This window comes from Balearica regulorum, chromosome 1, assembly GCF_011004875.1.
Source record: "Balearica regulorum gibbericeps isolate bBalReg1 chromosome 1, bBalReg1.pri, whole genome shotgun sequence".
In the NCBI taxonomy this organism is placed as follows: domain Eukaryota; kingdom Metazoa; phylum Chordata; class Aves; order Gruiformes; family Gruidae; genus Balearica; species Balearica regulorum.
Window position 1 is genome coordinate 136,164,728 of NC_046184.1, and position 72,089 is coordinate 136,236,816.

Here is a 72,089-nt window from a genome sequence, read left to right on the forward strand (position 1 = left end):
GGTTACTGCTGGAGGTCCCCAGTCCTTCTCCACCCGCTTCCCTCCTGCACCTCTCTGTTGAGCTCGCACAAGTCTTCATGTAACTGCCCGGAGATCTGGAGCAGGGAAATGCTCTGGCCAGAAAAGAAAAAGGTTTTGAGTGGCAGTTTTTCATCTCAGTTGGGGTCACTATGTGCCCATACCAACAGCTCTGCCAGCTCAGTGGAGGAAGTGGCACTAGAGCAGACGTAATTCAGCAGGGTTGGGAGTAAGAGGGAGGAGAAGGCAGGGCTACTTAAGCTTAACTAGTCGCTAAACATGTAAGTGTGGCCTAAAATGGGTGAAACCTGCTTGCCAGGCTGCTCCCGGGGACCAGAGCTGCGGCTGGTCTTCCTCCGGCATCGCACCGGCGTTTGCCAGCGTGTGCCCTCCTGCGTGCTCCAGTCCTGGTATTGGCGTGGTCCTCACACGCTGCTGCTCTGCTGGGGATGCTTGCTGCTGGGGAGACTTTTGAAAGAAGGCAGGGACTTTTTAATCCTTTTCGTTTTGCACACCTCTAAACCTTTCTAGTGGAGCCACAGAACACCACATCATAGATTTCAATGCTTGGTTTTCCAAAGTACCTTTTTAGTCAGGATTCCAGGTGGAAAATTGTGGGTCTGAGATGCCAAGCACAAAAATAAGTTCTTGTTCAGGAGAGTTCTGTCAGCTTGAAGGTCTTGGGCTGCATTTCCTCTTTTGCTTCATTAAATTTTGCACAGACAAATACTTCCTGGTATGCTAACTCAAAGTAGTATGAATGCTTGATGGCTAATGATTCATAAAAATGTATGATAAGGCTGCCTGTGCGTTGTCAAACAAAGGGCAAAATATCCAACACAACTACCAGATCAAACAGAATCAATTTCTAACTACTTTGGAGATACCTATTCATAGGTTCAGCTAATGAAAACAAAACGGATAGGGAAGTTTCAGGTAAAACCTCATGCAAAATGGGAGTACAGTTTTTGTCAGAAGTAACACAATAATGTCATAGAATAACTGGGAGTTTTGCTAACTGTGAACAAGGAGACAAAGAGGAAGGGATCTGAGAATGCCTTGTAATACAGAAATGAGCTGTGCCTCTGATATGAATAGACAAAATTTGACCTAGGTACACACCGAATTAAGCCTATATTGAATTATCTACTGGAAGAGACGAGGTGACGCTTATTCCCCAAGCCACCATTATACCTACAGATCCCACTACACCTGGAACAACATGATAGACTCCATAGGGTCGTCTTTTTCAAATTTGTCCGGAGCCCAATTTTTAAATGCCCAGTTCTGCAAGGATGACTTTACAGAACAACTAGAACTCCTACTGAAAGCCAGGGTTTCAACACATACATGTGTCTGAATTAACTGGATACTTTTGCAAATCTGTACCTACCTGTGCAAGTTAACTGATTTCTGAGAGCCTACATAAACATAACGTAAAAGATAGTCCAGGCACTCAGGGCAGTTTACAGTCTAAACAAGAGAAGTGTCACTATAATTCAAGTTTGTTTTTTTTTTTTTAAAGAAAGAAATACCAGTTGTTGATATTGTTAACACTCTGAGCACACTTTTTTAATTATGAGATATGCACTACAGTCCCCTCCCTCAGTCGGTTTGTGTGGATGCTCTGGGTTTCTTCACTTTCCTGGGAGCATTCGGGTCTGTCCTTACAGACCAACACAAAGGAGCAGAGCGTGAAACACTGTAAATCAGGAAACATATGGGAATAAACTCAAGAAATGAAAGACAAAGAAGGAGGAAAGCCATATTTATAAAGGCAGTAGGGCTAGGCAAATGCTAAATAGGGTATATATTGTCCAATGAATGCTTCACATAACTATGAAGGTCTATACTTAGAACTTTTAAATTTAATACTCTGTGGGGCTTACATACATGTGCTCCTAAATGCAGCATTCACCCAACATACGGACCTATATGAAATATCCCTACTAAAACAATTGCACAGGATCTAGAAAAAACAAGATAAGACCATCAGTTACATATTTTTATGTGAGAGAGAAGCCATGCACGTTTTACTGTTCTTTTAAGTTACTGGGAGAAAATCAAGACAGCAAGAAGTTAATGACAGTAACAACCCTTGACATTTGGTTCATTTCATGGGGGATTTATGAGATATATGTTTTACAATGCTTTACTAAGATTACTTTGCCTAAAGTGGACTAAGTTTTTACGTTCTCGCCTTGAAGTCAAAAGTTGTAATCAACCAAATAACACCCATAAATTTCAGTTTTCATAAGAGAAAGTAACAAGGCATTGCCCTGTCCCAAATTTTATCTTCTAAATGATGGAAATTCTAGCTAATATTGGTACCTGTTAAAATTATTTCATGAATATAAATCAAAGCAGCATACTGCATTGCAAAGGTGTACATATGTATGGTACAAGCGCCACTGCTGCTCTAAAATGACTGAATGTTTACCATTAAGGTAAACTAAACAGAAGACCCAGTAGAGGATAGGCGATAAAAGGTGAAATTAGAGTCTTGTAAGATATCATGGGAAAAGGGCAGTTATTTATTTCCAGTCCTATTATTTTGCTGCTGAGATACGACTTGATACTGTGAAACAAAATCTGTGAAACAAAATCACTGGTCACAAGTGAGAAAAGTATTAAAAAGATGAGAATAATAAAACCACTGCCTATTTGAAATTTCATTTAATCCTCATATATTCATGCCTGCTTTCTGAAGGTGGTAAAGTATGTATATTCTTGTCAGTTAAACTACTGACTGAGTTAAAAGTGTGGGTTTTTTCAAAAATCATCATTGCCTTAAGGGATAATGCAGGTATGACTGAATGTCTGAAAAGCAAAGAATTAACACAGTAGGACCCAGAGGGAATAAAAGGTGGCACCTTATGCGTCTAAGTGCTGAGTTCGTAACTTTTGTCTAGTTCCAGACAAACATTTCTCTAAGCAATGACAGTGCAGCCTCAGGCTACCTTTTTATTTTGGTGTGTTGCCGGTTGCTGAGGGATGAGGAAAGGAAGGATGCTCTTCAGTGGGGACCAGCCTCCTCACCTCTGAGAGGTGGGGATGGCGATAAGGAGTGGGGACGGAGATTAGTCCCACAGAAGGAACATCCTTTTCCTTCTGCTTGTAAAAAAGGCTATCGTGTTGACACTTTTCTTTTCCTAACCAAGCCTAGTAGTATCAGGCAGTAAATGATGTGTCAAGACTCGGTGGATATAAATTTCCACAGTTCCTCTGAGCTCCGTTCATGGACCCATCCACCTCCTGCTAGTCCAGCTGAGTATTTGAAACATAACCCGCAAAACAAAGAGTGTAAAAACAGGTTCTTGTTATAAGAGTGTCTGCACCATCTATTTTAGGCCAGTTTGGTGACCTAACTTCTGTGCAATCTGAAAGACCAAAATGAGCAGACAAGTTGCCTTTTAAAGTCAATAGAGATGTCTGCAGTAGCTAGCTGAACATCTCCTTGCTTGCTGAAATAAAACTGAAGCATGGTTTAATATTAGAAATATTTGTCAGCTTGGTCAAATACATAGTAATTCTTAAAATATTACCCAGAATGGTATATGCAAATTAACAGTCAGTTTTCATCTTCTATGTATATGATTTGCCTTAAGCAGCTCAGTAGACACTCTAGTAAATTGGATACTGCAAAATTTCACTGGAGATATTTCTTCATCTATCAAGTACTGTAATGTCTGAATGTTCATAAGGGCTCGAGTATGTTTGTCTACCTCACTGGAAATATTGTTTTGCATATGAGGAAGGAATGTCTCCCTGTGATATGCCCCTTCTATGTAAGCAATAAACTGGACAAATTGTGCGGAATTTGTAATAATGGCCTCGTTAGTGTCAAAAGCAAGAACAGTGGCTGAAAGCAGTGGACAGTCCATTACCAGATTAAAAATCTATACTCTGCATCTATGGAAGAAGCAATCTATAAGGGCCCACTAGACATATCACAAAAGAGAATTTCTCAGACTTCATTAAATCTGTTGAAAGAATTCAGTGTATATGGCTGAAATTCAGCATGGTGTTATAAATAATTCACATTTGCAAAGCCCAAAGCACAGGCCTTGATCACATAATAAATTGATTTATCTGAGCAGAGAAGAACTAGGTACATAATCCTGCCAAATCTTTGTTCATCAGTGTGGCGTTTACTCATGTAATTAGTCCCAGTAGTTACTGCCACCTTTACTTAGCCTGGAGCATGCCTGTCCCATAAATAGCCCTCCACACAGGAGTGGACAAGGGTGTAAACTGCCAGTGATTTCTTCATAATCATAAACTTTTATTAGTTTGTTCTCTCTTGTGGCCCATTTTAACACTGATAACATTTTAGAAAGATACCATGCCTGAAGATATGTGTGAATAAGATGTCCATAATACAGCACTGATGTAAGCTATATTACTTCTGTATAAAAATCAATAAAAGGGAATTTTAAAACAGATATTAAGTACTGCATGGTACTGCAGTTTCCTGTCTGTCTTTTGGATGCCACCTGCCTCTTTGGATACAGCTCTATGTGAAGGATGATAGGCAAGATGCTCTGTCCCAGGAGAACCAGTGCTCCAGGTAGTTCCTTCCTTACTGCCTCTAGGTCAGTAGCGAGTAACAAAAATGACTGGCTACTCTAGATCACTTGCCAGAGCTGGGCATGAGGGGATGGCCCTTTTCCCCTGCCCTCCTTCGTGGAGCTGCGCAGAAGAAGGTTGCCAAAGGCAAGACTCTAGCTGCCGCTTGCTGCTTCCATGGATGTATCCAGCTGAAGTCATGGTTGCCCTTCCCATCACCTGCACCTCTGTTTTGTCACCTGTACTGGGGTGGACTCCCACGAAGTCCTGCAGAAGTGACAGTGGTCTTAGCCACTGAACAAGGACAAGGCAGTGATCAGGGCAGAAAAACCTCAACCAAATAGCACAAGCCTTATTCCCTCGGCATTTAGAAGCACACTCCATTTAGAAATTGCATCTTTTGTGTGTGTGCTAAGGGGTCTCACATTCGTTCAGGCCAGTTTTGCAACAGATCGAACCCTACCGAAAAGCAAAGCTATCTCCTGTCCCTGCTAACTCTAATGAGAAGCAGCAACGATGCACTGGACTCGACACGGAGATTTCATACGTGTTTGCCTTAGCATATATGCCAGTCCCGCTACATACAGTCTGTTAGCTTATGGCACTGCTGACAAGAAGGACATGCAGCACCTCCACATCCCTGCTGTGCAAGATAAGCATACGGTCCTGATATAAAATGTAATTGATTCACTGGCCCAGCCTGACCTGCAGCTCACAGGCAACATACTGAAACAATTTAAAGGGATCAATAAGCTGCTATTAGATTGCAACTATTAATATGTGATATTGCTTTTTGAAAATCCCCAGTGAACGATTTGCAATGGCTTCCTTTCTTTCTCTATAACTTCAGCCTCCTTCTTTCTTTCTCCTTCCATATATATCCCTCATATATACTTGTCTGAGCACTCCTGGAGGATGACATGTAGGAAAAAAAGATATACTGAGACATAATTACACTGGTATAGCTAACAGAAAAGGCCTAGATGTTTCAAATGTCAGTAGATCTGAAGATGTGTGGGCAGGATTTACAACACTAGTATGTTGCCACTGGTAACTGACTGCATTTTTAACCTTCCCACTGCTGGCTAGCAGCGTGAAAGAGGATAAGTCTAGGGACTTAGCGCTAGAAATAAACAAGCTCATTAAAAACCCCTAAAAGTTGTTGTTGTGAAGCTGAGATGAACAAGGGGGAGGACTGCATAAAGGTTAGATGAGAGCTCTTTCTTCCTGATGGGGCAGCCTACACAGCACCTAACCCTTCCTGTTTGCTGACATGCTGCTGGTTCCTCTGCTGGGTCAGCTCTGAGGGACCCGTTTTGGCCATTCCAGAAAGAGGGGAAAGGAAAGAGTGAAGCTTTTACTGGGAATATTTTAAAGGCACAGACGTCTCAGGCAGAAGATATTTGATGGAGTCCCACTGTCAAAAAGTTGGCAGCAGCCTCCTGCTGAGAGCGAGCGATTTGGAGACACCATGCAATCTGACAGACTATTAGACTGTGTAATGGAGTCAGACATACAATCTGAAGCGGGGAGTAGTTGCTGGCAGGGGTGATACACCCACAGGTTGGGTATGACAAGCGAGGGCTGAGGGGAAGACCAAGCTTCCTGGGCATGTAACAGTGGTGTTATTAGGGTGCCTATCCAGAGGGAGGGGAACAAATTTAGGGAAGGAAATAGGATTTAGTGAAAAATAAGAATATGCAAAAGGAGATAGTGAGAAGAAAAAACCTTGAGATATGCAATTGCACTTCATATGTCATGCGAAGAGAGGGGATACTCCCATTCCTTCTGAGAAGTGCTCGTTGCAACACAGCCCTGCCTAAGAGGCCCCATACAAGCTAATATCATAAACTGGGGGCAGTTGCAAGGGACTAAAACCACATTATTACCCTTAATTAGGCACTTAAATAAAAAATGGCCTGACGTGCAAGTACTGTAAACATCTAGAAAACTCACTGAAATGAAGGCAACCACACCTGCTCAGCACCTTGGCATTTCATAGGGCCTTTATCTTTAGCAAGGAGGGAAGCTTCGCAGGAAACTGTGAGCATCCAACTGCTCCATTAGCATTATCCCTAAATGTGCATTTAGGAGCCTTTCAGGATACCAAACTGAAAATTGTGTGAAACCATTCTTGGTCTCAGAATACTAAGTAGAATACTACTTCTTGATCTTGGAGAGCACAAACCATAGATAGATAGCCACAGGGTAGCCCTTGCTGAAAGCAAACTCTATGCCTATCAGCTCACAAAATTCAGCTGAAAAGGATATACTCGTGCTGCAATGCATGTGATTAAACAGCTCTGTTCCATTTAAAGGCCTTTCAGAGAATGCCAGACTGTTCCTAGTTTTAACCTTTAAAATGCAGCAAGGATTTTGAGAACTACTTTGGCATTTCTCAGTGTAACCCACACCTCCCACATACAGCAGAGATGACTTTAACAAGCAAAGTATCAGAGAAGCAGCTGTATATGGATACGTACAGCCTATGGACCCCTGTAAAAGATGGCATCTCTCCTAGAAAGGTTTTTCACCTACGTTCCTCTTGGCGTCACATTAACTCCTCATGCTGAGAAGTGGTGTCATCTATAATAACCTCATTCATTTTCAGAGCTTCCCCTTCCCCACTCCACTTAATGCTGGCAAGCCAATTACCAAGAGCAAAACAGGCAGCAGACTTTTGTGTATCTCCCACAGTGGTAATTAAGGTTGCTCCAAGAAAAAAAAAAATATATATATATAAAAGAAATGTGAAGTTCTTCCTGGGAGCGATGTTCTCTGCATGATCCAAGTAAGCATCAGCTGCTTTTGTAGTTGCGAGCTATAGAGATGAGACTAACTGGGATCCATCCTGCCCTAACATGTCAGAGCAGTGGGGTATAGCTCATCTGCTAGGAGATTTCTTATTCCTAATTCACGCTGAAACAATACAGTGGGACCAAAATCATTGACGCCTTCATCAACTCACTTCACTTCTTGCAATGCTTTATTTGCTACTGCTAGGGAATAGGAATGTTTGTATAAAGCTCACCATGTATTGCTTTGGCACGGAAGTCACTTTAATATGCCCTCCATGATAACTTTTCATGGGACCTTCTAGCCTTTGACTTAATCTAAGGACAAGAGTTTTGAAGACCTAGGCATCAGGCTCCCTATCAAGAAAAAACTTCATACACCATATAGTACCCTTAATCTAGTAATTAGGTTCTTTAAGTAATGGATTTACATACGAGCTGGTTTGCCCCATTCCTAGGATGCAAAGCAGCCCTAAAGCCATCCCTGAGTCTGGATTGGTAAAGTTATGGTTGGTCTGTATCCCTGCATAGTACTGGTAGGGCCAAGCATTTTACGTTACTTCTCTGTATAGCTGAAACTGCGTATCTGAGGTGACAGGAAAGCTGAATAGAAATGTTAAAATTAAAAAGGCTCAGCTGCCCAAGGGAGTGTCCTGGGGCTGCCCCCGGGAGCCCACCCTGTGCTAGTGCCAGAGGTGCGCACTGCTGGATGACACTGGGTGACCTGCCCACGCAGTCCCTCTTCACGAGAACCCAAAATGGTGCAAATAAACCTGCTGTGAGCCTGGAGGGTGCTCAGCATGCTGAAGATGTTTTCCACTTCAGGAACTTAGGTGTTTGGGGACCATGTTCACTTTTCTGTCTGGGGATGTCACTCTGAAATGCCTTCCTTTTCCTTACCATTGGTTGCTCTCGTGCATTAAGAAAAAGGTGGAATGCAAAGAATGGACTTTTCTCAAGCAATTCTTTCTTGGTACTCCTCTCTGGGCTTTCTTTTCTTCAGTGGAGGATCAGCTGCCTATGCCAACCCTAGAAACCAAAGCTAAATTTTAGTAATTAACCAAATGGTAAGCATACGCCGAATCATTGTGGCGCTGCATGCATGTAAAGGCTGCATATAGGAAGTCTGGCAGAGTCAGACATCTGGCGAGAAAGGAAAGCAGGGAGTCACATTTTCAAGACAGACTGTAGCCTGCTGCAGCCTCAGGACTGCTTCGTCTATGACACAGCCGTGCTTGCTGCGGGCAGTCCCTGTTCAGACTTCTGATTTTACCAAATCTGTTCCCGCGAGTCAGCTCTGTTCCCACAGGAACAGTTTCTTCACTACGCCCGTCTTCATATCCCTAGTTTTATGACAGGCACCAAGGTGTTACTGTAATACCTTGAAAAAATAATAGTAATAAAGTCCAAACAGGTATTCCTTTGCCCAGCTTTACTGGACACCAGTGTCTAAACTGGAATCTTATTTTTATTGTGTGAGTTTGATATGCCACATCCTTTGTAAGTGATGAAATCACACACTTGACATCCTGGAAATGTCTTGGAGAAGGTTTTCTATTTGTTTCACAGCTTGGTTTAGATAATTATAACTGTGTAGTCTCAGAGAGGACCATAAAAGCCTCTAAAACTGACCTAAAATTAATTTTCATCTGTAGTGTTGTCCAATACCAAATTAGGACCTTTCAGAGTGGTAAGCAAGTGTTAGGAGCCCTTTCCCAAAAAGCTGAAATTTCCGTCCATCAGAAAATATCATACCACATCAGACCTTGTCACATATAAATACTGACTGCTGTTCCCACTGCACAGTGGGTCAGTGTCATTTCTGAGAGGCAATGCCCAGTTTAGGGGGAAGGATGAAGAATATCCCTCGGTTGGCTCAATTTTCTTACACAGGCCTTCTTACTATAGAGCAGGTGAGGTGAACCAAGATGCATGAAAAATTAACCCAGCAAGTGATTTTTCAGATTATTACGGAGATCCAAAATTCTCTACATTATCTTGCATCAAAATCTAGCTGCTCAGAGGGCCTTAAAAATAAATTCCAAAGCTGCAAGTGACAATTTGAAGAAATAATGCTCCATTTCAAAACATTTTAAAATGCTTTACCTGAGTAATATAAACCATATCATATGTAGTTATATGTCAGGTGGAAAGGAAGCACCATTATAGGAAATAAAACATAAAGTAATATCTATAAAAATTTGTAAAATATGTTAGGTAAGATTTGAACCATCTGAGAGCCTGAATTTCATCCTTTTGGTCAAGAGGGAAGTAGATTTCAGCTAGTTCATCTGTCTTTAATTTTAGAGACCTGAATGGTGCTGCTGTAGCTTCAAACCGCTAGAAGACACTAGGGATAACTAAATTATTCATGGCAAATATTATAGAACATGCGAATGCATTCCTCTTCTTGGTTTGGACTTTTTTTTTCCATTTTCAAACACATCTCTAGTCAATTTGTAAGTGTACTCAGTACTCATCCATATTATGCAAATGTCTGTTCGTAGAATATGCAATGTCTACAAAGTCACATGAGATTGTTTCCAGGCCCAAATTTCAAGCCCTGGACCACATGCCAAAGATGAAATGATTAGAATGACAATAGTGGGAAAAAGTTTCTTGGTCACCAAGAAGCCTTTGGTCAATGGAATGATGAATTTTTTTTCCAAAATTCATTTTGTTTTGATTGGACATGTGAATATTTGAGGACTATTCAAATGCTGGAAATATATTTAAATTAGAGTAAATCCACCAATTCATTTGCAAAATATTGGTGAAAGAAAAATCTGTTAGGTACACAATAAATCCAGAGCCATCAGAAAACCCGAGGCCATAGGACTTCTGAATTAAAAAAAAAATAATATATTTACTCTTTACAGCCTCACTCTGCCATTCTTTACATATCATGGCCTGAAACTCATGCTATGGATTGACTGTGCTTTGCCCTCAGCATCCTCTTATTGTGAGGGACCAGTGGTTGAAGGATCTCCCAGTTGCCAATTCTCATTACATGGCATGAATCTCATCGTGCCTGACAGTTTTCATAAAGCCCAAGCTCCAGGAGACTGAAAAATCTCCTGAGAACCTCAGCTTTTGATTACAAGGAAAAAAGGAATGTTGCAGCCCTCATGACTGCAGAAATGAGAGAAAAAATGTATCTTTGCTGTGCTCCCAATATGTTGAAGTCTCATTAACCCTGAGGCAAAATTAAACATCTCTCAGAATGCACTGTGTTTGAATTTATATTTTTTTCTAATCAGGAAGGAGAGAAAGTCAGAGAGGGGTCTGACTTCTTAAAACCTGGTAAAAGCAACGCTGGAATTCAGGTCATTAACTTCAGCTGACAACAGAGAGAAAAATAGGCTCTTTCTTGTCATAAGTCACAGAAATTTTAAATAGGTGTATGGCAAAGAGCAAAGCTTTTTTAAAAAAATCATCATATCACAGGGACAATAGCAACTTAATCTGTCAGACAGTGTACAAATAATGGATAAATGTTGTCTGGAATTGCCGTTCTCCATGTTAACAGAATAGCCCATTTTATTTACAATTCGTTTGCCTTGCCTGTTGAATTGAAAATGCACAAAGCTGGCGCATCAGATGGTCTCACGGAAGGCAGCTCTGCCAAGACCGCCATAGGTTGCTTTGCATAGTCATCCTACTGTATATCAACGAATAAGCATGAGCTGCATTTTTTATTTCATCACACCCCTTTTAGTATCAGCCCCATGGAATTATGGCACTGAACACTGTGTTATGTGCTCATTGTATTTTATATGATGCTTGGATTAGCGCACGGTTCCTTATTGATAAAACTATGTTGTGCAGCAGCTGTATCTGGCAGCCATATATGATTACAATACACAATAGGAACTGCTCATTTCTTCACTGTTTCTAGGGAAGTAAAGGGTTACTAGGGGAAGTGGTGTTTTATCACACATTCAGCATTGCACAAAAATAGCCTAGAAGACCAAAATGCTTGCTTTAAAGTCTCCACATTTCCGTAATTAATTTTAATACCACAATGATCTATTTTGGATATCGTTAGCATATGCTTTCTGTCCAATATATGCATAGTTAATGATATCTGGGGAGGTGCATGAAAGAGAGAGAAAATCTTTTCTTAAATATTGAGAAAGGAAGAATTTGGTTCAGTTCTTGAGGGCAGACTACTCATCACGTAGCCTCGACAGAGCTGCCTCTCTGCTGGGGGCGGGGAGGCAGCACACCAGACGCCGTAAAGCCTTCGTCTCGTAGGGCTGGGATAATGTGACTGCACAGCGTGTGAGATCAAAAACCATATGTGGCTTTTTGTTTCTGATGACCCTTTATCATAACCAGGTTTTGGGCTGTTGGGTTTTTTTTTTTCTTTCTAGTCAATTTGTTGCTGATGAAAATTTCTAGACTGACAGCCGAAGAGACTGGTCTCCTTTATTAGCCACAGCCAACAACGAGTGCAGACACAGCCCTGAGTATTACAATTGATCCATCCAAGCCTTCATTTTTTCATGCCATCAATTGCATTGCTGCAAAGCAGGCGTCAGACGTGACCACCTCGATATCGCCTATGCAAAGCATGGGGAATATCTGTGACGATTTTCTCTGAATATATGCAAAGAGCTGAACAATGAGCAAAGCAGGGGATGATAGGCTCCAGCAATTCCTGAATTTGACCTGGAAAGTTTACTTTCCAGTTGATTTTCTGTTTTATTCAGTCCTTGATCCCAGAAACAGAGCTCTTAACAGTAGCAGGAGTAGCTTATGGCTGTATCTCCTAAAAAAGAGATCTAAGCCTCAGCATCTCTTACCATGAGCCTGAGGCCACCAGGCATATCGCAGATGGTGGTACCCTTTGGCCAGCACTGTCTGCCTCGTATCTCATTACAATTTTGCTGAACTACGCTGTTTTACAGCACGCACTTTCATTGACTTACACCGAGCTATGTATATCTCATGCTTTGTCTGCCTCTCTCAGAAATACATTTGTTTTCCTCCCATAGATGAATCCACAGTAAGCAAGCGCTCACTTAGACTCCTTTGCTCATGTACAGTTCAGACTGTATGGTTCTGAATTTAGTCATGTTACATCCTGTGTTAGCTGATTAAGATCAGTAGCTGGGAGGCAATTGTTTAATTGACTTTTTAGAAACTCAGCTAAAAATTTCTTATGCATTTCCCATTATATATGGGGAATAAAATGAAAGCTTGAAACATTTACAAGCACAAGAAACGGTTTGTTTCATTCCTGAACTAATCAGCGTAAATTACTGCAGAGGTCCTTAAGCCACCAGGACTTCCCAAACCTTCTCATGGACTGCATCAAAACATCTCAGGCCTGAATGCTAGATTCTCATCAGACACTCAGCTCTGCAAGTTTTCTACTGCTGGGGGGCTGGGCACTGCACCCACACATACACGGCACCCCAGGGCTCCTCCTTCTCCAGCAGCACAGACATGCACCAAACCTCCAAGCAGGGGAGCCCCACTGCCCTCACTGGTGTAAACTCAAGGACAGAGCTTGTTGCTGCAGTCGGATGCTGCTAAGGAGAAGCGGTAGGATGAAACCCCTAATCTATGTGACCCTCCCAAGTCAGCAGCCTCAGCAAAACCCAGGCTTCCCCAGAGGGACCACTTTTGTTTTATAGGAACTGGCTGAAACCCCTGAAGATACAGCGAAGGCATTGAAGAACCGTGCTCACCACCCTCCTACAGGCTGACAGCTTTTTTTTTCCAGAGTGTTGATTACTCACTTTGAAGTGAAGTGAGTAATGGATTAAATCCATGACTACTGAAGTCAACTCCTACTGACCTCCCAGATTTTACCCGCTGTCATTTAAGTAAAAATAACCAAAAAGTGTCCTAGACCTGAATAAACTGCCATAAACCAGCAATGTGGAGTGTTGCAATTTGCATATAGGACTGAATGTCATCTTCATTTTCTAAGTTACCATGACGTTTTTGCCCCCAAATGGTTAGTTTTGAATTAGTAAAGAAACTGTAGCTTTTTATTCTTCAATACCAATTCTTAGGGTCAAGTAGCCATTAAGAGGTTGTAAAACAGTGTTCAAAACATGACTAACATTTTACTAAAACCATTTTTATTTGCATGGCACACTATCCACTAACATAGCTTTACAGTATTGAAAAGCTTACGTTCAATCTTGGGCTTAAAATTCAAGTTATATCTTCCTCTATCATCAGAACAAGGCTTATTAATTAAACCCATTATAGATTTATACAACAGAGCTTGAATCTGTGCAACAGTACAGAATGGTTATTAAAAGAGCGATGCTATGGGTGGGGCAAAGCAATAAACATAGCCAAATTTTTTTTCCTTATCAATCTCTACATTAAGTATTGAAGAAATATTTAAAGTGATATACTCACATGGTAACAAATTATAAGACATGTAATTTTTTACTGAAAATGTCTAAAAGCTAGCTTCAAGGAAAGCAAATTTATCTAATGGTAAGAGCACGTATTGAAAAAAATGAGAATGGTGATTGAGGTTTGAGTCATCTCCAAAGGTTTTATAGTATCCCGTGTCTCAGTACAGGCTTTTATGCTTCATATCCTTTGATATAGTTCTCCAAATAGAGGACATAAATACCATCCAGGTTTTAAAACATTTTATTTGCATATTAAAAAAATTGTGCATTCCAATAATTAAAATCATTTGAACAAAAAAAAAAAAATGGCACTCGATTAACTGCATTTTACAGCTCGCAGGACCTTGGTACAGCTTTGCATTTATTCGTGTGTTACTCTAGTTTACTGTAGTCCCACCCAAGTTCTTCTTTCATCAACATGCAAGCTCTTTCATGCCACCAGGACCAAAGCCAGACAGGCAGAGGGAAAGGCAGCGCCTTCATTCAGTGTCAGTAGTTCTCTCTATTCTTTTGATGTGAAAGGGGCAGTACAGTCATTTTAAACTTTATCCAACCTCTTTGCATCTTACAAAGTTAAACAGCTAAAAGAAGTAAAATAAGAAGGCAATGCTTGTGGAATGTACAGTGCATAATTTGGAAGGGCAGATTTCATTACGATTCACCCGCTTGCTTCTCCTGTTCAATTGCTAAAATGGGGAAAAAAAGAAAAGGAGAGAAAAAAAAAAATAAAGATCGGAAACCTGAAATGCATTCACATGACAATTCCTACGATTACTAAAAAAAAAAAAAAAAAAAAAAAGAAGTATCTATATATATCTCTATCGAAATAGAACTGTAAGTAAGTGCAAATCAAGCGCTACTACGCGGTGGGCTGAGGCTTTCGCTGTCTGGCACAGCCACAGCCGTGCATCCTCCCTCCGCCCCGCACCCGCGGCACCCCCGGCTCCCCGCCCGCCGCCCCTCTTTGTCTCCTCCCGCCTCCCTCCCTTCCTCCCTCCCTCCCTGCCCCCCTGCCTGCCCTTCCCCGCCGCCTGCCTGCCTCCCTGCCTGCCCTGCCCTGCCCTTCCCTTCCCTTCCCCGCCGCCTGCCCGCACTCACTTTCTTTTGAAGGCAGCGGGTTTTTCTCTTGCGTCTCTGTCTTCTTCAATTTGGACTTGTCAAATTTCTCGATCTCAGCCATGTCTGGTTTGTCGGACATGTTGGCAGGTGATTCTGGGCACACAAGGGAAGAGCCCGTTACCCCCGGCAAAGGCTCCTCGACCCCCCCCCCGGCCCCGGCCCCGGCCCGGACCCCGGGGCGGCAGCGGCGCCGCGCCCGCCGCACCCAAGGCGGGGAGAGCCGCGCCGCCGCCGGAGCCGAAAGCTCAACGCACGCCAAAAATAAGACGCTTCATCCCCGGCATATTTAAAAATAACAGTAATAATTAATAGTAGTAATTTTTAAAAGCGCTAATTTAATCCAGCATCAAAGCCACTGCAGCTCGCCGCCAGCGGCAACTCCCAGTATTTGCGCGCTGCGGAGTACAATAGAGGGGAAGCGCCCGGCGCGGGCTGCGTTTTTAACTCGTTAAGGGAACATCAATTAAAAAACAAAGCCCTGGGACGGCAACAAAGCCGGCTCGCGGCGCGGCCCCCAGACAATACCCCCCCCCCCCCCCCCAGACAACAGCCCCGCGCGCTGCCCTGCCCTGCCCGCCGTCCCTCCCAGGCAAGGGTGCCGGGCAGGGGCTCGTGCTGCCCGCGCTGGGGGACCCGAGGGAGGGGGGTGGGGGGTGGGGGAGGCGGCGGGACCCACCGGTGTCGCCGCGCGGTGATGCTCAGCCCCGCCGCTCGCTCCTGCCGCCGCTCCGCACACCAGTATAAAGGGTGCTCGCTGGCGGGGCGGTTTTATCCCCGCGCCTATGCAAATGGCGGTGATGTCACCCGCTAACCATTTTGCCGCTTTCCGCCTTTTTCTCTTTTTCTCCCCCCTCGCTTCCTTCCCCTCCCTCCGCCGCCCAGCCCCCTCCCCCCCCGCCCCGCTCAGGCACATACGGCTACGGCGACACGCGGGCACACACGCACACCCTTAAAGCCAAAAATCGCCCTGGTCCCGGTCTGGGCCCCGGTTCCCTCCCCAGCCCCGGCCGGCGGGAGACACCCCCGGGACGGGCCGGGGCGGCGGGCCGGGGGGGGGGGGGGGAGGGCGGCCGCTGCCCCTGACTCCCCGGCCCCCGCCCTACCCCACGGCCCCGGGGCCAGGGCCCGTCCGGGGCGGGGGCGGGGGCAGGGGCAGGAGCGGCGTGGCAAGGGACGGAGCCGGCCGCCTTCCGCAGCGGCGGACGGCTGCGCTCGGCTTGAGCCGTGGGGTGGTTTTGTTTCAGGTCTCTGTGTGCCCGTCTCCCTGCCGGTTGAGCAATACCAGCTCGCTGATTATGTTACTCAAATTTCCGCATTTAGAAGGAAAAGACGAAACCCTAGTCCCCTCAGAGCTCCGGGAGCTGCCCCTGCCCCCCCCCCCCCCCCCCCCCGCTGCCTTTGCAACCCTGCTGCAGGGAGAGAAAAATCCCATTGCTGTCCTCGCAACCCCGCTGCAAGGAAAGGAAAGGAAAGAAGCCATCGCTGTCCTTGCAACCCTGCTGCAATGAAAAGGATAAAATCCCACCGCTGTCCTTGCAACCCCGCTGCAAAGGGAAGAAAGAACCCCACCCCCCCCAGGCCTGGCCATGCTTTGGTGCCGGTCCAGCAGACAATAGCTCCGGCCAGATGCCGCCCGGCCCTGGCTCCCGGCCCCGCTCCCCAGCAGCGGGTCGGCCCCGGGGAGGCACCTCCCGTCCGGCCCCGGCTGCCTGCGGCTGGGCGTACGGAGGGCCGGGGCTGAGGCCGCGGTGGGTCCCGGCGGGGTCGGGGCTGCCGCCGCCCCGCGCTGCAGGGCTCCAGCTGTCCCCAAAGGCTGGCTCGGGGAATTCAAACAGCAAGCCCCAAGCAGCCATCGGTGCTAAAAGCAGCATAATCTAAGCTAGATGGGCAGTTGGTGTTGGGTGGGGGTGTATGGCACGGGTGACTCTTGTTTCTGCATTTACAGCGTTGGGTAATAAACTGAATTATTCACGTGAAAGAACCGAAAGACGAAGGGGAGTGTTTCTGTGCGTGTGGCTGAATGAGAAGGAGTCGGGGAAATCTCCGCTCCTTTGTCTGGCAGCAGCTCTGCACGGGAGCGGAGGCACGCTGGCTTTCAAGGTGTGAGCTGGGACGGGAGCCGGCGCGTGGGAATTAACTTAATTTCTGCTGCTTCTGGGACACCTGCATGGAAACCACGTAGCATATTGCTCCTTGCTCCCTGCCCTCCAGCAGGGTATCCGATGCGAGGGTGATTGCTGAGGAATTGAAAGCCCTGAGTCACAAACAGTATTAATACATGCAAGGAGAACTGTAGATATATTTCAATAAATTCCCTGGGGATGCTGCTTCCTCTGTTTCGTGGCTGTCCTCTTCCCCTTGTCTGACCATTTTTTTGTGTTTCCAGAGGTGTATTTTCAAGGGGGTAAAATCTTGTCCCCACAGCAATCCCAATAATACTTCCTATAGTGAACCAGGATTTCCAGTTGGCCCAGAGTCTTCCTAAATCGATGCTCCTTCGCATCTGGAGGTGTGGTGTATAAAGTCTGGATTACTCCTCTAGTCCACGAGCACCTCCAAAACTGAGACAAACAGAGTATATCACTGAAAGTGATGGTGCAAACTGAAACTATTCCTATGAGCCAGGGACTGTGCGAGACTGAATACTAAAGGAATTGCTTAGGAAAGAAATGGCAAGGAATATATCATATAATTTGGGAATATTAACAGATTTTCATAATAACAGCATGAAAAATATTCCCAAGGGATTTTCTGTCTTAGATACTGGCTAACTCGGCTAGCTTTTGAGTAAGTTCTGTAAAATGAGTTTGTGGCCTTTTACTGCTTTAATGCTTTTGAGCATTGAACCTTGTGACTAGGAATTGTGACATTTCTCTGACGATCGGTTCATTAGCATCCCCAATGATGTTACAGCCTCAGACTTTTCAGTTTCACCAAAGATTTTTTGGCCTCTTAAGTGAGGTTATATTTAATATAAATATTCTTTAGATTCTTTTCCTCTGTGGCTACTGCAGTCGCTCACCCATGCGTCTGAGCAAATCAGTACTCCCCTGACTTGAGTGTGGGAAATGCACTCCTGAAATTAAAGAACGGTGAATGTTTATGGGACTGGGGTCTGATTTTTCAGAAGCCGCTCATCCAGTAGCGGTACTGCCTTCTTTCATTTCTGCTTGTTTTGGGACGGAGCCACACATCCCTGAAATCGGTGTTAACCCACAGCCTTAGATGAAGCTTTGCCGCTATCTGCAGACCAGGCCCCTCTGCTGAGTTTAGATTCTATTATAGTTTTGAGAGACAGAGACAAAAGATTTACACTTTTGCTGCTTCTCTGCCTTCCTATATCTCCTTTCTGGTGGATTAATACTGAGATAGTCACAGTATCTTAGAAATATCGTATGTACTTTACCACATATACGAAACCAGTATTGTTCTGCTGAAGCAAAATGAGCATGTTGCTTTTTGGTGGCAGGACACAGGCTGATTTCTGTAAAAGTAAATCCTCTTTATAGCATTTTGTATTAGTGGTATGACTACAGAAATTGCCTATCTCCACGTCCTTTTACGTTTGCTTCTTTTTGTTGCTATTTGGAGAATGCGGGGAAGGTACGTGTTCATACAAGACTGCCCCATGTCACATAACTTCTGAGGATAACAAACTCCACAGCGCACTTGGATGGGGCAGAGCTCACATCCTCAATAAATGTCCTACGCCAGATGATGTACAAAATATCTAACATAGGAATTCTTATTTTGGATATTGATGACCTGCTCCGTTTTTTTTTTTTTTATTCTTTATTGGGTTTTGTTTCAGCAATTTGTCATCCTGATTGTTAAAAGAAATTCAGTCAACAAATATTTGGTGGTGTAGTACTCCCCTAGATATGCACTCTCTCAGTCATTTGCATGTTAAAGGAGAGCACTTTTCAGCACATTGCTGATCCTATTTGCAAGAAGGAAATTGGACCCTGCTAACATAGTTTTCAGCTGACACCTTTGAGGGTATGAACTAAAGCAAGGCTGCAAGTTCTTTCTTGTCTTCTAGGAAATTCACATAGTAGGAAAGGTAATAAGTGGTAAACCATGGTTCTTGCATCTCATTTGTATATCCATGTTTGAAGCCTTGTAAAAACCATGAACACTCTTTTTCCAGGTAAGTTTGCTCCCGTTTGCTAAAATGTGATGATAAAAAACATGCTCATTGCCATGCAACAGGGACTTAATCAGATATTAACAGATGTCAGTAAAAGTGTCTGTATCTCACTCACATTGACTTCAGTGGGCTTTTCCTTGAGCTTTGAAGAATGTTTTGAAACATGATCAGGAGCACAAACCTTTTAACCTTATGCTTATTCTGCCATAGAGTCTATGCGGTTTGTTTTTTTTTAAAAAAAAAGAGAAGTAATTAGGGGAACATGAAATGTCTATGTGATACAGCACCCAAGATTAATTCCCATTTCAGCTTATTATTCATAATGGGATCCCAGGCACATCAGATGACTAGTAAGATAAAAATAAACTCTGTATGTAAATTTCTCGATCATATGGAAAATAAATTAAAGGAAGAGAAGCCAAGTGATTGTTTTCCAGGTCTCAGTTTCACATGTGAAATCTTCTTTTCACATGCTTGACTCTCTGAGAGAGAACGCTTTCTCTCACTCCATATACCGCTAGAGGAAACAGGAGCTGGCAGTGATCCTGAGAGCGTAAGCGAAGAGACAATCCCTTTGGGTAGTTCCTTGCTGCACTACCTCCCTGCCAGCAGCAGAAGGGTGTTGACAGTGGCATCAGGGTTTGGGTGTGCAGTTGTTCAAAAGTCAGAGCACAATATTTGTGGTGTGTCACATTCCACCGAACGCTATCGGCAATAAAAATAAAGGGTGATTGATTCATGGAGCGATGCGTTTAAAAGGAGAGACTTCCCATCCTCCCCCCCCAGCTTAATTTCAGAAGAGGAATTGCAAAATGCCCGTCCTAGCTGGACAGATTCTGACACTAATTGGCTTTACGAGTAGTGGTATTTCCTTTTTTACTGTTCTTGACAAAGGGAACTTTGCAACAGGTCATGACTTTAAGAAAGTAGCACTTGTGGGAGAGGAGAAGCCAGGTTGGAAATCTCAGATTGCTGCACGGGAAGCTAAATACCCTCGAGTAGCAGATGCTCCTCTCCCACACCAATCTGCCTGGCTTTGCTTTCCCTGTCTTCCCTATACCCATAAACAATAAAAGAAGAGCGTCGAGCCTTTCTTTTAATGCATGCAGAAAGCTGTGGCAAAGCAACAATTTGGAAGACAGGCTATTTGCTACTCAGCCTGCGTACAGTCAATAACAAAGCAAACAAGATGAGGAGGCCTTCAGCTGTGGTTTCCATTTTTTTGAGGGATGCTAAGAGTTTATTGTCATCATGTTCTGAAATTTTAATAAATGGAGAGGAAGCAATAGAGGTATGTTCCCAACTTTCAGAAATATTTCTTCAAGTTTGCAGGGAACCAGCAGGCTTTTAGTTGTTTGTCTTATGTGTTTCACACAGGGGATATTTTGCAAAGATCTGTGAAAAAAAGTGTCCAAATGCCCTGTTTTGGCTGGAGTTCCTTGCTGCCGGTTGCACATGCAAACACTATGTTTAAAAGCTATCTCTAGAAAGAGTGGTTGATTTGCAAAGTACCTGAGAGAATTGAAAACAATACCCTAGCACATCTCCTGTCTGAAGAAGGCACCTCTGTGCAAATTTTCACAAGTGCTTGTCATCACTTTCTGAATTTTGCAGCAACTTTTGTTCCCTCTCATTTATATGAGTAAAAATAATAATCTTGAAAGTCTGTAAATGACAACATCAGCATAATGCATCACCAAAGCGTGATGAATCATTTCTCCTAGTGCAACTCAGCAACCCCTTGATCATCCAATGTTAGGCTTCTCCTAAGTAAAACTGCTAATTATATGGCATGTGCATGGGTGTCAACAGAGATTACAAACAGAAATCTCAGGCAAATGGAGAGACTGGATTTTTATGTCACAATTGAATACAAGTTTCTTTGAATGCAAAGATAAAGCTAGATATACATTCAAAATACTGTGGTCTCTATTCAACATACAAACAAGTCCATATGTACAAAAGACAAGGCAGCTATTCTTATTGGAATTCCATTGAAAAAGGGATGACCAAAGTAAACACGCAGAATGAAACAATGACTAATAGCATAAAAGTGCCTAGGCTATTGTATGGGCTCTGGCAGTCCCTTTGGGGATTGCCAATCCACTTGCTCATAAGAAAGAGCGCAGAGATAGGGAAATACCAGTCAGTGAACATCCGCAGGATGCCCATGCTGCATACTGTAGTCATTAATTAGGTGAATTATGTCATTCCAACAGTGGGGTTCCCTCCCTCTAAAGCTCACATTCTCGTGACATAACTTGACGTGATACAGAACAGTAGCATAAGTCACTGTGCGTGAGCATACAGCAGGATTAATTTATTTATCTTGGAAAATAGCACTACCCTTGAGACCACGCCTGGGCTATGTGCTCCATACGTAGCTACCTCTGAGCTGGCTTTAAGCTAGTGGCAACTTGGAACTCACCCCAGGTTTATTGCTTTGTGTTGATTTTCTTGGGTGGATTTTACCACTTGTGCTGAATGCTGCTAGCCATATCTGAGGCGTTCGCTTTAAAACCATCTTAAGCGTATTCAACTATCAAGCTCCTTTGTGGTTTTGGCTCCCCAATCCCATACAAGTGCAGCAATCTTTTGTCCCTTATAAGATTGTAGGCGGGCAAGATTTGTCAAAGTTTATGTGTGTGTTTGGCTATCTAATTTATCTATTTACTTTTCTCCACTACTCCCTTCTTAACTTATTTTTAGGGGAGAAAAAAAAAAAAAAGAAACTAAGTTTGCCGCCCAACCAGATGTAGAAATGGCTAGGAGGTCTGCTCAAAACCTGACTCGCCTCCTTGACATTCAAAGTTTTCACCAGGGTAAGGAGCGAAGAACGGAGCTCTTAGGGTAAAGCGCATCCAGTCACTTACACTTTATTAACGTGATGCTTTCTTCACAGTGCCAGTTTGTAAACAGCAAGGGAGAGGAAGTGCTTCTCGTGACTGCCACAGCCACGGATTTTATTTGCCTCTGGTGTACTCCACAGATGGCAGGGACCAGGAGAGTGTCTGCGTGCGTGCGCGCGTGCGTGTGTTGGAGGGGCTTACCTTCTTGAGGATGACAGGCACAGCTCTCGCAGCATGAAAGCTTCATCACCCCACCGAGGTTGTCCTGGCATCCACGCAGCTCCTGAAACTTTCAAGTCTTTCGCCCTCCCATTTCTTTTTCAAGGCTGGGGGCAGTTACAATGTCTGAGTGCAAACAGAGGTGGGGACCAGGAGGGACATCTGCTGAAGCAGAGTCACACGTGTGGGACGCGTGGGTTGAAAAGGACCCGGTGCTTGGTAGACTTTTAGGATTTTCTCAGGCTTGTCTGTATCTCACTTTTTCAAACAATCTTATTTTGACTATTATTACTGCTGGGGCAATTAAGGCAGGCGGGCAAGGGGCTCGGGAAAGCACCAATTTGCCCATAGGAGTGTTCAGGTTATTCCACACAGAAGGTTATGGACAGTGCTGGAGGTTAAAGATTGATAAAGCTTGTGATTTTTTTGTGTTTAAAGTCTCAGGCTTAGAGAAATGCACCCAAGGACATGGTCGCTGGCAGGAAACGTAGTGTCGGGGACAGATGGAGCAGAGTCCATTTGTCCCCGCAGGAAGAGGAGCCCTCAGACTTCCGCACAGTTGCTGGCTGTAGCAGGGTCTGTGGCATCAAGTGTCACCTCTGTTGCTCATTATCCCTAGGTACAAGTTTGTTTATGTCTAACAGAAACAAAAGCATTCCCCGGCATGTTTTAAGGTTGGTAGGAAGTTACTGCACACACGCACAGGAAAAACAACAACGGTAACTCTAATACCTATTGACGTAGTAGGATTATTGCCAAAACACGTCACTGCAGGCAGGCAAAGCTCATTTCTGCAGAGAGGTGTACAGCTACGTTGCACCTGAATGCAAACTATCACACAGGAGCAGAAAGAACAAAAGTATGTAGTTTCCAATTTTTTGGTCCATGAGTGCTTTGCCACTGATATTAATAAGGATGAGATTGGGTCCAACTTCCATTTATTGCAGTTATTCAATATGCCTTAAACAGAACGGATGTGAAACTGGGGATGGTATCAAACTTCCCAAGGGGAATACATCTCAACTTATATGCGTAGCCATTTTATCTTCTGCTGATTAGTCTCGTACACTCATAATACAAGTTTTATTTCACAGCTGCAGTCTTGATAAATTGAGAATTATGGGATGAGAAAGAGGAGCAGCTCTGTAGATTGAACTAGATATGAAAATTGGTTGTCCCTCCTCGTAAATCACATAGGTGTGCAGACCCTATGCTGTGCAGAGTTTTGTCCACTAGTAACGAACTGCTGCCACCAGTGGGCTGAGGTTTGTATTGACACACACTTTCAATGCTACGCAGTCTGCAATACCTGTAATAATACCTGAAATATTCCAAGACTCCAGGTCTAAAATGAAGCCATGCCTGCACAAGGCAGTTGTAGGGAGCCATGTACTAGATCAAAAATTTCATGTCTGCCTTTGCAACACACACCGAGCATAGAAGTTACTCTGCTGGTTTAGACACACTCGCAAATTCCATATGGGGTAATTTTCTCCCAATAAATTTCACACAACATCTGCTACTGTTAGTCCTCCCACACTGGCTTACTTGGCAGAAATAGGATTGTATATGTATAAATTGTAAGGATCAAATTTTTACTGGTGATTGCCATGGCTTTGCACAGATCTGAGATCAGTCTTCAAGGAAACACAAGATTTAGATATTGAAGGGAAGCGTCAGCAGAAGAGATACATACGTGTCCTGAAACAGACACCTGAGCCACAGCACCTTTGAGCACCCAGTGTCTCATTCTTCACTAAATTTATCAAAGATCTAGAAACTAAATCACTGGAGAATTCCTTAGTTCTTTCTCAGACCGTGGCTAACACACACTAGGAAGTCTGACACCTCAAAAATGTGATTTTTTTCTAGCATTTCTCTGAAAATGTGGCCAGAGATTGTGGTGATGAGAATCCTTACATATATCTATATGTACCTACCACACACACACACACATACACACATATATACTATGTAACATGTAATATGATAGTTGATATATTATATATGATACCATATACGACATATAACATGCAGTGTAATATGACATTACATTATATAATGTAATATTATATTATTATGGTATATGTATAATATTCTATTACATTATGTTATATTGGCTCCATGGGTTTAGTTATATTTCTTAGCTTGGGGTGACTCAGATTAACATCTTTTACCTTGCTGAAAAATATCCTACCCAGGCAGTTATGGTTAATGTAGCATGTCCACTTTACACTCCACTAAAATTAAAACAAAGCATCGGGGCAATGAAGAATCATTCTTATTTGGATGGATTACTGACACGGGCAAAATTATTTAAGAGGACAAATTCAGGCTCCTCAGCCAAAATGGATTTCTTGAAAAGATTCATCACCCTGTAGCATCCCGTCCCTCCTGAGCGCTGAGGGCTGCAGTACGTGCTGCCGTTTGCAGGACAGAAGCACAGCCAGTGTCTGCTCAACTCTCCCATCTGCATCCCAGGAGCATCCACCCTGCCACAAATTCTCACCCATTGAAAGATGATACTGAGTTGAAATGTAGACCACACAGTGGGTTCGTGCACAAAGTTAATGTTCAAATGCAGTTTACTACTATCACCATCTTTGCTACAAAGTTAAAAAAATCTTCAATTTACTTCAAATTCTTCCAGGTAATAAGGGACTAGAACTCTGTAAATGGGGGATGGTTTTCTTGTTGAGTGAGTAATGCTTTACATTGGTCTGAAGAGACACTCTCCTGCTGATGCTTGGGCAGAGTCCTAGCAAGAGCTTAATTTATCACTTGCTGGTGAGCAAAACAGCTGCTCTGATTCCTGCAGTGAGTCTAAACCCATCATTTTGTTCCGTGTTTGCAACTCCAGAACACTGCCATGAGGAAGGCTTTGAGCATTAAGGGAATACTGCTAATAATTGGGTAGTATGTTCTTAAAAAATTCCCTAATATGAGGAAACTAAAATCATATATCCTCTCCCAGAATAATATAAGGTTATCAGAAAAATAAGGATGGAACTTTATTCATAGCAACAGGAGGATATTCTGTTGGCCATCTGAATGCATCCATAGAGTACTTGAACAAGAAGCAAAAGATTTTGTTGATGTTTGGTCAAACATCTTTCTTCAGCCCATACTGCTGGGCATAATTCCTTCAGCATCCTCTAACTATCTAAAATATATGGGCTTTGAATTCCGTGGTTATGTGCTCCATAAATAACTTTCTTTGGATTTGCAACTTTGCAGACAGCTGCTGTTTACACAATACTTGGAAAATAAGATAATTTATTTTGAAGGTGAAACAAAGATTTTGAAGACTAATTTTTTCCATTTTTTTAAATCAAAACCAACAAAGCCAAAGATGAACTTCTTCCTTTTGTGGCTTTTTTTTTTTTTTTCTTCCTCATGGGAGAAAGAAGAGCAAGGAGTGTGAAGGGAATCACTCAAGAGGAAATGCTGAGGCTTTTCAATTTCCTGTTCTTGGTGAGAATCAGGGACCCAATGATGGGGAAACTGCAGTTGGGGAGAGGGGCACTCACTTGTTATCAGTTTCATTTGCAATATAGTTAGTCAGTAATTCACCCCAAAAGCTTTGAAGAAGCAGATCTGCTAGGAATCCACATAATCTAATTATAGTGAACTGCTGGGCAAGTACTTTGGTGGGTAGACAGCACTGCATAAGTTTTATTTAACTGAAGGTTTATGTGGGATCATTAGCTGAATTATAATTGGAGTTTTAACATATGCTCAGAAAATATTCTATGATGTTAGTATTGCTTCTGGAAAATATTAAGATGTTGCTTCCTGACACATTAGAATAAGAGAACTAGTAGAGCAGAGGATAAAAGAGAATCAGTAACTACGTTACATTTAAAAAAAGCTTATGGGAGAGAACTCTTATGGGGACTCTGAACTCATATAGCGAGGCAAAAATAGTGCCATAGATTAGAAACAGCGGGAAAAACAGGTTGGAGATAAATATTCAGATCTGAGTATGGTAAGTGATCAACATAAGAGAATTGCAAGGATCCATACAAACACCACTGTACGGATGTTTCCACATCCATTATTGATGTGGAAACCCCACTGTCCTTTGGGGCGAAGCATGAGGCTTTATATTCCTTCAGGAGAACAGAAGAACATAACTCTACATTTGCTTCATAACCTTTTTTGTGAGTCTTACCAGGCTCTTCTCCTTGATATCTTGTGACAAGAACTCCCAAATTTAATTTTTAGTTGTGTAAGAAATATTTTTACTAAGTGCAGATGCACCGTGTTCCACTCTCACTGGAGAGCTGCTTTTGTTGCATGAGGGCAAACAATAAACAGATATCCCCAGTTATTCTTTTTCCTCTACGTGTCATTAATTTCCTTTATTAAATCTTCACCAGGATGCTTTTCTTATCCTCTTTTGAGAGTAACCACGTGCAGCCTAATCGGGTTCCCTTCGGACAGATGTTTGTCGTGGCTTTCGAGACTGCCTCTCTTTCTGTGTGGTGCCTGCATTTGCTAGGCAGAGAATGGAGGGAAGCATGGTGTCCACCCTTCAGTCACAGCTCTGGTGTCACCCCAGACTTACTTGACTAACCACAGAGTAATATTATTGCTATTGAATGGTTAGGCAGTTGTTCCAGATGAGAGTAAACCGGTCAGTCATTTAATGGCATGCTGAGGTTTTCAGATTTATTGCTTGCTATTGTATTGCTCATACACTCCTGTGTATTTTTTCCCTTTCCCGAGCGTAACAGAGCAGAGCTCCTGAATGAGATGGGAAAAGACAGCAAATAGCCTTTCTTGATGCAGGCTGTCAAACCCCCCATGTCTCCTCCTCTCCTCTCCTCTCCTCTCCTCTCCTCTCCTCTCCTCTCCTCTCCTCTCCTCTCCTCTCCTCTCCTCTCCTCTCCTCTCCTCTCCTCTCCTCTCCTCTCCTCTCCTCTCCTCTCCTCTCCTCTCCTCTCCTCTCCTCTCCTCTCCTCTCCTCTCCTCTCCTCTCCTCTCCTCTCCTCTCCTTAGGGAGAAAAGAAATAACACCGTGAAATACAAACTGAGCAAGTGGGGATTTGCAGGGGATCTATTTTGCTGAGGTAAGGCCAAGTGGAGTTGTGCATGAATTGAATTAATGCACTTTTGAATGGATTGCTCAAAATGAGCTATCCTATGCCATTATGAAATGCTTTGTGCAATTTTTGGAGCTCGGCAGTTTGATTAGCCTTTTCCTTTTATATCTGAAACTAGCCACAGACAAAGAAGTCACATATGGGACTGCTCTTTTTATTTCAGCCATTGAATCTGTGAGTCTTCTTTCTGACATCCAAAGCCTCTTTTGAAATCAGGGAAAGAGAACATGAAAAGTCAGCCAGCACAAGAAGTCATTTCTGCTTATTAATCTGGGTAGTTGCCCACCTGCACCCAGTATCCATCTTAACTCACCTTGAATTTAAAACCTTAAAAGCATCCATTATTTCTTTTGCACAAGCAAAGCTATGCTATGGATAATATCTAAATTAGTATTCCATTAGCATTCACCTTTGTCCTGTAGTTTGGTGCCAAAATAGGTCAATTTTGTGGCCACCCCCCCTATTACCACCAGACTGTAAGGAAGGCTGAGGGGGTTTGATATCAGCTGAGATGGGGGGATCAGAGACTACTTTTGATACTTCTAGTCAAAACTGTCTTAGGGAGAGAAAGCTACTCTATGTTTTCAATTAACGGGCAAAGGAAGGAAATGAAAGATAAAGGAGGTGCTGGTAATGGAGAAAGAATGAAGTATAAAGTGAGACTGATCAGCCTCCCTCAGAGAATGGATTAATTATTTTCTGACACAAATTTTTGGCCCAAGCCTTTTTTTGGGCAAGAATTCAAAAGACCTTGTAAAATGACTTGGTATAAATGGAAATTTAGGATAATTTTTCTTTCAGAATCTTAAATAGTTTATATAAATCTTCCACTTTTCAAATGATGTATTAAAGTACTCTTGTGATTGCTTAGTATCAATATTCCTCTGAGATTTTACAAATACATCATCAGTGTTAGATGGATGAAATCCAGTCTGATGGAATTCAGGTGCCCAACATAGGCAATGCTTCACTGAACATTTGAGTATGCAGCCTGAAGAGCAGGAGAAAAAATACAAGTCTGCCTTAACGTTGCTGCCACACTTGTCCTGACGCCCGCGATGGGCAGCTCGGGAAGCCTGCAGGGGAAGATGCAGTCTGCTTGTAATCGTGTTTCCTGGTTTTGACTATGGAGGAACCAGAGGCAATTCCCACACATGGTCCATTCCCCCACCCCTTCCACTGGTGCTCAGGGGGATGCTGAGCACCCCCGTCGCCCACTCGCGATGTCCCCTGGCCCTTTGCAGAGCAGAGGTGCAGCGTGAGCTAGTAGTGCCTGCTCTTCGCACCGTGGTTTCCAAAGATGTGGCAACCTCCAGGTCTACTCAGCCACTGTGGGGTAAAAACTTCACTCTAACATCGCAGGGGAGCATCTTAAACCTGATGTGCACCCTTCAGCCAGACCATGGTGGGATGGAAACATTGCACAAACACGAGTGCAAAGGTTAGAACAAGGGGCAAGAAGGAGCCTGGCCTGAAACCACAGGATCTCCCATTTCCCAGATAATTGCTGTACCTCCTCGGATTTTTCTCACAAGGTTGTTGGTCTTATTCCCTACCACTCCCTCATTTAGTTGGTGAGACTTAATATGGGGCTTAATATGGGGCGTGACAGAGCAATAAGTACCCATGTTCATGAAACAAAAACTTCTCAGCAAATATGAGTGGCTAAAACTTAAACCCCCCCTAAGAAATTTTAAGCTAAATGAGAAAACATCATATGCCCATGGGTGCCAAATGGTAACCTGTACCAATGACTTAATCACAGTAATTTAGACAGATGAAGACAGGAGTGGAGTTTAAGCTAAGGGAAGATTTGGTTCGACAGTGCGGCTTAGATAAATGTATGCAAGCTGAATCATTCTGATGAAATTTGACTTAAAATATTTATGGACCAAATCACAGTAATAACCTAGGCGTAGGGGGTTCTTCAAAGAGTGTGGAAAAGACAAGAGAGGTCTCTGAAAAGAAGTAAAGGTCAAAGCCCATACCCATTTTTAAATGGTGGAATACAGAAAAACACTGGATTATAGACCTCACAGCCTAACTTCAAACCTTAGGAAAAAAATTAAATACCCGGAAGATAATGTCATGATAAAGAACTGCCAACAGGGATTCGAGCCAATCCAATTTCTTTCTTTGGATAAGGGGAAAGCAATAAGTGTAAAATATCCCAACTCTGCTAGGGCCCCTGAGACTGCTCCTGTGTCATGTTCTTATAAGCAATCTGAGGAAATACGGCCAGGATGGGAAACCCATACAAAACATGTCCACTAAGAGGAAGAATCAGCCATTGGTTCTCTACCAGGGTAAGAGGTGTTTTGAGAGGGGGATTTTTATTAGCAGCTTGGAGGACACAGTCTATTTCAAAAAACCAGAAGTGACTTGGAAACCTTAGTCTCTCTTGCAGAAATAATGGACACTCCCCGATTGCCCTATCTGCTGTTGAGAGCACCACAGAGGGTGCGAGTCATCCTGCCTAAAGTCAATCTGCAGCTGTAGCCCAGGCTCTGCCTACAATCTCTGCAAGAGACGGGAAAAATTAGCACACCTGCCCGGTGGTGTCATCCAGGCAGTTCCTGCTGCGGGAAGAACCCAGATCAATAAATCGGAAAAAATATATTGTTGTGTTCATTCCCTTTTTGTACAATTATTGCAGGATCAATAGCTCCTGAAAGGAGCTTCTTTGCGTCTTGCAGTTCCATAAGGAAAAAAAGGGAATCTGGAGGTTACTTTAGAGGTCACAATATACCTTCTTCAGACCATTAAAAGCCAAAAGTTTCGATATAACCATGCCATGCAGTTTTATGAGTGTATGTCTGCGTGTTCATGTGCATATATGTGTGTGGTTTAGTGCAAAATAAAATAAAACACAGTGTATCTTTTGTCGTGGATGCCACTCTTCGCCTGATCCCCCTTTGTCTCCAAGCCTTCTCACACATTCCTAACTGTCCCATTTTCTTTTTCTTTGCATACCTGCCAGATTCTTCCTCTACCCACAGAAAAATTTCTGGCATGTCTGTCACTCTGTTTATATCGTTGCCAGCACAACTGTTCTCACTTGCTTCTTAGTTTTCTAACAATAATACCAGACTGGATTTGAAAGTACAGTAACGCTTAAAAATAGTGACAAACTTAAAAATACCAAGGTATGAAATACCAAACACAAATACTTTTATTTCTTTCCATTTTTAAGGAGGAAAAAAAAAAAAAAAAGTCTTGCTTCTCTTCATTTTCTCTGCTTGCGTGACCCCTTCAGAATCGCAGCAGCCAGCAGCGCTCTGCTGAATTCACTGTGCATTCGTTCACCACCTCTGCATGACCTTGTCACGCTGAGGCTCTGAGCGAGGCTGGCTGAGCTGCCAGTTACGGCTCCCCCCATCCATTTTGGGAAAGAAATTGAAAGGGAAATACAGAGTGCAGAAAAGCTGCTTTTTTTCCCCACTTTTTCTTTCCCTGCCCCGCTCCCCCCCCCCCCCCCGCCCATTTAGGGATGTCATGCACACTAAGCCAAATAGTTCCTGAAATAAAAACTCTTAAAGATAAGGCTGGGATTTATTTTCTTTAGGCCAGTTGTCTAAATAGTTAGTCATCTAAAATTAGTCACTCCAGGCTCCCTCTATGCAGCCATAAAGGGAAATATGCACCTCCAAAGGCCAAAGACCCTAAGACTAAGGTAAGTGTCTACAGCTGGTCAGATAAATCCTCTGTGGAAGTATCTGTTGTATGTAACTGCAGCCCAATCTCCTCATTAAAATTAAAATTAATCATCCCCCTCTTGATACACCAGTGAGAAATGTAGTCCTGCTCTGCTGTGGATGGACGGTTACCAAAAATAAAGTGGTTGATCTTTTGGTAAGTGTGGCCCGTGTTCTTTGTATTTTAATTTCTTTATCAGGGCAGTTGTATGGGCATTTGCAAGGTGCAAAAGAACAGCTCTGGTCCAAGCAGAATTTTTACTAAATTACATCATGACAGGTTAAGTGGATGTTGAATTCATTGCCATAGTGGAGGCCAACTGTGGTTTTCTTCTGTTTGCTTGACTGTATTTACTCATTCCATTTGGCTGAAGGATTGCTCCCAAGGTTTTTAGGCTGCATATTTGAACTATATGCTAGGTTTGCTGAACAAAGGCCATAATATGTGGATAATATTTATTTTCAAAACAAAATTTTTAGTGTTCTCCTCCACTCTAACTTAAAAAAAAAAAAAAGAAAAGAAAAAAAGATTAATCTCAACATAACACACCTGCGAAATCTGCAGTGGCACACTGCTGGTGCTCCAGGTAAATCAGTGAAAATAAACTTCTCCAGGGAAGCAGATACATGTTTCAAAATCATTAGGATTTTTTTTTTTTTTAAACAAAGAATAGATTTTTCTGAGGAAAAAAAAAAAAAAAGGAAATAATCCTATCAGTATTTTGGATATTAATGATGACAATGATCTACAAAGGAACTTAATAATTTGCTTGACTTTAAGAACAGGAGTAGTTTCACTGTCTATTCGCATGCTAAATGTAATATTTATGCACTTTGTTAAACATAGCTATGCTGTCATAAAGTGTCACTAATTAGATTGTTACAGCAATGCATATATGAATCTTACAGCATAATTTCCTTGATTAGCATGATCATTATTAAGGGCACCTTCTTTCAGAGGATATAATTGGTTTTTTACAGGCTGTCTTTAGTAAGAAGCAGCTTTTGCACAGAATGGGTGAGTGCCTCTTATGATGTTGTTGATGATAATTTACACTGCTATATTCTTAGGGAAACACTGCACTCTGCAGGTGAAAACTCTTCCCCCGGCTTGTAACACGCTGAAAAGCTCTTGGGAAAGCAGCACGGATTCTCTGCGGTGAGCCGTTCATTCTGGTTAACCAAGGCAGCGCAGTGTCTGCAGCATCCTTATAAACGGGAACAAGTCTTTTTTTTTCTTTCCTTCTCCACTTCTTATTTTCTAAAGAATACCCAAAAGCATATAGATATTCTGTAACTTTTAGTGCAGCAAAGAATACGTGACCATATTTTAAGCGCAGGTTGGCTGTTGGCGTAATTTGCAGGGCTCAGCAGAAAGGTCCATGTCACGTCTAAACGCGCTTTGCCATTTCCTGACGCTAATCCCACAAACTGAATGGCCAGTTAGAGACAGGAGCCGTCAGTCGGGCTCAGCCCCGAGCCTTGCAGTGAGTCCCTCGCCTCTTTACCCTCCCTCACCGCCGCCTTGCAGCCCTATCCCTACTCTCTGTTTTTCTGATTTCTGGCCATTAGATGGCAATCGTGACCATCACCCGCTTCCCGCGTTCATGTCCTCTGATGGCCAACGTGCTTCTGTGCCGGGGCTCCAAAGAGCAGCTTTTCTTGTCCCTCTCCGCCTTTCTCATTCCTAGCAGCAGTAGTTATGCACAGGCTGGTTGTTAAACCCGATGGCGGATAACCTGGCAGAAAGGAATTGCTTGTGCTCAGAGGGACGTTGCTGTCCTGGCACAAGAAATGCGCGTTCCAGCTGGAAAGAGCAGCGCCGCGTGTTAATGCTGCGCTCTTCTGTATGGCTTGCTCTCCAGTTGCCCTGCGTTGCACTAAGTGGCAGCTCTCCGGCTGGCGTTTTCAAGGCATACGATAGCTTTGTGACTGTGAACAAGTTTCAGGCAAATCTATTCATTCCCAAGAACAGGACTGAAGCAGATATATGATGCAAAGTCTTTTAGTTGAGAATCTCTGTTGCCACCCTCCCTTCTGGCAGGGATTTGAAGCTTGGCAGATCAATCACCCTGGGGCATATTATAGCCCCTAAAGAAGTCTGCAGTGCTGGTGGAAACCGGTTTGCATGTGGCCGCAGCGTTTTCTGCCTTTCCCTGGCTGCAGAGCTGCCATGAGGCCACAGGCGCTCCCTCTGTGGGAGGTGCCCACCAGCACCTCCATGTGCAGTGTGCCTGCACACCTGGTCGGCCGTGCAAGGCCATACGCACGTGTGTCACGCTCAGGATCAGTAACTGTGGTGCAAAGCTGCAGGCTTTGGGCAGCTGCTGGATCCACGCTGGAGGCAGCTGTTGTTACCTGCCTCTGGCCACCAGCAGATTTTCAGTCTGGCTGCAGAGAAGCCACCCTCTGCAGACCCTCCGTCTCTCCCCTCTCACCATGGGGAAGCTGGCTGGTACTTTGTAAGTCCCTGTTCAGTGTTTAATCATCAATTTTCCCTTCAAATGGCTCCAGACTTCCAGTGCATCCCTGTTCTGCTAACCCAGCTCCTGGGCCCCAGTGTACAGGTACCAGTGGGAAGGCGGGATAACCTTTGCTGCTGGAGAGCTGGTGGGGGAACTCATAACCCACCAGTCATGGAAATATCCTTCAGTATGAAGCTGAGCCTCTGCCTTTGAATTCTGGGGCCTCCCCTGTAGATGGCATTTGCTAGTGTTAAAATCTACCAGAGGTCAGCTCTTCCAGAAACACATCTCGTCAGGGCGAGGAGCACACTTGCACTTTTAGGGTATCCTCAATGCCCTGGCAGAAACACCAGTGGCTCCAGAGGGTTAAGTCTGGGTGCACGTTGTCCTTAAGGGGCCACAAAGTAGGCTGGCTAGTGCTCTGACTAGAACAGCTTTTGTTCAGGTATCTATGTTCCTTATGGCAACAATCTGAAAAGCACTTTTATAAGTCCATCATAAATATCTGTCACCTCTGCTCTCAAGCTTCATGATGACAACAACGGCTGCTGGTTAGCTCAGGATTTGTAACATATCAAATAGGAAATTTCCAGCTAGCATTTGTAACCCACAGCTACACAGGCAAGAGCTCCATCATTTTTAAATGTTGTGGTACTGGGCTGAGACACTTCCATAAACAACTCCTCCTTCTTCAGGCAGTTCTGCAGTTCCTGCTCGCCACCCACTGTCAAATGTGAGAGCCTGCCAGGCTGGGCCAGTTCCCAGTTCTTTCTTTTTCTCTTCTGAATGACCACCTCGCCTTAAACTCTTCCATCATCCAGAAGTCGTCCTCCAGCAGGTGGTCTGGTCATGGTACCTCCATGGTCTGGCAGATAGATGCAAAGCTCATGAGTGTGCTTAGCCAAAATAGCTGCATGTCCTACATAGAGTGTCTTCCTCCTGTGGCCCCAGCACCACACGACAAGCTGTCCATAACGCAGGGTCAATCACCTCAAAAAAGCATTTTGCTCTGTTGTTTTGCCTGAGTTGAGAGATACTGATAGCTTTCCACTGTCTCCTAGCTTTGGTGCCTGGATTGCAATACTGCTGTGGCTCCAATGCGCGTTGTCTCCTTCTCAGGGAAGAAGGCCAGAGACGCAGGGTGTAACCTGCCCACCAAAAGGGCGACCTACGTATTTCGGGTGAGGATGGGGATGAGGATGGGGATGGGAAAGGGACCTGCGCCCAGGAGGTGTGATGGTGTTTGGTGAAACGGAACGGTTGAGCCTGGGAGGTGTGGAAGGGAAATGGCACCTTGTGGCTTAGCAGCGATGTCGCCTGATGCAATGAGCAAAACTGGAACTGTAAAGCCATTTCTAATTTTGGCATGTTCAAAGTTTTGAAGGCTTAACCTCCACCTTCTAATTTTGTTTCTTTGTAATATTTCTAGCTGTGTATTTCTAGGTCCATACTGTAAGGAAATTAGTTTTTAAGCCATTTCTAGAGGGAATTTCCCTTGACTGACTTTATTTGTTCTGATGGGAGTTTGCCACATTAAAACATAGGTAAAAATAATGTTATTTGATCCATTGCTAATATATTGAGGGAAATTATTTTTATAAGGTATTTATATTGATATTTTGCTTTTGCCACTGATGATAAAGGATTTATGTTGAAATCTGAAAACCTGACAGTCTATGTTGTTGTGGAGTATTTCTGGTTTTTCATGGCCTTAATATGGCATCCTTTTCTTCTGAGCAGCTGAGGGAGTGATATGGAATTCACAAAGCAGATAGATAGTCAAAACAGTATTTCAAAGAGGGCACAGCTCTGCTTCTGGGGCAAGTAAAACACAAGGAAGGCAAGTCAGGAGTAATGATATTTGCTAAATTGGTATTTTACTTTCTTTTCTTAGATGTGAAGATGTTTTTTTAAGTTGCCTAGACCAAGAATGATGTCCTAGTAAATCTCACTGTCCTTAAATCATGATAAGACAATAAATACAACATAGGAACAGGACATTTACCTGGAAATTGAAATATATTATCATTAAACTGAAGGAGGGTAGATTCACAACAGAGGGTCGATTCAGATTAGATGTTAGAAAGAAATTCTTCACTGTGAGGGTGGTGAGGCACTGGCACAGGTTGCCCAGAGAGGTTGTGGAGGCCCCATCCCTGGAAGTGTTCAAGGCCAGGTTGGATGGGGCTTTGGGCAACGTGGTCTAGTGGAGGGTGTCCCTGCCCATGGCAGGGGGGTTGGAACTAGATGGTCTTTGAGGTCCCTTCCAGCCCAAACCATTCTATGATTCTATGATTAAGGACCAGAAATCACGAACACACAGTTTTGTACATGAGAACTCCTTCTGCATGTTTCAAAATTGTTTTTTTTTCCCAAGATATTGATCATAAAAAGGCTGTTAAAAAAAGCAAAACCAAAAGTCTGTTTCGCTTTTTAACAGAAATGGTTATAAGAAAACCGGAAGTTATGGTGCTGTACCAGTAGATGGTACTGAAGAACAGGCAGCAGAGCTGTGGTTTTTTAGGGCTAATGTGACAGTATTGGTGTGTCCAGAAAATGGCTTTTGCTGCATAGATCTTTTCATTACCTGTTTCATTACCTGGTTGCTATCAGTGATGCTTATAGAAATAGATTTTACATTTTTTAGCATCACAGGATGACGTTAAGTAGCGTGCATTATTGAACTGCCCTATAACCATAATTAAAAATAAGAAATGAAAAGAATCAGTCACAAAAAGAACTTTATGCCAGTCACAGGAGCGTGGATTTTGTGACAGAAGCCTGTGGAAATGTCTTGCTCCAGAAAATCTACCAGAAGGACATCTCCACTGAAAAGGGAATGAACTACTTAGAGGTAAACATATTACTGATGCATAGACTCCTGTAACTAATGGCATCACAGAGAAAATCGCGTTCAAGGGTTCCCGATCCAATGGTCCATTCTGGCCAATAATTAAACAAAGATATGCAATCACATTACTTTTAACTTATTTAGCTGTAAACTGCAACAATGAAGGAAAGTGAGAATGGAATCTCTTTGCAGATTGCAAATACACTGATAACTGCTGGGAATTTTTCTCTTTCTACCAGTAAGGACACCTCACAGCAAACATTAGTCAGAAAGTTTCTGATTTCTCAAGCTTTCGTTAAGCATCATCAGAATTAAAGATAGAAAGAGTATGTAAATAATGATGCTTGGTCTGTTTTTATCACCTCTTTAATAGCAAGGAAATTAAAAGAAAATATGAAACCACTTGTGGAAACTCCGTGAATCTGTTAATATCTTTGTTGAAACAGGCTTTTCGTTAAATTTAAATGGATGATCGAAATATATAGTGAAAATACTGTAGTTTTGACAAATCCTTTTACTCACAATGTTTAGAAAAAAGCTTTGATGTTATCGATGTGACACATCGGAGATTTTCAAATCTAAATTATTTCACATTCTGGCATCAAACTGAAATTCTATCTTTAAATCATTCAACAATTTTGTTGCTAAAAGTTTTGTAAAGACTGGATTTAAAATCAAGAAGTTAAATGATAAATTATTTTATTAAAATTTGTAATTTGTTAATAGTTTTCCTCAGATTTTTCAATTTATAAAAAAATTTCAAGATTTGTCAAATTTTCCATTTTTGTTTGGTAATAATTGCCTAATGTTTCAGATTTTTTTGCAAGGTAGAAAACTTTTTCTGCACTGTTCAAACTATAAGGAGCAAAATAGCAGGAAATCCACTTTATTAGCTCCTTTAACAAATTTTTCAAGCATTGGAAAAAATTAAGTCCCAGTTGCATGGCTTTAATTCCACCTAGCTGAGGGAAGTGTAGTTTAGTGCCTTATTTCATGACTCCTAAATCACTTTCAAAGTTATCATTGCTTCCTTTCTAATCTTAATTTAATTTTCTCTGTGCAGGCTGGTTCAGATTTTCCAGAGAGCCTTTGGGAAGCAAAAAACTTTGAAAAATCTCTTTCCTTATGAATCATTTGGGAATGAACCACAGATGATGGAGGTGGAAGGACGACATCTTATATAATGTAAGGATCTGAAGCAGCCAGCAAGGTGGCAGCAGGAATATTCACACTCACTGGTTTTAAGATCAAGGGTAGCTGCCTAAATTCTCAGGCTCGCCTTGTAGTCAATGGAGATGGTCGTGCTCCCAAACATTAGGGTCTGGCCCTTTTGGAAAAACTGGTCTCTCTCTGGCTGTAGAGGAGCCAACATAAACATTTACAATGCTGCTTGAGAACATTTTCTGCTTGTGAAAAAGAGATTAATGAGCTAATTATTCTAATTAGCAGAAAACTAAAGAGCCCCTGGAAGTGTAATAGTTTAGCAGCAGCCTATGTTATATGTATTATTTAATTCAAATAGTCTCCAAAAGCACATACCCATAACTGTGGCCCAGCTAATTTACTTGTGCCATTGCAATTGCAGGCAGATTTTCCATTAAGTTCATAGAAGCACATAGAAGCACATAGAAGTTGATTTTATATGGAAATGATTTTTTCTTTTCTTAAATTTAGCTTTGAAGTCCATAAGGTTATCGTCAAGAATGGATAAAAAGAAAGATTATTTTTAGGAATATTAATATCTTCTTTGGGGAAGACAGAAGTGTCTCCCTTATGAGAGAAATGTTGTATTCCTCTTACACAATTAATATTCTAAGGAGCAAACTCATGTCTGTTGATGAAACCCCTAAGTGCCTCCTCATGTGCCTCCTCTGTGTTTCTTGTCTAATATTAAATAGCTCTATTTCAATCACTTTAAATAAATGATACTTAGCTGGTGATATGAGCCATGAAAAGTCTGGACTTCAACCACTGATTCTGTGCCTTCAGGGAATTAAATAAGAGAAAATATAAATCCAGTTTCCATTACACAAGAAAAGGTATTGAAAGACAAGCAGGTGGCTGAGTACGTGGTGGACAGGGAACTATTGGAGCTGTAAAAAATTATTTCTAAATGAATAATGAAAGAGGAAGAATAAATTAAATGAATGATAGATAAAGACAAAAAGCATTTAGGAATTCCACTGCGTCCCCTCCCAACTCCTTGTGCACCCCCAGCCTCCTCGCTGGTGGGGTGGGGTGAGAAGCAGCAAAGGCCTTGGCTCTGTGTGAGCACTGCTCAGCAGTAACGAAAACATCCCTGTGTTAGCAACGCTGTTTGCAGCACAAACTCAAAACACAGCCCCATACTAGCTACTATGGAGAAAATTAACTCTATCCCAGCCAAAACCAGCACACACTGGAAAGTGAGATCGTAACTATTTAAGCTGTATAAATCCATAATATTTATTTTTAACTAAAGACTGTTGAGAAACTGTTTCCCCAAATCACCATTATATTATAACATTGATGGATACAATCTTCTATTTATATAACATTATCACACGTCTCATAAAATCAGGCTAAAGCTTTATAGTTTCTGACTCTTTCAAACTTCAGTCTTTTCAATAAAAATGCTACTTTTCAATGAAATTACAGCTACCTTCACAATTCAAGTAATTTCTTCATGCTGATAAAGCAGTTTCTAAGGCAAAAGTTGATTTTTCTGTACCATCACTCAATGAAGCCTGTATAAAATCTGGTGTACTAGCTGCTATTTTCTGTGAGTGTTGCTGTTTTTAGACTCTGCCAGAAAAGTCCATCAGCCTTGCCCTCCTCCCAGACCCCTTCCTCCAGGCATGGCAGGAACCCTTTTCCTCCAGGCCAAATTGAAGCTCGATGCTTTCCCTGTTGGTCACTGCTGCCTCTTGGGTGTCCTATGCAATCTGTGTGTTGTAGGGAGTGTTTTGTGTGGCCATGGATGCAGATCCAGAGACTTTGTCAGGCAGGGCTATTATAGCAGTCAAAATAATGAGAAAAAACAACAAATTGCTGAAACCTCATCCAAGTATGTCGGTCTGTGTTCACTGTTCTCTAAGCTGCCTCATGTTCTGGTTTTGTATAGATGAGATCAGTTGCCAGTCATGGGATGCTTACATTAACATTTACATACAGCCATTTTGAGAAATCAAGGATTGCACAGGCACATTCAGAAGGATTCTCTTTGAAGCCCAGTTGCACTAAATAATTCAACTTGTTAGACAGGAAAGTTGCTTGCTTTATGTGATGAAGGTGGCTGTAAAAACAGGTAAGTTACACTGCTGGCTTCACAAAAAAGTCCATCAGCAAGCTGAGATAACTTGTTCTGTTGAACCTGAAAGGAGGGAATGCTGTTAGCAAGATTATTATAAATATATTTTAATAATATAAATTATGATTACTATCATTATATGACATATATAAAATTTTGCTTTTCAGCTTACATGCTTTATTTGAGGGTTTAAGACTGTGGTCTCCATTCAAAAAGCATTGTGACTTGGTTTAGGCCCAGCCGGCAGCTGAGCGCCACGCGGCCGCTCACTCACTCCTTCCCCGGCATGATGGGGAGGAGAAGTTGACAAAAGGCTCGGGTCGAGATAAGGACAGGGAGAGCTAATTATCATCACGAGCAAAACAAACTGAACTTAGAAAAAAGGGATTCATCTAATTACTAAACAGAATAGAGCAATGAAAAAAAACAAATAACATCAAGCCTTAAAACACCTCCCCCCACCCCTCCCATCTTCCCGGGCTCAACTTCACTCCCGGCTTCAACCTCCTCCCCCCCTCAGCGGCGAGGGGGGGGGGGGGAATGGGGGGAGGGTGATGGGGGTTGCGGTCAGTGCAGCGCACGTTGTTTCTGCCGCTTCATTGTCCTCGGGGGGAGGACTCCTCTCATCGCTCCCCTGCTCCAAAATGGAGTCTCTCCCACGGGCTACAGTCCTTCCCGAACTGCTCCGGCGTGGTCTCTTCCATGGGGTGCAGACCTTTAGGAGAAAACTGTTCCAGCATGGGTCTCCCACGGGGTCACAAGTCCTGCCACCAAAACCTGCCCTGGCGTGGGCTCCCCTCTCCACGGGTCTACCGGTCTGGCCAGGGACTTGCTTCAGCCCGGGCTTCCCACAGGCCACAGCCTCCCTCGGGTGCCTCCACCTGCTCCAGCATGGGGTCCTCCACGGGCTGCAGGTGGAATCTCTACACCCCCTCATCCTTTCTCCATGGGCTGCAGGGGGACAGCCTGCTTCACCATGGTCTTCACCACGGGCTGCAGGGGGATCTCTGCTCCAGTGTCTGGAGCGCCTCCTCCTCCTCCTCCCCCCTCCTCCTGCACTGACCTTGATGTTACATCTTCGCACTCTTTCCCCCTCCAGCTGTAAAAAAACTTCCCCCCTTCTTAAATATGTTATCCCAGAGGCGCTGATTGGCTTGGCCTTGGCCAGGGGCGGGCCCATCTTGGAGCTGGCTGGCATTGGCTCTATCAGACACTGTGGAAGCTTCTAGAAGCTCCTCACAGGAGCCACCCCTATAGCCCATGCCCCCACCCGCTACCAAAACCTTGCCACACAAACCCAACACACATTGTAGTTCATAGCTGTTTATAAATAGCTTGGGTAAATGCTGTGGACCATCAAGGAATTTCTGGTGGGGAATATTATGAAGTTTCTTGCGGTACATGTCAAGATACACCATTCTACAAAGGTTTTTAAATTGATCTACATAACTTTTATGTCCATCTTTCCATAAATAGCTGAGATGGTTTCCATCAAACACTAGCTTTTCTAGAGAGCTGGTGTCTAAAATAGTCTCTGTGAGTGTAAAATGCCAAATACCTTGATGGGTAGCTGAGGTTGGAAGGAACCACTGGGATCATCTAGTCCAATCCTCTTTGCTCAGAATAGGATCAGCTAAAACAGGTTGCTCAGGATTGTACCCAGTTGGGTTTTGAATGTCTCCAAGGACGGAGACCACAACCTCTCTGGGCAACCTGTTTCACCTTGTTTTTTTTTCTTCTGAAGACAAGGATTGTGGTTCTGCCCTTTCCTTTGTTCCCTCCACCCAGGATCCTGATCTCTACAATCTCATGGTCACTGACTGTCACATCCTTAACCAGTTCTTCCTTTTTGGTAAGTACAAGGTCCAGAAGAGTGGCTCCCCTTGTCAGCCCCTCAGTTACCTGTGTCAGGAAGTTGACATCAATGCACTCCAGAAACAACCTGCATTGCTTGTGCCCCACTGTGTTGTGCCTTCAGCAGATACCAGGGTGATTGAAGTCCCTGATGAGGACCAGGATGTGCAAATGTGAGATGTCTTCCAGTTGTCTGAAGAAGTCCTCACCTATTTCTGCTTCCTCATCAAGCAGTCTGTAGCAAACACCCACAACATTGACCTGCCTGGTCTCATCTGGGTCATCGTGATTTCTGATATACAGAATAACTCCACCACCTGACCAACCTGGCCTGTCCTTCCCAAAAAGCCTGTGTCCAAGATCACAGCATTCCAGTTGTATGAGCTGTTCCCCCACATCTGTAGCATGCTCATGTGGTTGTAGCCCCTGCAACTACATACAGACCTCTGACTCCTCCTTTTGTTCCCCATGCTGTGACCATTACTGTACAGCACTTCGGAGAGACATCCACATGTGATTTCCAAAAATCTGTGAGAGCTTCCACCATCATTCTGTCCTCTTGGCACTTCCTTATTCATATGCATACACCTGAGGTAGACCTAAATCCTGTTTTGTTGCTTTCAAGGTCTTAAAAAAAGAGATAGATAAAACTCCACTTATGTATTATCCCTACCACACAAAAGCATTGCTTATTTTCACCAAGATGCAATGCCTCTGAAGTAGGTGGTTCATGAAAAGTATAACGAGAAACTAAGTTCAGTTTACGATTGGAAAAATCTAAATATTTCAAATTAGGTTGGGAGATAAAATTGGTACCATTCAGACCTTGGGTAATGCTATTAAAGGACAAATTCAAACACAATATTCTCTAAACACCTTCAAATTTCTTTTTGTCAGTGAAGAAAAGCACTGTTTGAACTTTGAAGGATTTATCAAAAATGTTGCACTGAGCTTTCAGCAAAGATATATCATTGCTGTGCTTATCTTCTGGCAAGGGCATATTATTTACTCCAGGTCTGTATCTGTTCTTGACTGATTTCCTCCTAATAGTACTGTTGTTGCTACCCTGTGATAAAGGTGATATTCAGCTGCCAGACAAAGAAATTGTACTTAGCTTAGTGAGAGACTGAGATCAACTTGCTTGATAAATAGGAAGCTGAAACTGCAGGTAGGAAGATTTTTAAGATCTCTGAAGGGCTTCAGCTGTTCATTATAAAGTCCTTGAACATCAAGCCTCTTAAATACAGTTACTGAAGGGAAGCAGGTTACAGGAGTTGTCAGACGTGTTTATATACCAGGGACTGCACTTTCCTTCCGTGATGAAAAGATGAGTCAAGAAGCTATAAATGACACAGAGTAAAAACTCACCGCGGGCCGTATATTTTCTGGAGTAGTTGAATTCAAGAGGAGCAGGTTTTAGCCATAAAGCCAGCTGGGAGGTGTAGCTGGATGGGGGCTTGGATGCCACCCCTTTCCCGGGTACCGGCGAGCGGAGGGTGGCACCATGGACAGCTCCCCCCTTCCCCCGCCGGACCCCGCGCTGCCCGGGCCGGCCGGTCCTGGCCCCCGGGCACAGCATCCCCGGGGAGCGGGGGGCCTTTGCTTCAGCCTCCGGAGAGGCTTTCCACGGAGAAGTATGATCGCGAGGCGTAGAAGAAGCAACGCTCTGGGAGGAAAGGGTTGGGATTTTGGGAGGTTTGCTTGGGTTTTTTTTTTTTTTTTTTTTTTTGGGGGGGGGGGGGTGTTTGGGGTTTTTGTAAAGCTGATTCTTCTCCGAATAGTTCTGCCACTGTGCAAGTGCTGAAAGAAATGTTGCTGGTGGAAAATGTGCAATTATTTCTCAATTTCGGAGTAGTTAAAGATAATGGAAACCGAGCTGGTATTTTACATAAATGGTTGTCATCAGCTAGCAGTTCCCTAGGATTTGCTAAGTTAGCAAAAGATTCATCTTCACTTTCCACCATTTTCTTGCATAAATCAAGAGGCATTTCAGTTGCCTTTGGATAGTGGTTCCTGTCTACATTTATTTTCAACAGCTTGTTCAGGCCCTGAAAAAAATCTTCTAAAACCTTCTTGCGGTTGTCTGGGAGTTTCAGTTCATTACATCTCCATATTCTCCTTTCAGGTGATGCATACTACAGCCAAGAATGACAGAGGAATTGTTCATTACAACATGAAGTGGTGGCATTTTGGATACTTGGGCTCAGCCAGAATTTTGGAAATATCAAAGTACGATACATAACAGACTTGTAACTGAGGCATTTAAGTTTTTATCTTTAAAAAAAAGATAATTTGATTTTGCTCTTAACAGGTACTTAGCACTAGCTTTAAAAAAGTCATATCATAAATACATGTATTCACGGACTGAGACTTTTCTAAGACATTTGTGTACCTCAGTTTTGCTATTCCATATGAGCAATTTAAAACAGAGAGTCTAGCAATTGAATTTGAATTCATGAAGGGTCTTTTCGGAACAAGGATTGCAGAGTTCATCTAGGTTTTCATTACAACTGTAGAGAAATTGGATGCCTGTCTAAATAAATGCCAACAGCACAGACAATAGAGACTACTTAACACAAATAGGATTTATTGCTAATGGAAGATGAAAATGCTAGGAATCTTTCACCTCTGAAAGGCTGATCAGACTTTTTTTACTTTTACATGTTTCCATATGGGAATGTGTTTGTATTGCTATCATTATGTCCCAAAACCAGTTGAAGATAGGAAAAAAGCTCTCATTGAATATGCCAGATCAGGCTTGTAGCACCAGCATTCAGGTATTTATAGTTCCCTGACTGGCTTTGTTTCATTTCTTTTTTCTGGATGGAAGATTAAGTATCATGGAAAAAGTGATGTGCCAGTCTCCAAACTACAACAGTATTTTGAAGCACGATAATATTTATGAGGAAAGATAAAGCCAAAAAAAAAAATGTTTAAGAACATTATTATACAAAATAATACATGCATACGGTTAGAAAGTAGCCATTGAAACGTTGCAGATGATTCAGATAGAGAAACCTGCAAAGAAGAAGAAAAAAGGGGAAGCATGTGAGATGAAAGAGATGAAAGGGCTATCATCAAAAGACAGTCATTAAAATTGTGATTAAGTGGTGATATGATAGCTATTCAACTGGTCTGACCACAGATTGTGCTCTGCAACTAGAATGCAATAAAACCGAATTTAAAAATATCAAGAACAACCAAACACATGAAAATATTTTATTTTCTAATTTGAATTTTAGAATAGTCTGAAACAAAGCTGAAAAATATCTGTAAAGCAAGATTACTATGCTTCAATGGCAGCACTCGGTACTTGATTAAAATACAGTGTTGTCTAAATAAATATACTTTTAAGAAATATTGGAAAGTTCTTATGTTTTTCACAATGACAGGGTTACCTGGGAGACTCTATAAAGCAATCCCAGCTTGTGTAATACTAAAAAGCATACATTTTTATAAAATATTTTTTTCCAGAATTGTAATGATTTTCCAGTCAGAAACTGTGAGATTGATTCCAACAGCACACAAAGCTACGTGTGAATAGAAATCAGTGTTAAGGAAGAACAGGCTCAGCCTCTGATTTCTCAAATTCTTGGCAGCATTGCATGTGCTTTAAAAAATGAAAACATTCATCCTCTTTATCTCTCTGCCATGAAAGATGTCATACCAATAAAAGTTAGCAAAAGATATATGCATCATAATGGCAAAACTGGAAGTTGTCATCTACTGATCAACTGACCCAGAGGGCCAGCGTGTAGACAGAAGTGATCTGTGGTTTTCTAGTGTTTGTCCTGGAGTAACTGGAAGTCACGCTGACTTTAATGGAGTCATTTCTATACTTTCCTGGTGTAGGAATATTAGTTCTAATGACAGAATTTGGCCAAGTGGGACATAGCAGCATGTCTGCTGTTAGGCCAGGAAAGATCACAAAGCTGGTGACCCATTCAGGAAATAAAGCACAAAGGAGAGGAAAAGATCTAAGCATTGGGCTCACCCAACTCCACGCTTCCCTGCTTAGTACCTTAAGTATTTATGTACATATTAGGTAAGGTCCAATGAACTCCAGCCCCAAACTTTCCTTATGTGCATTTATGTCTACTGCTTTCACAGGTCCAAAAATAGAGTACAAAATGGGCACCTCTAGAAACTTCACTGATTATTTAAACTATTATTCTCCAAGGCAATGCTGACAATTTTCCAGTGAAGAGCTAGCAAATAAGATAAGCGTGACTTTGAAATGCTCGTACTAAATTGTCCTGGTTTCAGCTGGGATAGGGTTAATTTTCTTCCTAGTAGGTATAGTGCTGTGTTTTGGATTTAGTATGAAAATAATGTTGATAACACACTGATGGCTTGGTTGTTGCTAAGCAGTGTTTACAATTAAGTCAAGGACTTTTCAGCTTCCCAGGCTCTGCCAGGGAGGAGGCATGAGCTTTCTGCAGGAGGTGCACGAGAAGCTGGGAGGGGGCACAGCCAGGACAGCTAACTCAGACTGGCCAAAGGGCTATTACATACCATATGATGTCATTCTCCGTGTATAAGCTGGGGGAAGTTGGCTGGAGTGTGGCAATTGCTGCTCGGGAACAGGCTGGGCATTGGTCAACGGGGGGTGAGCAATTGCATTGGGTATCACTTGTATAGTAGTAGTAGTAGTAGTTGTTGTTGTTATTGTTGTTCTTGTTATTATTATTGTTATTATTTTCTCTTCCTTTGCTGTCTTATTAAACTATTTTTATCTCAACCCATGAACTTTACTTTTTTTTCTGATTGTCTCCCCATCCTACTTTTTGGGGGGGGAACGAGTGAGCAAGCAGCTCCATGGTGTTAAGCTGCCTGCCAAATTAAACCACGGCATAAATATTATAAATAAAAGTATAAATAAAATGTATTTGGTTTATGTACAGCCTTTGTACAGAATTACAGCTGCGTAATTTATTCCCATCAGCTTCAGACAGCTTTAACAGCTCCTTTTCTTTTCCTTCCCTTGGACAAGCTATTTAGAGAAAGAAAGTGCCCAGATGCTTAAATGGCTGCAACTTCTTCCAGTCCTAATTTTGGTGGCATTTGGGAAATGATATTGCTTATGATTATGTTTGATGTTATGAAGTTATTTTCCTAGCATTTGCTCTGAAAATGGCTGTGTCAGTAGTGAGTCCATCAGTGAGGATGCAGCTCACTGAGATGTTTAAAGAAGCCTGACAAAAGAGGCAGAGACACATAAGCCAGGAGAGCGCGAGCAGCAGACAGGCTTGGAGAGCATGAGGAGCTCTCCAAGCTCTGAGGTGTCAGGCAGGGCAATCCATGGGCTTTCTGTCTACTTACCTGAGCAACAGCAGACTGAGGAAGGATGAACAAGAAAGAGGGACCTCACCTTCTGGGAGGTGGATGATTTCTGCTGATGTATAATATTTTTCATTTTGCTTTTTTTTTTTTTTAGTGAAAAGGGTGGGATGTTCCTATCATTGCTGGAATCATGGCATGTTATCTGCAGAGCCGGGAAGGTCACGGCTTCAGTGGGATTCAAGGAATGGAGATGCTTAAGCAACAGTGGATCCAGGAGAGCACCAAGAGGAAAACACACTCTAGCTTTCAGGAGAAAGCTTGAAACAGGATTCTGCACCATGGCAAATGTATCCAGATCACTCAAGAAAGTGCAAGTCTTTGAATTCTGACCAACCTCCAGAGGTTTAAACACCTCACATCCAAAGGCTGGAGGCAATACTCCAGGACCACCCTGACACTAGGGTGTGTGCAAGGTTTTTCTGCCACCAAAGGAAGGGGCATGATAACCAGGGCAAAAATTTACTTGTCTGTGAGGCAAGCTGTTCCCACTGCACTCAGATTTCAGCATGAATTTGAATGAAACCTCTGTCTCTTCCACTCTGCTAGACACAACTTTTAATTTAAAGACAAGTTCACAAGTTGTAGGATTTGCAACAGATACTGAGTAGGACAGAAGACCAAGAACTGAGGATGAAAAAAAAAGTCACTCTAAAATGATTAACTGCAATTCACTGACCATGCATGATCCCACCCTCTAATCAGAAAAGAAGCAAAAAACCCCCCAAAATTCATTCTTTTTGCACGAGGACGGGGATCAGTCCTCACCCTGTTATATTCAGCTTGACAGATGTAAACACACCAACACCTGCTCAGGCTGGTGGTTAGGTGCATAAATCGCAGGAGGTGGGCAGGATTGCAAGCATGCCTCTCTCCCAAGGCACATCTCCTACTGTTTGGCGTACGGATGCCTCCACTCAATGTGCTGCCTGTTTTGAACTCCATCTTGAGGTGCCTTTCTTTGTCCCATGCCCCATAGAAGAAACCTGGCTGAAGACTGTGAATTCAGCTCCTGTCGTTGGCTGTTGCCTTAAAGATCATTGTCTTTTGGGGCTTATATGCCTAGTCACCTCTGAGGATTCCCCTCAGCTGGGGTGGAAGTAATTAACTTTTTTGTGCCTGGGCATCTGATTGGTCAACTTCTATGACAGTTTCATGTAGGGCAGAGGGTCAGACAAAGCCATAGCTGACATGGCTGAATACCAAGACCCGCAGGGAGAACAAACCTGGGAAAATTGTCTTAATCATTGCTTGCAGCCAATGTGAGAAGGGCAGAATCACCAGAAATGATCAATAGCAATATCTCATCAATAATGTTAGTAGCTTGAACATTGAGTGTGCACTGTTCTGGGAGATCCCAACAGATCTCCCCTTGGCAAGATGAGGGTCCCTCTGTCTTTCACCTTGTTATCTCAAAGCACTTTACAGATACGAAATGATTTGCAAAGCAATTCTCATTATTTACATTGCACAGATGATTAAGGTAAAGGGTAGAGAGGCTTAGAGAGTACTCCTGGGTCACTCAGAATGAGCAAACAAATGTCCTACACATAAGCAGTAAACACTCTTAAAAACAGAAATTTCTTTGAACCTTAAGGTGTTGCCTTTCCTTGTGTATCTTGTAAGTAGCATCTGGCCCCAAACGTGGGGGCAAGTATTACCTTTCCACTGCCTGGACATGCTGTGCCCAGCTGCTGGCCAGCTGCGCCCGGCTCCCAGGACCTTCTCTCTGGGCACAGCAGGACCCACTTCTCCCCTTTTTCTCCAGGCCAGATCAAAGATCGCTGAAGCTTGGTGCTTTCTGGTCAGTCACCGCTGCCTTTGGGGTGTCCTACACAATGTGTGTGTTGTCAGAAGTGTTTTGTGTGGCCGTGGTCATACAGCCAGGTACTTTGCTGGACAGGAGCAGTAGTTGTAGTGGGCATCCCAGTAAAATAACAATGATGTTAATAACAATAAATAGGAAATTGTGTGAATCTCTGCAGACCAGCATAGGTAATATCTGTTTGGCACCAGGAGGTGCTGGTTCTGTTTGGATCCCGGAAAGAAAGGTAAAAGCACTATCAGGAAAGTTAACCATTAATATCCCACAGAAGATGATAACAGGTTATAATATCTTAATCCCCCATTCTGATGCTAGAACCCCAAAATGATACAACATAAGATAGAGCTCTGGCCATGTCATGGCACACTGCTCAGATTTCCCATCCATGGTGAGGTCTGCCAGCATTGTCATCTTTAGAGTTTTTATAGGATGTTCTTAGAAGCAAAGCAACTCTAGTCATCATTTTTACTGTGGTGCAAAATAATGTTTATTGGAAAGCATGCTGCTTCACTTCAAGATAAAGTCAAGGACATGCTCCTGCATCATCACTGGTGACAAGCAGGTGCTGCCTACAGGCTCTTTGGTTATGACAAGCCGGCTGTGCTTATCCTACAGCTTATCCTACAGCAAGGGATGTGGACGGCCCTCAAGGCCAAGTCATATGTGTAGTCATACGTGTAGTATGGCATGGCACGGCACAGGCCTGTGCTGCTCAGGTCAACTGCAACGTGGATCGCTCTCTCCTCCACGTGCAATGGCCTGCCAGGTAGGACCCCCCGCAGGGTTATTGTTTACGTGGTTGCACAATGGTCTGTTGTTGCTGCCTGTAGTATAAAGGTGTTAGCAGGCTGCGTCCATTTGATGAAGTCATTATTTTGTGTGTTTGCCTTTTCACTATATGTCTTTTCAAGCCTTGCAGGCTGACTGGCTCTCTTAGCATGCTGTAACGCAGACCAACGTACCGAGGACTGCCTTTTTCAACAACACATCTTGCAAAAATCTCTGAAATCCTGTTAAGCCTTATCAGCAGAGTGAGCCAGGAGTCTCCAGGGAAAGCATCAACGGTCATGATAAGGCCAAAATTCTGCTCATTCGGCTTCACACAAATAAACGCACCAAAGCGTGTTAAGTCAAAGGCTTTCACTCTGTTGCTTTTCACAACTAGCATAGTAAGCACGCTTCAGTGGGGATTGTTACCTGTTTAATGTGGGATATATCAAGATGTGTTAGGTTATTGAGATGCTTTAAAAATGTATGTCTTTCCCATATCTATCTGCTGCCCCATAAAACTTTGATGTGGTTTCCTTTGAACGCTGATTCCTCAGGAGGATTACTGCTTAGACGGTTGTCTCTACATGTAGAAAATGCATTCCAACACGAGCTAAAAACCTTCAGGCAAGGGAGATTTTCTGTAAATGCCAGCTGAGATGTGAGTCCTGCCTATTGTAGCTCAAGTCTAATACTTCCGTATTTCTAACTTCTTGTAATGCAAAGCTACAAGTAAAATCCAATATACTGTTTGACAGACAGATTTAAATATTGGAAATCATATGGATTGAATTCAATGCCATTCAAAGCCTGACTAACGCAATTTGTAGACAAAGTCAGTCAGGTAATTTCCCCAAATCTTATTAACTAATCTGAGTTTAAACTGATCTGAGTTAAAGAATGTGAGGCTTTTGAAGATTAGATCCAGTTCTTTGCAAGGTCAGGTATGCAATGGTCTGAGAGCAGGTGAAATAAATAGTCCCTGGTTTTGTCCTAGCAAGTGCATGAAAGGCTCAACTAGTCATCTTTTCACAAAGTTAAATGGATTTTTCCCCTAACAAGTTCTAGCAGACTAGTCTTATCTTGTCCTAAAGGTGACATCTTGCAAATTAATTTCTGTGAAATGCTTAACATTTTGAAAAATAATGAAGTTGGGTTGTTTCATAAACTTGATCCCCGAATAAAAAAGCCTGACTTTTTTAGGGAAACAGAGCTTTTGAGTGATGTTCAGATAGGCCTTTAAAAACATAATGTAGAAGATTTAATCATTTTGAACATGCTAGAGAAGAAAGACTGTGTGAGGTTTAGATACTGTCAGTATATTTTTTCTCAAAATTTAAAGATAATTTCATCCAGGCAGGTCAAACTCTGCAAGAATTTTTCAAAAGCTATTTTATTCCTTAAATAATTAAATGTAAGGCATAAAACAGTTTGCCGGGGCATGCTATGAAGCCAGATGGCAGGTAAAACAGTTAGAGAAGGGCTGCTAAGAATTCAAGTGTTTAATTTGTTAAAGGTTTTGCAAAGCCAGCAAGTGTTTGGATGGAAGTGTTACCCATGCAGGACTCACATACAAAATGAGTATTATAGCACCTCACATAATTCCTGTTAAGATCAAGAGCTTCCATATTAAATAGTATATTTAAATCCCAGTGATGAATGCGCTTTATTTAGTTAAGCAAAGGTAAAGTTCTGTTCCTGAGGAGAGCAGATGTAGAGGCAGTCTGGTAAAGCTGCTGAGGAAGAAGGAATGGTTGAGTCAGTGAGACCTGCAAAAGCCCTGTCTCCTGAATAATTTTTTTTTCCACGAGGACTGCTGTAGTAGCAGTTCTTGCTTATACAGAGCTCCTGTAAATAGAATTGCCAGAGCAAAGTCTTGGTAGTGCAAACAGCACTGCTGACATTTAGTGCAGCAATGGGACATGAAAAACCCTTGGGTACTTTGTGCGGATTGCTACTGAGATGTAATTTCCCTAATTTTGTTAAGTTAAAAAAAAAAAAAAAAAAAAAAAGAATGGGATAGGAATGACCTGACACATTATGGCTTAAGTTATTCTTTAAGATTTGTGAACTTCTGAAAGATGTCATCAGAAACTGCTTTGATATGAATATAGGCAAGTATCAAAGTGACAGCATTATCATTTATTTCCATTTATTGTTAAAACCTTCAAGCTTCAGTGGAAGACTGTGAAGGACCTGATGATTTCTACTTCTACAGTACATGGTAGTTTTCTGGGGTAATGGAAGATTTCTGGCCCATGAGGATCATGAAGAGCAAGCAAAACAGGTAGTATTGGATGCAGCCATTTTATTTCAAGGAAAAAACAGTCTGAACAGGTTTTCTCAAGAGAGAACATCTGGATGAATGGCCCATTAATAAAAGCAGTAATATGATAATTCTGTCCTATAGTTCTAATAATCACATTCTAGATCATTTTTAATTACATAAAGCATGCATTTATAAAAAGGTCACAAGAAAAACTGTTAGCTACTTTATAAATATCATGGATTCTAGTTGTTTATGGGTTTAATAAGTTTTTCCCTCTCAAGGTTAAAAAGATTGCATTAAAGGAATGACTATTATCTTGGGCTGTTTTTGTGGGCAGTATTTAACATTGCTTATACTGACTGACTGGTCACATCGGCACATGGTCTGGCACAATGGGAATAATTTGGAGAGCGAAACAGTAGGCGGTTAGGACCCACTGGCCACATTATATGCATTTTAGGGAGGTTTATTTTAGAGAGATGCTGTAGCCTAGTCCTTAAACTGAATGCCCATTAGCTGTGCTTCTGCACAATGTCTTCCAGCTTTGTTTCAGCTGAGAGGAAACCAGAGGATGTGTTTCAAGACCATTCCATGTGGTGAACCAAAGCACAGCAAGGACAAACAAGTGGGAGAGTTGCTTCCAGTTGCATTCACTCCTCATCTAAACATATGTACTGTTGTAGATACAGCCTGGGACAAGAAATGGGCATATTTGTGTGTCCTGGTTTTAGCTGAGATCGATAGAGTTAATTTTCTTTCTAGTAGCTGGTACAGTGCTGTGGTTTGGATTTAGGATGAGAATCATGTTGATAACACACTGATGTGTTTAGTTGTTGCTGGGCGGTTGTAGTGCCTACACTAAGTCAAGGACTTCTCAGCTTCTCACGCCCTGCCAGGTGCAGCAGAAGCTGGGAGAGCACAGCCAGGACAGCTGGCCCAGGCTGGCCACAGGGACATTCCCTGCCATAGAACGTCAGGCTCCCCTGAGAACTGGGGAGGTGAGCTGGGAGGTGGGATTGCTGCTGGGATGCAGACTGGGCATCAGGGTTTGGTTGTTTTTTTTTTCTGGATGTGGTGAGGAATTGCATCTGTGCATTACTTGTTTTATTATTACGTTTATTACTATTACTGCTGTAATTAGTGTTATCATTTTCTTCCTTTGTTATCCTATTAAACTGTCCTTATCTCAACTCACAAGTTCTTTTTTTTTCATTCTCCTCCCCATCCTCTTGCAGGGGGAGGATTGTGCAAATGGCTACATGGTTCTTATCTGCCAGCTGGAGTTAAACCATGACACTGTGGCTTGCTGCCCTAAAAATGTTTAGCTGCATGTAGCATGTCTAATCTGAGGAATGACATCTATCTGCTGGACATGAATTGCTGAAGCAGAGAAGTAACATAGGTATCCTCTTCAGAGGAATATCTTCAGCTTGAACTTATTACTTTATTTTGAAGGACATGCTATAGCAGTTAGCTGCACTGGACACTAGCCAGAAATAGATTGTTAGGACTTTCTCCAAAGCGTGTTTAAAAAAGTGCAAAGCCCTCTGGAACTATACGCACCAAGGAACTTCCACATCCTGTTACCTGCTTCAGTGGAAACAGAGAGAAATTACTCTGTGATAGTTGTTCACACCATGGTTAGAAACCTCTGGAATAGTGGGACACATTCTGAGTCTTTGGGTTTGTCCACACTGAAGTCAGAAGTTTAAAAAGTCTTAGTGATGGACTTAATTGAAAATGGATAAGACCCCATCTTCAGCAAAAACATCAAAACCCAAATATTTTAATCTTGTTAAATAGATAAAGAACTGAACTTCGTTTAGAGCCTTCTGAAACAGCAGCTGCAGCTCTTTCCATTAATGGATAGCTGAACTGAGCAGCATTTCGAACAATATTAGTCTTTGTAAGTGCAGCTAAAATATCTTCATGTAAAAAATTATACTCTTACACGGTTTTAGAATCATAATATACTTTTCAGTTACCTGCATTATTTTTAGACTTACTCTGAAAAGAGAGGTGGTTTAGTATTAATGAATAGGAGATGTATTTATTAAAGCAGCTTCCAAAGATCAAATTTTAAAGTGAAAATCATCGGAAAAGACACAGAAATTAATTCCTCTAGTTGATTTCAAAAAGCATAGGAAAAAGGATGGGAGCACATAAACACCTAGATTCCTAAAACTCTTCAAATGCTAATAGTAAAAGTTGGGAAATAAAATAATATGGATGAATGGCAGAGGGGAGAGAGACAGAAAGGAAGCCAAAGGAACAATAGGCAAAAGCTTTGTTTTTCTAGATACTTACACAGCAAGAATGAACTAGTGGAAGAATGTAATCTCCACTCAAAATCCTATAAGATCTCACAAAAAGTGCATTTAATGCATCAAAAGAGATGAGTAGAAGCGTTCTGTTTACAGAATGCTCTGTAGGATAGGTGACATGTATGTATAAATCTCAGAAAAACAAAAGATCAACATTCAATCTAAGTACAAAGCTATCTAATCAAGCCATTTAAAAAACACAAACAATTCTTATTCTTTTCACTACCACTGAATTACCTGGGTGAGTTCTTAACCTAGGCTGGCTCAGGACTCAGCAGCAGCAGTTGTTCTCAACTGTTTGCTCATTAAGGTGAAGGCTTTTCTAAATATATCCCCAGGGCTGATGGTGACGCCACTTACTCAGCAGTAAAATTCACGATAGGTGTGGTCGCTGTTGGGCTCAGCAATGTCTCGAATTCCTGGCGTCACCGAGCAGCTGTTGGAAAACAGATACAGATGCCTCCAGCCACTGCTGCCCTGGTGTCCTTCCCTGCCGGGGCAGGGTTTGGAAAGGAGGGGCAGAGGTGCAGGCAGCCTGCCTGCAGGCAGCCCAGGGGGATGAGAGACAGTTCCCACCTGGGCCAGGCAGTGCCAGCAGCATCTGGCCATGGTTTGGTGCCACCTGCCCAGGGTGACCCATCGGCCACGCTGGCTCTGATATCAGCCTTTATTGACTTGTTGCAAGAAGAAATAGGTCAGGTCTAAACTGGTGGAGGTCCTGTCAGAGATGAATATTCTGGTAAACTGCTCAGAAGATACAGCGTAAACCACCGCAAAGGCAGACAGTTTTGTCACTCACTGCATGCTCCTACTCCTTAGTGCGTCTTTCACTCCGTTGGGTGCCCATAGCATAAAAAAGCTGCATAAGCTCATATAGTGCAAGTCAGTGTGGTTATTATTTGATAGCCACAGACATAAGGCTTTGTTGCATATGTGGACGACTTTACTGGCTCACTCCTAAAGCAGAGGAATCGCAGAGATGATCTAAAGGAGCACTCTTCAGGCTCAAATCCTTAAAAGTACTGAGGCGTGTAAATTTACACTTCAGAGGAAGCAGCATACTGAGCGAAATCCAAGAGCTAGTTCTTGGGCACTTAAACTGCACCTGTGATGTAAGCACCAAATTCAGCAGAGAGATCCAAACTAATCTCTTCCCACTCCCAAACATGTCTCAGATGTTGAATGAAAGAAACCCTGTGCACCAAGGCACATCATCTCAGCTGGACAGACCATCTCTGTGCCAGACTCCTCTCTGAGGCTATCTGGGAGCCAGAATTTCAGCAGTGTCATGTTTTGGTCTCTTTGCTTCTATTCGGTCGGTGCACTTTGCATTTTAGGAGAGTAGTGAAGTGGTAGCCTTTTCATTTTATTTCCAGCAGCAGCATCCTTCCCATCTGACAGCTACAGACCTAGCTTAAGGATGAAGTGTTGTTCTGTGCAAAAACCTCCTGGGGTGGTTTGTAACCGGCACTTGGCGACTCCAACCTCAGTGTAGATGGCAAAGTGTGAGCAGTACTGTTCTTTGTGGGATGCTACTGCTTTCTTTTTTCTAAAAGAAGAACAACAGATGCCTATAAAAAAATTCATTAACACAAATAACGCTATTCAAATTTTCATGTAGAAGGACAGGCTTAACTATTTGAGCAGTTGGTTTTTTTCACCAAAACCACATTCTGGCTGATCCAAGTTTGCTACTTGGTTTAGCGAAGATAGAAAAAGATCCACTTCCCCTTATTTCTGTCCAAGCTCAGCGCTTGAAGTCAGTAATAGAGCCGACAGGATAGTTGGATTGTGGTGACCAGGATTCAGTTCTCTCCTCTGCATATGGGTACATCAACACAGCTCTTAAAAGTGAAGGGTACAGGATATTCCGAATTGTTCCTGAATAGCTGCTTTTACTCCCCTTTGCTAAGTAATCTAACATGGCATATTTACTGGAACAGTAGTAGCATTTGGGGGGTTGTTTACGTTCCCATCCTGTACAGTCTTTTTCAGGATGAAAACCTAGGATGTTTCATTTCAAAACTGTCACAACAAAATGCTTTCACTCATTTCAATTTTTATCTTCAACATCTTCTAGCTTATTGAACAAGGTTCATAAACCTGATGTGCAGACGGATATTCTGAATACTTAACCAAATACTCAGCTGCTACAGTAAGCAGGCTCATCCCTGTACCTTTTCAGTTCAGACAACATTAGGGAAGTCACTCTTCTGATTATAAAGTGAAGCAGACACTCAAAGCAGCTCCACTGAATTTGTGTTGTGATGGGAGGAGTGTTAGCACTTATCTGCTTTCTGTGGGCACAGGATAGTATTTTCTTACTATAAAAAAATACACTGCATTGCTGATGTCAGCACACAGGTTTGAACGTGAGCTATGGTTTGATGAAAATGGGGTAAAGAATTGCTTTTCAATGTTTGCTCAGGGTGTGAGTGAAGGTTTATGGCAACAGGATTGTCTCAGCAACAGTGCTCTAGCCAAGCAGAAAATAAAACGGAATGTGGGAGATTTTTATCTTGAGCTTATTTTTGTATTTTTCTCTGGTTTGAGGTTAGTATTGCAAATCCTGCTGCAATATAAGATGTCATAAAATAATATTTCCGGTTTGTTTTCTATTTCCTGTACCAATAAGTACTCATCATTTGGGTTGGGAAAGGTACACACCAGGCTAAAGCAGGACATGTCTGTGATTTCATGTGATCCATGCATCTGCAATTTATAGATGATCCTGGGTTTCATGGACCTGAGCTATGGGATGAAACTTGAAAAGGTGGTCCAACAAGCACAGTCATCATATGCCCTTAAACAGGACAGGTTTTAAATCCAGGCAAAACTGACAGCAGGTTTTAAATCCAGAAATTGTGGAGCCTAGTTCAATTAGAGGCAGATTTCGAAAAGTATTTAGAGACTTAAATTTATCTGGGCTTATAGAAGCATTTGACAGCTGCCAGTGTAATTCACCCTGGAACATCTTGAAGGTCTATTGCATGCCAACAAAAATCATGAACCTCATCAAAGTTTTATGTCAAGGTTCTGCTTGAACAGTTAAGGTAAATGGGAACTTGCACAAATGGGTTAATCAAACTTGCCTGTCAAACACAGACTCATTCATTTAAAATCCCTTCATCAGACATTGACTTTATTGCCAAAAAAAAAAAAAAAAAAAAAAAAAAAAAAAAAAAGAAAAGTTAAAATTATATGAAGCAGGCATGCCAAACTAGAAAAGCACTGTTCCAGAATATTAAAATGATACTGTCAGCTCAAGCCTTCTAAATTACAAGTAGAGACAAAAGCCTTAAGACCTGTCCCTCCCCACAAAAATAGACAAAAATACTGAGCAGCCAGGGGAAAACATCTTCCAAAAATGGACCTACTGAGCAATTGAGCTTCTCCCCCTGTATTACAGCAGGAGGCAATGCCATGAAAGAGGTGAGTCAACCTGAAAGAAGGATGCCGACCAAGGGCACTCACTTGAAAAAAAGAATGTCATCAAGTACCAAAGTGGTGCCTGGCCTTCAGCAGCTTAAACAAATTTTCATCATCAATAATCTAGACTGTATGTGTCCCAGGTTGTCCCTTCCTACAGCCAGGGACAGATGGGTTCCATAGTGTATCACATACCTTCCCCCTCCAGGGGACCTGCTGGAGAGTACCAGTCCTCCCTGTCTGGCTGTAGTTTTGGATTTCCTCACTGGGGAAACCCAGTGGTGTGCAGATGTTGTGTATAACCAAATCTTTTCTCCCCCTGTGCAGTCAGGATATGGTCATGGAGCTTTCACAAAGACCATACTACAGACCAAAGAGTAGCTTTCGGAACAGGGACTGCCTACATGTCCCGTCTTCAAATGCACTGTTGAAAACACCCCAAAGGCAGAAGCAAGTGTCTAAATGACCTTGAGAGAAAATGCTTCAGAAAAGGTCTGGAAATTAAACAGACTAACTGCATAAAGAACATCAAGACTCAAAGTAGATAGCAACAACTGATGTCCAAAGTTATTCAGAAAAGAAAAGGGAAGGAAGTGTACTGTAACTGTATTGCTGATGAAGCCACAGCAGCTGCTAGAAAAGGAACTGACTGGACAAATAAACCCTTTACTAGACACTAAATTGGTAAAATGCATGCAATTCCTCTTAATCCAAACAACTAGCCAGAAATTCGAGTTTTGTAGATTACTCCAGATAACAGGAGAACCTGATGTTTGAGTCAGGCATTTTCTTATTCTTATTGTTCTGCAAGTTTTATTCGTAAGAATGGACAAGGTCTCGTTTTCTTGAGGGCAGCAAAGATGGTCCCAGCCACTGCAGATATCTTCCTTTTCTCAGCACAAGCGTCCTCTTCCCCAGGACCTGCAAAGTCTCTTGCTGGCTCCTTCCCCATCCCACAATTCTGCCCTTGCTGCCTTTGAGCTGTCTCACACTGCTCAGCTCCCTCCCCCACATCATGCATCCACGCATGAGGAGACACCTGCCCGCTTAGGACAAGACTCAGCAAAGCATCTATTTCCAAGTAATTTGAAATTCCTGAGCTGCCTTTGCCTTTCTTGTAGAAATCGGTGATGGGTGGTTGGAGAGTACTATTTACCTGCTGACTTTCAGGGAAGAGTTTAATGACTTCTCATAATCGTTTTAAATAAAGTGGTGATGCCCAGCAGCTTCAGCAAGGTGTAACACAGACTGCAGTAGCAGACGCATCTGACCTTGTCTGAGACATAAGGATATCTGATAGTGCAGAAATTCACTACTATTCAGCTATCTAAACATGCAGATAGATATCAAGTGGGATTTACAAAAATGCTGGCACCTACATTACTTTGTAAAGCCTCCCCTCAGGACCTGATTCGAAGCCATTGTAGTCATGGGGAAATTACCATTGACTTCATTAGGATTCACTTTAGATTAATGTTGCACACTCCTTTGCTGCCCTTTGCTGTCTCTGTTACTGTGACTTAAACTGTTCCCTCATGGCATTACAGAAAAAAGATGGAAATGTTAGCAGGAACACATGGGAAATTGAATACCAATCCTCCTGGGTTTGACAGTGTCTATTCAATACAAAAAGAAAAATATTATTTTTAAACCTTAGTAGAATTGTTCTGTTAATGTCTTTAAAAGATCACAATGTCTTTAAAAAAATTATCTAACCCAAAAGTGAAATATTCCAACTTGTTTGAAGAGGAATAAATGTGTATGCCACTTACTTGCAAAAATGGTGAAACCTCATAAATTCAAGTAGGCTGACTGAAAAATTGTCCCATGTTCCTGCAGTAAACATCATGTCCATGGAAAACATGTGCAAGAATTTGATTTCTACATCACCGTAGGATATATAAAATCTGCCTTCAGTAAATCTTTTCCAATATATCAAAATGTCTGATGATAAGCAGTTAATGTCAAAATCTCCTTCTCTAGCTGTCCTAGGCACCAAACCAAATACATTAATTAAAATGTGACAGTATCAAGCTACCTGCAGAATAAATAAGGGGGCAAGTTTTTTATGAGTATGTGATTGGATACTGTCTGAATTGGGAAGTGAAAGAAAGATTAAAGGGAAGATGGAATCAAAAACTAAGAAACAGGAACCAGTTATTTTACAATTTAGCCTTAGAGAGAGGAGAAAAGATAAATTGAAAACAAGTGTAGTGGTGCACAATTGGTCTGCAATGATGAAGAGATAATTTTGAATTTAAAAGAACTTAAACCTGTGATTGTTAAAGAGGAATACTGCGTGCGGAACTGTTCTGCATCAGACCAAATGTCTGTCCCAAGCACCTTGCTACGGGCTCTTACCCACAAGGTAACTAGCCTGACTGAAGAGCTATTTCCAGCATCACCTCTACTTGCAGACAGCAGAAAGGCTGATCTCAGGAATGCAGAACTGCTGTTTGCGGGCATGTCCCAGCACAGTGTGGGGAAGGCAGGGCAGCCATAGGTGGGGGAGGCATATCATTACAGGAAAGAAGTAAGGTTGTCAGTCAGATAGGCTTGTTCTCTTTGGTCTGCCTCCTCGGTTTTAAACATATGGACACCAAAAATTTTCTATAGCTGTGCGGGTGTTCTGGATGTGCACCATCCTTAGCCAGTAAGTCTCACATGCGCATATGAAGTGGTGCAGGGTAACCAGCCAAATCTATAGCACGTGTGTACAGCATGCATGTCACAACTGTTCTACAGCTCCAACATCACTGGGAATCATCAGATTTGCTGCAAAAACCCCTCAATAGCTGAACAGCCTCTGAGCAGTAAGCCTGACCCATCCCAGAAGTATTAGTCTGATGGCACGCGCACCGTGTGTGCTTGGGACACTCGCCACAAGGCTCTATATAGGTGGTTTAGTCGAAGATTTACCTTACAGATGTTTACCAACTCTAGAATGTGAACAAGCTTAACAGTTAGCCTTAGGTGCTAAGAGATAAAGTGTACCACCGATGCAGGATTCATTTGGTAAAACACAGATATCTGCTTCTGGCCTTTTCATGAGTCCATTTGTAACTGGTGAAGACAAAATGACACATCCAAAAGATAAGTCTTCTCCTTCTAAAGCAGGCACTGGAACAAGGTAAGATGACTGCAGTGGCTGTGCTGCATAGAACAGACCAACAAGCACATGTCCAAAAATGGCAACATAAAACTTCAACAAAAAGGAAATTTATTACATTTCTGGGTTGATTTTGGGTTTGGGGTTTTTTTTGGGGGGTGGCGTGTGTTTGGTTTTTGGGGTTTGGTTTTTTGTTTTGTTTTTTTTGGTTTTGTTTTTTTGTTTGATTGATTGTTTTTAACAGCAGTTTATAGGCTTGAGAGTGACCAATTAAAAATGTTTTAATAACTCCTTTATTGCCAGGGCTGCCTCTGGCAGCTGCCGCATGGCCATGGCCACAACACCTTTCACATGTTTCATGTGGGTGCAAACACTGCTTTTCTGCCACCCAGACATGGTGTGCCCAGCTGCTCGCCATGGTCATACCCAGCTCCCAGACTCTTCCCTCCAAGCAAAGAAGGACCCACTTCTCCCCCTTTCCTCCAGGCCAGATCAAAGCTCAGTGCTTTCCTGGTTGGTGACTGCTGCCTCTTGGGTGTCCTACGCAATGTGTGTGCTTTGTTGACTGAATTCATGCAGATGATACCATTACAAGGTAGGAATTTTGGTTTTCTGGAATGAACAGGTGTAATGAAAATTATTCCCATTTCATTTAAAGGAACATGTATAATTTCCAGGAGGAATATTGTCTTGTCTAAGGCTTGCAGTTGGTTACAAATCAACTCTAGATATAATGGACTGCAACTCTGTTTGTTAGTTAACTCAATTTTAGCAATTTTGCTATGTCTCAGAATCAGAATATGAAGCAGCCGTGTGCAATTGTATAGTGGTTTTTAATGGTATAGCCATCTGTAATCGGTTCTGACTTAAATCAAGCAGCTTCATGGATTTAAAGTAGCTAAGTTTTTCCCAGATAAGAGTCTGTAATCAGTTGTTACTGAGATACAGTTCACTTAAGCTCCTTGGCAGAATTTCAAAGGGTGTCAGAGGGATACATGGAAGTCCATCACAAGAAAAGTTAAAATGTGTCAGATATTTGAGGTGCTTAAACCATCCTATATAATATAAGCCTCCATTTCCACACACAATAGTGAGATAGTTCTCCCTGAAGCCTAATTTTTGAAAGGAAGATCTTCTTAGTTCAGATATTACTGATGGAGAAATCTCATTCAAGTTTAAATTTAAAATCTTTACTTCAGGTATGTTTTCAATAAGTAGGAGGTTCTGTTCCAAACAGACCACCAAAAAGTATTGTTTGTTATAGCTGAGGTCTAATACCTCAAGGTTATGTAATTCTTTAAATGAAAAATAACTGGTGAAATCCAATTTTTTAAGAGATATGAAAATATTACAGATTAAGTGAAAAGTTTAATTCAGTGTCATTGAAAGCCTCACCAAGGACATTTAAAGACAAATTCAAATTCATGATGTACCCTTACAATCTTTAAACTGATTTGCACAAATGAAGAGAATATTTTTTTAGGCCCAAATTCAAGATTTTTACAATACACTTTACAATGCTGATTTTCTGAATAGTACATTTGTTCATTTTCACTATCAGAACATGTTAGTGATGCATGTGACTTGGTTTTCTACTTCCAGCTCTAAAGGTAATCTGTCAAGTTGCTTTTTTCTCAAATATTTAAGAAAAATACAGTTTCCTTTGTTTGTGGGAACATTTTATTTTCTTTCAGAATTAGATCTGTGAGATTATTAAATTCCTTGAAGACAGACATGTCTGTCAGCTTTTCTAATAAAGCTCGGACCAAGATCAAGGACATATAGATTTTTAAGGGTAAATAGAAGTTTATGTGTGCTTTGTTTTGCTTTTTGAAAACACCCTTTAACATAGAATGATTTCAATAATAACTTCCTCTAACTACAATGATTTTAGAGACGATAAGTGTTGAGAAAGGTTTTGATATCACGAGTAGATTTGCTTCTGGTAATTGAAAGAAAAATCCTGCTCCTCCAGAGCAGATGAACTCTGTACCAGCTCTCCAGAGGCTATCACCTGCATGAAGAAATCAGATGCAAAAAGGATGCACTCACAGCTCTGGTGGTTTCTGAAAGCAGACAGCAGGTATCTGGGGGAGTCAGAATTAAAGTCTGCTTTGTTAAGGATGCATTTCTACAGGAGGGTTTCCAGAGCAAGGTTCAAATGGAAAAGTATCATTGAGGCACTGTGACTGAGGTCAAGGTGCTGTAGAGGTAGGGGTAGGCAGGATGGCACCCAGGTCAGGTTACTGTGGGACAGTGAGAACACAGTCAGGTTGGTGAGAGTGGGACAGCCCCAAATTCCATGGGAAGAGATTTTTCATAGGGGTCATTAAAGCACCAATTCCAATCCCCACTGATTTCCTTCAAGATTGTGGTGCTGAGAAAGTCTTGTAATGGAGAAGATGCTGGTGCACATGAGCCTTAGCTGGGCAACAGTAGGTGGAAGGCCTCTGGGTACTGTCTTCAGTAATCATTGCCATTAAGATGCAGTTCCTTTAACTTTTTTAAAATTAAGAAAATTGCATTCAATCTATACAAAGGCTGGAGACCTCTCCTGGTTAGGTTCTTTGGGCTTAACATGCCAATTCCAGTCCAGTATCAAAATCTGAAGGTTCTCAAAATTGCTAAAATTCTCTTGAAAAATCTCTTCAATGCTCTCAAAAATGTAATGATTTTAGGATGCACTGTTTCTCGAGTTCTCCCAAGCCTCACTTAAACTCAAATCTTGCTGATGTTACTTTTGACATACTAAAATAAGATCTTAATCCTGTAGTACAGACCAAGAAGTGTCCTCATAATCTGTGTTAAAGTGACCAAGGGGAACTTAGATTGCACTGTGGTCGTTGACTTGAGGGCAAGCAAGCACCTTCACATGAATAAAACACGTAGGAAGCATTGACATTCGCTATTGCAAGCCTTCAAATCCTCTCCAGTAAATTAAGAATTAGCCTGAAGGAAAAGCTTTAGTGATGAAAAATGTTATGAAGTCCTCTACAATGACAATTCAAAAATTATTTACATTAACTGCTGGATCACACACAACAACAAATCTGAAACATAATGCAATTCCTACCATAGCTATTCCTACACAACACTGTCATGCGCAATTACATAAATCAAAAATAACCCAAATCCCTTTCATAATTAATGAAAATATGGATTTATGCTGAAAGGGGTAACTGCTTACTTGTGGAAATGACAAACAGATGCTGGCAACTAATGCAGTGGTTTTACTGCAGTGACATGAAGGAATGTGTCTGGACATGCAATATAGGCATGTCTTCAGCATCATTGTAAAATGACATGAAGCTGTTTCCTGGATACGCTTTCATTTAATGCATATGCATATGGATGCATATAAAATATCTCATACTGAAGAGTTAGCATAAGCTATTTTGTCATCTAAAATGAGGACAAAACATAATGACTAGACAAAATATAGACTTTTGAGATTAATGTTGAGTCAATTTGTTTGCTCTGCAGAAAAAGCCCTCATAAAACAGGAAGTGAAAGTGAGATAAAGGAGGAGATCAATAAATAGTGTTAAGAAAAATAAGAAGAGAAATCATTATTGCCACTTGATGGGTGGGCAGGCACGTGGTGATCAGGAGGCAGAGGAATGTGAGAATTCATTAAGACCTAACTGTCTCAACAATGCTCTTCCTGAAGAACAGAAATATATCACATTCAGATTCTGGTCATGCTCCAGTTCGCATTGTTTCATTCTGCCAACATGCATTTTCCATTCAGATATACTACAAAAAATTTTCAAATTCTGTCCATGAAAAGTAACTGCTTCGTATTACTAAGGCACAATAGCTACTGTGCTCTGCTGTAGGCTTGACAACATGTTGACAGAGACAAGATGACACAGAAGGAGAGGGAGAAGGAGAGGGAGAGGGAGAAGAAGTTATCAGAAATTCTTTTAGTTATCAGGAGTTCATGAAAAGGAGACAATATATTTTTAGACTATTTTTTTCCCTGCACATTATGCAGTATAAAACAAATCACAGTTAGGGACACATAGAGGAAGACTTGGAAATGAGAGGGAAAGAACAAAATAAATTCACAAGGCAATGAGGTATTCAGTGCTCTTTGTATGATATCCTGATTAGTTCATCTTTCATTTAGGTGGTCTTTGGGTCCACAGAATTTCCCTCATCCTTCTCAAGCTTACACTCAGTGAAATGGCAACCCTACCTCCAGCCAAAGAGGACTAACTAGGAGGATTGCCAAAGCAGCTTAGGCTCTGCTGTGCCAAGTTTGCCTTTAAACTCCTGGCTGAGCCCTCTGCCCTGCGGCAGAATCAGAAATTCTGTGTGGATAGGTATGAGAAAATGGTTGAGCCTGTTGGCTGAAACTGTGAGCTTTTTTCCCAGTGAAACAGTATTAGAAAGCACTTGGGAGTCTGCAGCAGGTTGTCTCATGAATGGGCAGTCTAGACTGGAGAGACTGACAGGTGGGGGCATTATACTACCCCTTTTTAGCCCCCCCTGCCAGTGCAAGATCCTACAGGAGGAAGATATCTCCCCTGGCATTCCCTGGGGACAGCCTGCCTCCTCCTGGGAGGGGCAGCAGCTTGGGGCAGGATTTAGGTTTGATCACCCTGAGCTGTTACCTCTTAATTTTGCCATGCAGACCAGCTACCCACCGAGGGGGCAAGTAGAGCATCTGCCCTTTTCTCTTGCTGCTCATGTTATCACCTGCACTAGTCTGAAGTGCCTTGCCATGAAAGACTAGAAAAGCAGAGCTTTTCTTTTTCTTTTTGAGAAGAAAATCTGGCTTATCCAAGAGAAACAGCTACTTTCTCAATATGCATTAGTAAGTCACTCATTGCATATAAAATTACTAATATAATACTTGAGGCTCTGGGGAGACCTTATTGCAGCCTTCCAGTACCTTAAGGGGGCCTACAAGAAAGCTGAAGAGGAACTGTTTACAAGGGCATGTAGTGACAGGACAAGGGGTAATGGGTTTAAGCTGAAGGAGGGTCGATTTAGATTAGATGTTAGAAAGAAATTCTTTACTGTGAGGGTGGTGAGGCGCTGGAACAGGTTGCCCAGAGAGGTTATGGATGCCCCATCCCTGGAAGTGTTCAAGGTCAGGTTGGATGGGGCTTTGGGCAACCTGGTCTAGTGGAGGGTGTCCCTGCCCATGGCAGGGGGGTTGGAACTAGATGGTCTTTGATGTCCCTTCTAACTCAAACCATTCTATGATTCCATGAACAGCGCCAGACTTAGCCCGTTGGTTAATTTTTTTGTTCCTTAGAGTAGAATACTACTTTGAGAAAATAAGTTTCTTTTGTGCTCTTAGGTTCCTCTTTCTTTAGAGCTAGTTATATTTTTAGCTTGCCTTAAAAGTTCTGTTTCTTGAGGGTTTTTTTTTCCTTTCAGTATGTAAACCACATTTGTTCTTTCTGTGAGATTTATTAACTGATTTTGGCATGGTGTTGACAAAAATAAATTAAACTGGGGTTGTTTGAAGAATCCTTGTTGTGGTCCATGACATTAAAAACTACTTTTTAAAAAAAAAAACAAACAAAACCTGGAGATTTCTTTATATGTGTGTATACACACACACATTTATAAAACTGCTTTGGGATTACTGTCTTTGATCAAAGCACAGAGCCTCAGAAGGTCTTAGCTGCTGCAAAGCTGATCTCCACCACAGCTACTCTTTGCAGAGGTGGTTGCTCCTCTTTCTCTCTCACTTGCAGAACTGCTACCCCCCGCTGGCAAGTGCTCTGGGAGTGGGGTTAGAGCCAAAGAGGGTGCACAACACCCCTCAGAGCCAACACAGACACACATGTACAGCCACATCGGTCTCAAGGAAATTCAAAACCAAAAATGTCTATAGTCCAGAAGATCAGATTTTCTGCCAGACACTTTCAATGACTGGATCTTACTTCAAAGCAGGGTTTCATTCACAGCGAGCCATGGGAAGCTAAAATAGAGTCTGGGAAGGAGCTGTACTAAGAGAGAATCTGTTGTCTTTGGTCTACTCCTTAAATGCATGTGGCAAATGTAACTGAGAAGTATCTTGCAGACATTGTTCCTGGTCCTTAAGAATGTGTTTAGGAAGCATTGTCCATGCTTGTAACATTATTCCTTTTCTCAGCTGGAACAAGTGAGAGAAGAGGATGTGTAGGGTGGAGAACAAGTATTACACAACTGAAGTCACGTCATAATTTATTCTTTATGTGCATCACTTATTCTGGGACATGTTTCACAATGTTTGCAAAACATCCTTCAAAGTGCAGCATGTCCCTCTCCCAGCCACCGCTGAGCTGAGTTGACATGCCCACCTACAACCTTCTGGCAGCAGCCTCACCCTTCCTTCTCCCTTTCCAGATCCAACTGAGGTGCACATCAAAACCAAAAACCAAGGTGGTCATCCACATGAGAGGCATCATCTTTCCTCCTGTAAGATGCTAGAATGGGCCTCATGTAGAATTACGGGAGATTTCCAGGGTGAAACAACAGAAAATGTGGTTCTAGCAATATCACAAGACTGGAAGCTAAAGCCACTAGCTGCTACTTCCCTTTTTACCACACTGGTGTCTAAGTTTCCTGGAGTTAAGTATAGGCTATGCATCACTTCTTCCTCTTCTTACAGCAGTCCAAATTGCGGTTGGCTTTCAAAGATGAATAGTCCAGCTGTGGGATTTTGATGAGCTGATGCCACTGCTGCATGAGATGGGTTTTAGGACATAATAGCTTCCATCACGGTGACACTGTGGAACATCAGAGAGGAACATGTGAGTTGAGAAACCACAGGGAATTATGGAAGGGCTTTGGGATTTGTTTTTCCAAACAAGCAAGGGTCAATACAATTCTTTTTTGGAAGTTCTTGCTTTTGCATCATGAATGGGAGTTCAGGATAGATAAACAAGAGCACAACCTAGAGATTTTCTCCTAGGTTAGTACTAGAACTAAAAATAAGATAAGTCATAGTCCAAGGTAATTAGGTAATTAAGTTAGGAGATTTTTATTATGAACAGAATGCAACATTCAGCTGCAATGTTCAAGAGCATAATCTTGTATAAATATAATTCTTCCATATAGACTTGTGGATCTCAAATATTCTGGGTAAATTATGGGGAAGAAACATCTGCAAATAAGAGAACAAGAATATAAGGTAAAAACTCTTGGTTTATGTTTCAGGAATTTTTCCTTTATTCTTGTACACTGAGAGTAATTTGCCACTGAGGGACGTCAGCTAAAAATCACATTTCAATTGAGTTCTTCAGTTAGTAAAGCAAAAGCATAAAAAATTAGAACAGGAAAAGAAGACATATTCACAAAGAAGGTCTCATTGATAGTTTCTCTCTTTAATTGAAAAGTACTACATCTGTAGGAAAATACAAGACTGCGCATGTGTGGTTTTAAGCAACTCATACTTTCAGAATCTCTCACTCTTGTGGAATCTTAATAAAATATTTTTAAAATATATGATGCCAGATTTGCAGATATAACTATGTGGAGTATGACATAGATAAACCCAAAAGCTAAGGCAGTGAGACTGGAACTTAGCTTGTAAAATGAAAGAAAATATTCAGAAAAAGATTTAGAAACCAAAAGCAGAAATTTTCTGTGTTATAAGCTTGCCAGCTTTTCCATAGTTATATAAATATGTTGTCAGTCCTTCAATAATGCCATTGGTAGAAAAAGACTGAAACTTTATATCCTCAAATGTTTCTGAACTTGGACTGGCAAAGATGCTTTTGTTTTTGTGGGTGCTCCTTTTAAATAAAAGCTCAGTTGCCTAGGTCTGCTTTTGCTCAGAATTTTACCAGTATTGCTTGGTAACAATAAAGGAAGGAAAACAAAGTGCAAAGAGATAAGGCCATGGATTTAGATCAGTGGCTATTCTGATACCACTTCTTTGGCTCAGGACTGTATATCTTGAACAAAGACGCTCTCCCACCGAAACAAAAAAAACCCCACACCCCAGTTTTACAGAACTTAGTAGGGCTTAGTAGGGTTTCCTAATGTCTTATACTTTGCATATCCAAATTAAGAATTTATCACCAGGTACACATTTGATTCTCAGGTTTTGGCCATTTTTCTAATTAAATAATCCCATTTATAAATAACCTCTGTGCTCATTAACCGAGGAATGCACACAGGTTGCTTTTACAAGTTGGATGTCTAGAATCCCTTTTCATTTTCAGTAGCAGGAGATGGACATAACAGAAATTATTTGACTTCTCTGTGCTTTATTTTTTCCACTTATACTCCTGGAGATAGTGGTGGATTAATGTGCATGTCTTTTGCATTTAGGCACACAATTTATCTTCCCAAATTAGGAGACTAACTTCCATATATACTCAATGAAATTGAGCTCCTCCAGAGGCAACTGAGAAGATTTATAACCTAAGTGACCTGAATATCTTGTTCAGAATAAATGGAGAAATTTGGGCTGTGGCTGATTTTTTCAGATGAACAGCCTATCACAGAGCTTATTTCTACAGGCAGATACTTTCAGAACAAGATTGAGAGAATGAAAAGGCAGGGGTGATTCAGAAGGCAAAAAATATGTTCACTGTTTTGGAGGGCCTGTTGCCTCAAAATGTGATCTACTACAGACCAAGGGCTCCTGATCGTCACAGAGTTTTTTAAAAGATGCTGTTATGAAGTTCCTTTACAGGATATCATGTTTGCTACGACACCCCAACTGTATTGCAGAACAAGGGCCTAGGCAAGCTAATGTTAGGCTGAAATTAGACCTGCTCTTACCTCCAGAGGTCCCTTCTAACATAAATTATTCTCACAGGAAGACACCTGCAAGTTCCTCATGTGTTAGTTGCTAAAAATAGGGAGATGAAAGAGACAAAAAAGGATTTTATATTCCTATAAACCTATGCTATAAGTAAGGATGTTTCTTGCCAGTTTTAATTGATTATTCTTCTTGTACCACAATAATGATAGTAATGTAAACAATGCATTTTTCTGCCCATTCCACAAGAACTGTAAAAGCTTGATACATTTGCCAGTATTCCTTTTCTTTTCCCTTCTTTCTCCTTCTTCCACTCCATGTGTGGTTTCTCCAGGCCATGTAGGCTAAATACAAGTCTAGCCATTGTCTGGTACAATTTCTGTAAGGAAACAGCAATTGATGAAAACAGCTTTGGTCATCACAGTTGGTGTTTATAATACTTCAGATAGTTTGATGTCCACATGACATGGTTATTCAAGACCAACTTGCCATTGACTGCACATGTGAGCCTGGAGCAGCAGTCACCTTGCCTAACTGAAAGTACCTGAAATGCAGATGCCTACATCTGAGCTGTTCACCATGGGAACTCTTTACAGCTAGTAGAGAGAAATCGTACTTTTGGTTTGCAATTACTTTGACCCATCTTAAACCTCTGCATCAAGATGACATAAATGATATTCATAAAATTTCTCTATCATCTCACCTCTGAAGGGAGAATGATGCATAGACTTGCTAATGCAGCTGTAGATGTCTACTTTTAGGTTAGCTGAATGCTCTTACCTCCTCCTCCTCATTGACCTCACACTAGATCACAAGCTATACCATCATGAAACCCTAAGCACTCTTCAGTGTTTTGTAAATTCAGACACTGCTACACCAACCAGGCAAACAAGGTCCAAGGTTAAAATCTTCATTCAGTTAGAGCAATAAATTATCAGTTTGAATATGTTAAATAGTTCCTATCTTTTTTGGTAGTGCTTCACTATAAAAAAAGATTCCAGGAGGAATGGATGGTATGCCCATTTAAGGCATTTCTTGGCTATAAACCCAACTAATCTAAATTAAAGTTGTGTTTCCTGTTCAGGAAAGACTTAGATTGAGCTTTTGCCAACGAATGAAATGTTCTTCAGGACTATGTATGAAACTAACTAAAAAAAGCCCCAAACCTAGTTTTTCTATGAGTACAGAGGTAATCTTCAATCTGCAAAACACACATAGAATCATAGAAACATTTTGGTTGTAAAAGACCTTGAAGATCACCAAGTCCAGCCATTAATCTCACACTGCCAAGTCCACCACTAAACCATGTTCCTAAGCACCACATCTCCAGGGATGGTGACTTAACCATATCCCTGGGCAGCCTGTTCTAGTGCTTGACAACTCTTTCAGTAATATCCAACTTGGAACAGCTTGAGGCCATTTCTTCTTGTCCTATCACTTGTTACTTGGGAGAAGAGACCAACACCCACCTCGCTACAACCTCCTTTCAGGTAGTTGTAGAGAACAATAAAGCCTTCCTCCAGCATCCTTGTCACCAGGCTAAACAACCCCAGTTCCTCATAAGTTGTGCTGTCTAAGACTCTCCACCAGCTTCGTTGCCCTTTGGACATGCTCCAGCACCTCAATCTCTTTCTTGTAGGGAGGGGCCCAAAACTGAATGCACTACTCGAGGTGTGGCCTCACCAGTGCTGAGTACAGGGGTGCAATCACTTCCCTAGTCCTGCTGGCCACACTATTTCTGATACAAGCCAGGATGCTGTTGGTCACCTTGGCCACCTGGGCACACTGCTGGCTCTTATTCAGCCGGCTGTCGACCAATGCACCAAGGTCCTTTTCCTCCGGGCACCTTTCCAGTTGTTCTTCCCAAGCCTGTAGCGTTGCATGGGGTTGTTGTGACCCAAGTGCAGGACCTGGCTCTTGGCCTTCTTGAACCTCATACAGCTGGCCTCAGCCCATCGATCCAGCCTGTCCAGATCCCTCTGTAGAGCCTTCCTACCCTCAAGCAGATCGACACTCCCACACAACTTGGTGTTGTCTGCAAACTGACCCCCTTGTCCAGATCATTGATAAAGACATTAAAGAGAACTGGCCCCAGTACTGAGCCCTGGGGAACACCACTTGTGACCAGCTGCCAACTGGATTTAACTACATTAACCACAACTCTATGGGCCTGGCCATCCAGTCAATTTTTTTACCCAGTGAAGAGTACACCCATCCAAGCCGTGAGCAGTCAGTTTCTCTGGGATAACGGTCTGGGAAATGGTGTCAACGCTTTCCTAAATTCTAGGTAGACAACATCCGCAGCCTTTCCCTCATCCACTAAGTGGGTGACCTTGTCACATCAGGTTAGTCAAGCAGGATCTGCCTTTCATAAGGCTGTGCTGACTGGGCTGGATCACCTGGTTGTCCTGGACATGCCACGTGATGGCACTCAGAATGATCTGCTCTGTGACCTTCCCCAGCACCAAGGTCAGACTGACAGGCTTGTAGTTCCCCAGATCCTCCTTCTGGCCCTTCTTGTAGATGGGCATTGCATTGGCTAACCTCCAGTCAACTAGGACCTCCCCAGTTAGCCAGGACTGCTGATAAAGGATGGAAAGTGGCTTGGTGAGCACTTCCATCAGCTCCCTTGGGTGGATCCCATCTGGCCCCATAGACTTGCGTGTGTCTAAAAGTGGTGTAGCAGGTCGCTAACCATTTCTCCTTGGATTATGTGGGTTTCATTTTGGAAGACATGCGTGGTCCAGGACAGTATGTGGCCCCCTTCTAGCACACCCTGAAGCATGCAGAGAGAAGGATGTAGGACTGCCTCAGCTAATTGGGCTGGTACCTCCTGCCTGCAGCATGGTAACTACATGGGAGTGTCACAGGACCCAGAAACAGGGCAAGGAGGGGGTAGGAAATACCATCTTTAGCTAAAAAAAGAAAACTTAGTGT

General features: G+C 42.3%; 1 protein-coding gene and 1 long non-coding RNA gene across 2 annotated transcripts; one reads left to right on the plus strand and one right to left on the minus strand.

Annotated features, from left to right (window-relative positions):
* Positions 1 to 13,996: 13,996 nt before the first annotated feature.
* On the minus strand, positions 13,997 to 15,726 carry TMSB4X (thymosin beta 4 X-linked). The gene is made up of 3 exons (XM_075776314.1): positions 15,567 to 15,726; positions 14,870 to 14,983; positions 13,997 to 14,457 (listed from the first exon to the last, which is right to left on the minus strand). Exons 2-3 carry the CDS (start codon positions 14,967 to 14,969, stop codon positions 14,423 to 14,425), a joined length of 135 nt encoding a protein of 44 aa, XP_075632429.1. The 5' UTR covers positions 14,970 to 14,983; positions 15,567 to 15,726; the 3' UTR covers positions 13,997 to 14,422.
* Positions 15,727 to 34,377: 18,651 nt separating this feature from the next.
* LOC142600134 (uncharacterized) lies at positions 34,378 to 38,121 on the plus strand. The gene is made up of 3 exons (XR_012833591.1): positions 34,378 to 34,557; positions 36,128 to 36,230; positions 37,291 to 38,121. It is a non-coding gene; the product is annotated as an uncharacterized LOC142600134 (long non-coding RNA).
* The last annotated feature ends 33,968 nt before the right edge of the window (positions 38,122 to 72,089 follow it).

What these genes read in the sequence shown, in the direction of transcription:
- TMSB4X (XM_075776314.1), bottom strand. Translation starts at nt 14,969, where the DNA reads ATGTCCGACAAACCAGACATGGCTGAGATCGAGAAATTTGACAAGTCC. An exon ending in CCCGCTGCCTTCAAAAGAAA is followed by an intron (nt 14,458 to 14,869) that starts GTGAGTGCGGGC and finishes TCCCCATTTTAG; the next exon opens with CAATTGAACAGGAGAAGCAA.